This window comes from Nyctereutes procyonoides, unplaced genomic scaffold (assembly GCF_905146905.1).
Source record: "Nyctereutes procyonoides isolate TBG_1078 unplaced genomic scaffold, NYPRO_anot_genome, whole genome shotgun sequence".
NCBI classification, from domain to species: domain Eukaryota; kingdom Metazoa; phylum Chordata; class Mammalia; order Carnivora; family Canidae; genus Nyctereutes; species Nyctereutes procyonoides.
The window spans coordinates 35302618-35373363 of NW_026575136.1; the positions used below are offsets into that span (position 1 = coordinate 35302618).

Genomic DNA, 70746 nt, shown 5'->3' on the forward strand with positions numbered 1-70746 from the left:
TGAGAGCCCTCCGGGCTTGAGGGATTCCCCCCAGCCACCTCCAGCCCAGCTGGCCACACCCCTCACTGGCACTCAGAGGGCCCCCAGCAGGGGGTGGGGTGGCAGCACAGAGAGGGGGACCCCAGCACAGAAAGGGGAGCCTCAGAGAGGGTCCCCAGGACAGAGAGGGGCCCCCAGAATAGAGAGGGGGCCCCCAGGACAGGGGGGCCCGCAGAGAGGGGGTCCCCAGCATAGAGAGGGCCCCCAGCCCAGAGGGGGGCCCCAGAACAGAGGGGAGCCCCAGCAGAGAGGGGAGCCCCAGCAGAGGGGGGCCAGCAGAGAGGGGGTCCCCAGGAAAGGGGGGCCCCCAGCACAAAGAGCCCCCAGCCCAGAGAGGGGAGCCCCCAGCCCAGGGGGGGGCCAGCGCAGAGGGGGCCCCCAGCAGAGGGGAGCCCCCAGTGCAGAGAGGGGGCCCAGCACAGAGAGGGGAGCCCCCAGTGCAGAGGGGGTGCCCACAAGCTTGGTGCCCGGCCGGGAGGCTGCGGCCAGAGTGAGGCCCCACCCCCGCGGCTTGGAGATCGCAGGGCTCCCAGCGCTTCGACCCAGGATTTTCAGAGAAAACACCAACGTAAACGGGCGGGAGAAGAGGTGAGGCGGCCGCGGGGAGCAGGTGACCAGGGCCCCCAGGGACGCGGACCGGGCAGCTGGGGCACAAGGAGCCGTGACCTCGGGGGCGGACCTGCCGGGGCCCTGAGGCTGGGGTGGGGGTGAGCAGCCCGCCCTCCCCGAGGCTCCCTCATCGCCCCGGAAAACCAGCTCGGAGCACCCAGCGTCCGCGTCCTCAGAAATAGGGGTGGGGGGGGTGCGGGGCGGGGGGGCGAGGCCGGCAGGGGAAGCTGGGAGCTGGCGGGTCCTCCTGCGGGGCCCCCCCGCCCCCGTCCCAGGTTTGGGCCCGCCCCTGCCTCCGGCTTCTCTGGGGGTAGCTCGCTGTTCCCCAAACCGCACACCTAGCCTAGAAGTCGCAGAAACGCCAAGCGCCACCTCCACCTCTATCCGGCGAGCGACTGGGCAGCAAGCCATCACTTTATTTAAAGATGAGCTTTTATATAAAAACGAACCAAATGCCCTGCAGGTCCGGGGAGAGTGCTTGAGGACTGTCAGGGTCAACCCCAGCCAGCGGTGCCCTGGGCCACCCGATAACCGCCTCCACAGCTACGTCATAGAATGAAGGGTGTCGCCAGAGGTGGGGAGCGGCTATACCCAAACTTCTGGGGTGCACCAGAAACCTTGGGGACGGGGAGCAGCCTCTGCCCCTAGAAACCCTGATTGCAGACCTTGGAATGTGCATTTTGAAGAGGCTTCTGAAGCTGGTGGTGTGGACAGCGGACGGGAAACGCACTGTTGCTGGGTTTTTGGAATCCAACAATCTTGTTCACACAGAGCTACCGCGACGCCAAGGTTGCAACGTCACACCTGCCAGCTCCGCGTTTGCTGCCGAGACCCTGCTTTGCATGGACCACCAGCGTGTTCTTAGGATTGGGGCCAGGACAGACTCCCCATAGCAGTTACGGCCCATGCTGCTTGTGTAGACATTGCAATCATCATCCTAATCTTAAACAGCTAAACTTTCGGGGCGTTTCCTACGGGCCAGGCAACATTCTTGACACAAGAGGTTCCCTCAGGGGTAGACTGAAAACATGAGAGGACAGCTGACTTTGGGGAGTTACAAATAGGTCGAGGTGGCTTCCGCACCTGTCACGGGATGCCTCCCCTCTCCGCCCCATACAGGGCCTCGCCCGGCCGACCCCACCAGCCCCCTTCTGCTCTGGCCTTCGTCTTAGGGAGATCCCTTCGGCAGCATGAGCCACGACGACCACGGCACTGATTTAAATGGCTGATGTGGTTTAAAATCACGCATTTCAGGGGGAAACTCTTGATCTGTGCATCAACCCCTGGCGAGTTCCAGACCCGTTCAGCCGATTTAGCTCATTCAATCCCCTGGGGAACATTTATATTCCATTTTGCAAGAGAGAAGATGGAGGCAGACAGTAATTGCCTCCTGAAGTTATCAGCCAGCTAGCGTGAGAAGCCGAACCTTAACCCAAGGCTCCGGCTCCAGGCTCGGGACCTTCCACAAGCTCAGCTGACTTAGATTCCAAAGCCCGTTAATTTGCTTGTCCTGACACACAGCGATAAAAGGAAGCTGGGCTAGAAAGAGGAAATAATTTAAGGTGACCATGAGAAAAGTCACTCCTCTTGTGAAAACCTACCCAGATGACAAGCAGCTTTGGAACAACATGAAGGTGAAGACTGGGGTGTTTCTCCCAGTGCTTCTCTCTAGAAAGTTCTCTAAACGTGTTTTGTTTCACTGTTACCCAGAACTGTGCTGACCAAACACCTTGCACTTGCCAAGGCTGTTGTATTTTCCAGTAAGTGCATTTCTTTCCACAAAATGACTCTGTAAATGCTATCATTCTGTACTTTTCATATTAAATGAAAAATCTTTAGAAAAAAAGTTGATGATTTATTCATGACACAGGCAGAGGGAGAAGCAGGCTCCCCATGGGGACCCTGTTGTGGAACTCGATCTCAGGACCCCAGGATCATGCTCTGAGCCAAAGGCAGACGCTCAACCACTGAACCACCCAGGTGCCCTCGTTAATTGATTTAAAAAATCAGAACTGCCCATCTGTCCTGAGTCTTGCTTGATCCCAAGGCAGCAGTTTGCCCCTCTCCTGTTTCTGCTACAGGAAGACAGGATGGAGAGATGAGGGTGGGGACCCCGAGCCTCAGTACCCCACAGGTTTTTCCCCACCTGCAGCCCTGGCTTGGAAGGCCTTTTGGAAGCATCGAGAGTTCGGGCACTGAGGGCAGGCAGGCCCTGGGGAGACATGGACACATGGCGGCCTCTGCGGGCCTGGGCCTCCTGATGCCTGTGGCCAGGTGCTAGCTGCGGGTCACGGGCTGTCCCCCTCCCACCGTGCTGGATTTACTGGGAGCCACTGGCGCTCGGCTTCGTGGCCATGACGTTGACCGCAGGTGAGCCACCGCTGCCCTGGCTCGGGAGGCACCTGCATGCCCAGAGCTGAGTGGGAGGCAGCGACCCTGCGGCCAGAGGCCCTGTGGCAGGCACAGCCACACCGTGAGAAGCCCTCTGGGCAGGTGTAGAGCTGGGAAGGCCTCGGGGTCAGCTTGGGCTGCAACACAAGCACAGACTTCAGGGTCTCGTGGACAGCGCACATCCGCTCCTCATGCACGGATCTCGGGGCTAAATGTCCGAACTCAAGGGGCCAGCCACTTTGGTTTCTGGTGGGAGCTTTGTTGGTGGTTTGCTGCCTTCTCACCGTGTCCTCAGGGCAGAGCCAGGGAGACACAGGACAGGCAGGGAGGAGGCTGTGATGGGGAGGCGAGGGGAGGTGATGGGGGGAGGGGAGGCAGGGCCCAGTGTTGGCCCTCTGGTATTTCTTCTGATGAGCCCACTAATCCCATGACTCCAGTGCTGCCCTCGCGACCTAATCAACTCCCAAAGGCCTTGCCTCCTTGCACCAGCACCCAGGGCATTTGGTTTCAGGACAAGAATTCATCGGGGTGTGGGGAGGGGAGGCTGGGGGAGCCACAAACAGTCCCCGACAGAAGCTCTCTACCGGCCGCCAGACTGGTGACATGCATCACCCTCTGCTGTGGACATTGTCAAAGGACCTACACCTGGGCCCACATGAAGTTCTGCTAGACGTGAGGCAGGGCCCAGGCCCCCTCCACCCGGTAGCCCTGGGTTAGCATCAACCCTGTGTGACCAGGGCCTAGGGACTGTCCTCGTAGCTCACAGTGAGGTTATTAGACAAAGAGGGGCAGGAGCCTTTACAGAGAAAGGAGACCAGGAGACACTGAGCGAGAAGCAGGCCTCATATCCCTCCCCAAGCCAGCCTTGTGGCTTCAGATGGCTGAAAATGACCAGTCACAGGGCTCTCCAAGTATGCCACTCACCCACGTGTGCTCTCATTCCATCCTTGGCACCCCTGATATATGACACTACAAACTTCAATGTGTTCACAGATGGAGAAACTGAGGCAAGAAAGGTCTGCCAATGTCACAGCGCTGATAAATGGTGTTAACTCAGAGCTTTAGCTCGTCTGATCCCTGAGCTTGACCCCTAGACCGCGGGAGTACAGGGACACTGGCGGGTCCAGAGCTCATGGAGAAGCGGAGGGAGGGGCAGGCATGTTCTGATGTTCCGAAGTTCAGAGACCCCCTGGCACTCCTGATCAGCTGCCCCCTCAGGAAACTCAAATGGGGACCTCAGCAAATACGTGCACTCCCCGGTCCCCATCTTCCCGTGGGATCTCTTGGGAAGCTCAGCTCCAACGCCTCGTAGCAGGGTAAAGTACGCTCCACCCGGAAAATGCAAGGAGCAAGGCTAAGGCCAATGTCAGGCCTTGGGCCAATGTTGAAGACTTGTGCTCGGATACCAGAGCCTGAAAGCTGAGACAACTTACACGTGTTCCCATCCAGGGTGGCATGTGTTCACCCACAGCTGGGGGCCCAGGCAGGAAAAGTAACGGCTCCTGTATGTGGTCCTTGGATTCAGAAAATTCAAGCCAGGGGCACCTGGGGGGCTCCGCTGGTGAGGCGTCTGCTTCCGCTCAGATCATGATCCCAAGGTCCTGGCATCAAGTCCTGCATCATGCCCCTGCTCAGCAGGGAGCCTGCTTCTCCCTCTCCTTCCACCCCTCTCCCCTGCTTGTGCTCTCTTTCTCTCTCAAATTAATAAATAAATACTCTTAAAAAAGAAAAACTTCCAGCTAAACTCCCCCACCACCCCCAACTGCTCAAAGAACAGCTTCTGAATCAATTTTTTTTTTTAAAGAACAAAAGCTGTTTTTCCAATAATTTAACATCCCAGGCATTCATCCTGAGTGTTCCCGGGAGGCTGGACAGGCTGGTGTTGATCATGCTGCTGAGGCAGGCTTGGAGGACTTCTGGGAGGTGGCACCTCTGTGAACTGCTTGCTACTCCCTCCCTGTAACATCAGGCGGCCATCTGACCTCTTTCTGACTGGCTTTTATCACACAGTCCATAGCCACCCACAATTTCTGTGCAGTTACGGCATGCCCGCTGGAACTGTACAGGGCCTACAATCTGGAGTCGTTTCATCAAAAGATAATTTCAATTATAATGTTATCAAGATACACGGTGAAAACCAACTTCTGATGCACCAGCTGTACTGATTTGGGTAAAACCTAAAAAGGAAGAGCCTGCATCTGCTGAACCTCCTCCTCTTTGAGGACACAGCTTAGGAGAGTTCTTTTCTACTCTGCGTGTTATCAAAACAAAACACAGAAATCATTTATGGAGACCTTTTCCTGCAAGTAGGGCAGTTGCTCAACCAGATAAGCCTGAAACAATCTCACTTGTCACATTAAAAATGTTAAATACTGACACAACAGAATTTGTTCATTGTATTACATAAAAGCATTATTTTGCAAGGGCTTAAAATTAAAAACAAAACAAAACCCACATATAGTTTAGGAGTCACTGGCATTTCATGGAATTTGCCGGGTGGGATGGGAAGGGAGGGCTCGTGTCTGTGTGCGTGTGCGTGTGTGTGTGTGTGAGAGAGAGAAAGAGAGATAGATGGGGTGGCCAGACACAGGGCATAAGGCTCAAACTGCTGTTTTCAGCAATAAGAACACCATTGTGTCGGATAATTACACGTTGCATAGTCTCCATGATAAACAATAACATTTGCTTCCATTTTGGTCTAAATGAAAAGGAACATTTTCCCTTTCGCAAGCCAGCTTTGCTGCCCAGCCAGATGGCTCAGAGCCCACGCTAATGAGGGGCTGCCATCCCAGGGTCAACCCGCAGGAGACCTCTTTGCTGTCATGTTGCAAAAGCCAATTGTTTTAGGAACACAGACCACAAAACCCCTGCCCCTCCCTTGCTTGCTCACCCTTCATTTCATGCCTGACTTCATGGAAATCTTGCTGCAGAGAAGCTGATTAGTGGTTCGCAGGGTTCAAAGAGACCGTTTCCACTGCAGAAAACCGCTGTGCAGAGCACAGCCCTGGAGAAGCCAGAGTCTTTGCTCAGTAGACAAGAGCCGGTTCTCCTTTCCCGTAGAATCTACCAGTCCGAGGGCTGTGCATCAAACCTGTTTTAATGTAGTTCTGCCACAGAGGGGACTTTGTAGGTTTTCCCTCCTGCCAAAGACTACAAATGCAGGGTGAGGCATCCATATGCAGGATCGGAGGGCCCTTACGAACCCTGCCAGTGGTGACAGGTTGGGGGGGCACTGCAGGTGACAACAGGCATTCACACAACAGTGCTCAGGACCCACAGAATGCAGACCAACTGGCACCTGGAGAAATGCATCCAAATGAACACAAGTCTGCAGCCCCTTTTTGTCCGCACCCGGAAGGCGCGGGGCAAGGAAAAGAGAAATAGCTTGGAATTCGTCAATCTGCGATTGTTTTTAAACTTCAGATCACTTTGTCGTCTTCAATTTGTAAGCCATCAACCATTTCCTTTTCCTCTCCTAGCGTCTTTCTCAATTGACCAGCTGGTTATGTGTGGCACACCAGCTTCCTCCTGGGTGTGCCGTAGAAAGGAGTCCCTTCCCAGGGGACCCCTGGCTGGCTCCCGGCAGTTTCATCCACCTGTTCCAGGAGGGACCTCGTGTCTCAGCTCCTGCAGGAGAGCTTCACCAGGGCTCGAGGACACCTGCCAGCATGGCGTGTCGCCTAGGGCTCTGTATTCATTCATGGACAGGCCGGTCAGCCTCTGACCCTGCTCGAAGTCCATGCCTAACCTCGGCACTTGCACTATCTCCAATCCTCAGGGCAAGTCAACACAGTGCAAACAAGCCTGCAAGTCCCGCTCCAAAGGCAGATGCACTGGGGTGAGCAGTCAGGTGCTCCCTAAAACACTGTCCGAAAACTTCTTCAAATGCAAACTGCTATATGCTGTCTTACACATCCTCTCCTTACACATTATGTTTCCTAAAGATGCAACTTTTTTTTTATTGTATTTAATTCCAAATTCCAGCCAGGCAAGCTGTCCCCATGGGCAGGCTGGGGAAAGCACCTCTCTCTACCCCAGAGCCTCACACACTCACCTGCTCATGTTCATGCTCACGCTCACACACGCATGCAAGTGCACCTATGCAAACACCTGTACTTGCTTGTGTGCACTTTTTGAAATGCAGCCACGTTTGCAGGGAGGCCAGCTGGAATCCCTTGCTCCCAAGGATGAGCACCAGCAGCTCACACATCAGGAGAGCACAGAGACGGCTCGTGGAAGGGGTGGGGGGGGCATTTTCAGGGAGGACCATCTCCTCCTTATGACAATGTGGAGGGGGTCCACCCAAGGCCACGGCAGCAGCTACTCCTCTGCCTCCTGCAGTTCCCTCTGCGTGGCTCGGAGGAGACTCCGAAGCTTCCAGAACACGTCAGAGGCTGCTCTCGGGGGGCTGCGGGCCATGCTCCGAGGGTTGGCGCACTCCTGCACCGCGTCCCGCAACTGCCGCTGCAGTGGGAAGGGTATGGCCCAGCTCCCCAGACTCGAGGAGAACCAGTGGCGGAATATCTTGTCGCAGATGACCTGTGGGAGGGCAGACAGGGCAGTTAGAGTGGGCTGCACCCCGGCCCCACCCTCCCCTGCTGCAGGGAGGCCTCCTCCCACAGCGTGGGCCTGACCCCAAAGCGGCCTCCCCTCCAGACCCCGAACCACTCAGCACCGGGAGTCGAGGCCCCGTCCAGCCCCGGAGCAGAGGGAAGGGTCCGGGTGTCCGTAGAGACAGGGGAGCAGGGAGTCCCGGCAGTGACCCCTGGGCTGCGCCACTGCGTCTCTGAGATGGGCTCGCTCACCCCTAAGAGGGTCACCACACGCGATGACCACCTGACAGGGTTGGCCCGGGGTCTGGTGACGTGTGGGTGAGGAGCAGCCAGCACACGCGACCGCCCATTGAGACGCCCGTGGAGAAAAAGGCTGTGCTGGAAGGGACTTCGAAGCCCTCTGTGTCAGGAGCAGGAGTGAAGAACTAAGCCGCCACCTGGCAACCCGTGAGCAACAGGGTCTGGAGGCCCAATGCCACAGATCTCACACCCCACGGAAGCCACGGCCGCTCCCCCCACCTTTCCTGGGTCCCTCTCGCCGGGCCGCCGCACCCAGAGCTGCGGAGTTAGTGGGCTTTATGGTTCTGTGTCACCCTGGCCCGGACCCACTGAACAGAGGCCTCAGGGTGGTAAAGCTCCTTCTCACGGAAGACAGGTAACTAACTTCGTTTCCCAATCCCTGCAAGGGCAAGGATTCTTTTTAAAAAACAAATGATCTTAGTTGTGCAGTGATGATACATCCGCTAAAATGTTAAATGTTCCCAATGACACACCACACACAGTCCTGGGCCTCCATGTTGCTCCTGACCGTCAGACACTGCGCCGGCCTCTGGGAGGCGACCCCTTCCTTGACTTTCTAGAGAGAGTATGTGACACACAGGCCTGTACATGCTCCCCCTTCTCTCCCACTTTGCATCAAAGGCAGGATATTACACACCGTTCTACGGCTTCTTCCCATTTAACCAAATATCAGGGAGAGCGCCTTCTGCGTTGATTCTTGTACGGATTTCCCAATTGCTCAAATGGCTGCACCTCATGAGTGTGGATAGATCATAAATTATTTAACTAGCTCCCTATTGATGAAAATTGAGGTCGTTTACTAACTTTTGTTATTATGAGGAATGCTGCAATAAATATTTTGCATAAATGTCATTTTCACTTTGCACATGCAACTAAATTTCTAAAATGGAATTTCTGGGCCGAGGGGTATGTGTGCATTTTTTGTTTTGGTACATATTGCCAAATTGACCCCATGAAAGTTGTACTGAGATACATTCTCACAGTAAAGTATGTTGACAACACCGGTCTCCCCTACTGGCCACCAATATGTGCATTGTCTTTCATTTTTGCCAACCAATGGGTGAAAATGGTTTAATTTGCCTACTTCTTAGCAATCAGGGTGAAAGCATTTTGTGCTTCCTTTTCAGTGAATGGTCAAGTTAATGTCCTTCGCTCACATTCCCATCAGATTGTTGGCCTTTTTTAAAAGATTTTATTTATTTATTCATGAGAGACAGAGAGAGAGAGAGAGAGAGTCAAAGGGAGAAGCAGGCTCCATGCAGAGAGCCCAATGTGACACTCTATCCTGGATCTCCGGGATCACGCCCTGGGCTGAAGGCGGCACTAAACTGCTGAGCCACCTGGGCTGCCCTGTTGGCCTTTTTCATATTGCTTCATAGACACTCTTTGTTTTGTAAGGACATCATCCCCTTGCTTTGACTGACTTCCTGGAGAGTGGACTCTGAGATGGAGGTTTGCAAGCAGGGATTTATTGAGGTGTGTGCCTGGGAATTACACCTCCATGGGCCTGAGGGAGATGGAAATAATCCTGCCTTCCTTACAGAGGCCAGGGACTGGGTTTTGCGGATGCCCCTGCTCCCACTGACCGATCCACAGATGCTGTGCCTGGCACCTGGAGAAGCCATGGCAAAGGAGCTTCGGTGGGGAAGGACAATCCTGGGGGCACTGTCTGAGCCTTGACAGCAGCTGGAGCACAAGGCCCCCCTTGCCCTCTACTCTCCTGACCCGTATGAATAACTGCAAATATGTTGCTCATTTTCTCATTTAACTTTTTTTTTCTAAAGATTTTATTTATTTATTCATGAGAGTTTCTCATTTAACTTTTAAATATTGCTCATATTTTGGGGGGATTTTCTTTTGTTTTTTTCTATGTGGATTTCTTTCAAGATAGTTAAATCTGTCACTTGTTCTTCCTATGGCCTCTGAGCTTTGGTCCAAACTCAGAAAGGCCTTCCTTACTCTTGAATAATATCTAAAAATTCTCCCAGTTTTCTTCTGGTACATTTAGGATTGTATTTATGAGTAAAGACTTGAGCCCTCTAGAATTTAGTCAGCAGTGAAGCAGAAGCAAATGCAATCATTTGTTGTGCCTGGTTACCCGGTGACCAGCACTATTCTCCCACAGCCTGGCCACCTCCTGCATCCCGATAGCTACCTGTCTTTATGTCAATCTCTGAAATTTAAAAAATTCTTTTCCTTTGCTCTTCAATCGGGGCAGATATATATATATATATATATATATATATATATATATATATATATATATATAAAAATTTTAACTTAGAAAAGTAATACATTAGGAAGAGATGGGGGCCCCAACATTGGCTCAGCAGACCGCTTCATCCATTAGACCCCCATTGTTGGTCATTTGCCAACAACCCATAGGGGCAGGCAACAGGCACAAACGACCACCCCCCCACTGAGCACATCCAGCCTGAGTGGCATGGGAGGGGTGACTAGGCCACATGAACGGGGTGCCACAGCACAGAAGGCAGTGGCAGCTCCAGAAAACAGTGTCCCCCAGCCCACGTGGTGGCTGCTGCTTACCTGTAAGTTGCTGTTCACTCTTTCTGCTCCACACTTGTTGACTTGCAAATCACACTTTGAAAAACAGTCAAAGAAATTACAGTCTTCATCTCCTGTGCAATTCTGCTCGAGAATTTCCCTCATTTTAGGTTCAAAAAAGGCCATGTCCACATCGATGGCCACCACCTGTAACCAAAACAGCACATGGCCATCAAAAGGACTCCAAGGCTCAGGGCAGTGGGAGCTGGCGCATCTCTGTTCCCCACTTGCAGTGCAGGTGCCAGCAGGTTGCGGGATCACAGAACCCTACCTGCCGGAAAGAGGAGCCCAGGCCATGCTGCAGGGCTCTTGCTTTATTCACACAAGCACGTGGCATCGACCATATTGCAAGGCTTTTGTTGCAAAAAGGACTTTTGCTGGTGAAAGCCTAGATTTGGAACTATGGCTGGAAGTATCATTTTTCAACTTTAAATACTTTTTCAGCTTTAAAAGTAGAATCTCTGAGGGGCACCTGGGTGGCTCAGTCGGTTGAGTGTCCAACTCTTGGTCGGGTCATGATCTCAGGGTCCTGGGATCCAACCCCGGACCCAACCCACTCAGTGTGGAGTGTGCTTGAGGATTCTATCTCTCTTGCCCATCCCCTGGCTCTCTCTCTTTCTCTCTCTTTCACACACACACACACACACACACACACACACACATAAATGAATCTTTAAAAAAATATATAATCTCTGAAATGGCTTAAAAATAAATTCCCCCTCCATTGCTGTATCACTTGGGTCTCTGACCCTCAAGGATCAGCATTATAAAAGCTGTGAGACACAGATAATTTATCCCCATAAATATAAACAATGAAGGAACTGACGTCCCAGAGTCTGTAAGTGTGATGGTGAAAGTGGGTGGCGGGACCTATGCTGTCTACTTACAGCTTATCTGTGACCCGAGTCAGCTGGTTTCCTACTGACTCGTTGGATGGACACATGGCTGCAAAAGGCAGCATCAAATCTCTTGCATGAGGGTTGATGCCTGTGGACCCTGATCCAACAGCATCAAATACTAAATACCACTGTCAGTGTGAGCACGTGATTGACTCCCTGGAATTTCAGATTTATCTTCTTGGCTTCAAACCAACTAGGCTTCAAAACCAGTAATACCATCTACATTATGCAGATTTTCCTCCACCACCTGAATTTTTTAAAAATAATAATAATAAAAAGGATTATCTCAAACCTGATAAAACCTGGAGTCTGCCCAAATCAAGCAGTTCATAGCTTCAAGGTATTAAAAAAGCTTTCTGAAGACTTGATGAATTTTCTGGAGCCGGTGGCGTCTCACAAGCCTTCACAGGCCACCCTCCAAACGTGAGCCCTTCCTTCTGCCTTGGGTAGCATCTCAACGAGGGCTCCCTGGCTGGGGTCCATTTCCTCTGCAACTCGGCAGAGTTAGAAGCTACATTCCCCAGTTTGGGATTTTTGTTTTTCACTCAGGAGGGATGCCAGTCGGTAGTGAACTTCCTTGGGAATGATTCAGTAGAACAGAAGAGAGAAAATAATCTCTTTCAAAATATATGGAGAATAATGAAAATGAAGAACAGGGAAGTTTTCCCTACTTAATAGCTTTGCTTAGTTACTAATTCAGGCACAACAAACAGAAATTACTATTTTAATCCATTTCTCCTATTTAGCCAAAAGAAATAGCTACCTTAGCTAATACAGGAAAAATATACTAAGGCTGTGCTCATGAATCTATTGTCTTTTTTTAAAGATTTTATTTATTTATTCATGAGAAATACATAGAGACAGAGGCAGAGACACAGGCAGAGGGGAGAAGCAGGCTCCCTGGGGGGAGCCCAATGTGGGACTTGATCTCAGGACTCCAGGATCATGACCTGAGCCAAAGGCAGATGTTCAACTGCTGAGCCACCCAGGCGTCCCAGATCTATTGTCTATATAATTTATTGTCAGGGCTCCAAGGTTCCCTTCTTTCCATCCTTTCTGGCAACCTCCCATGGCCCCCACATGTCCTTTCAGCTCCTGCGACTTTTCTCTCCCATTTCTGATCTTTCCCTTCTCATCTCCCAGGGAGAGCCAGATTTATTTTTTAATTTTTAGCGTGCAGTGTAGAAGGGATTACAGCTATTGTAAGCATTAACTCTACGCATCTAAAATAAGAACAGGAACCAAGCCCACCAAAAAACCTGCACAGGGTTTCTTCAATCATGTTAGGAGAATCAGCACATTCTTCCTGCAGGAATCACCTAACTCACATCTTCATCAGACTTTATGCTGGCATCCGGCTAGAAGGGGCTGAAGAGAACTGTTTCCTCCTAAGTAGGAAACACGTCTGGCTAAAAGGAGCACCTGCTGGAGATGGTTTGGGGGCATGAAGCAAGGATGTTTCCCAGGTATTCCTTTACAACCACTGGGTAAATTCTCAGGACCTATAAGTGGGGACTTATAGAGAAAGTGAAGGACTGCAAGTCTCTGAGTCGCACCCCCAGAGTGTCGGACCCAGTAGGTCTTGAGGGCAGGGGAGGGCAGACAGAGGCAGATAATTTGCATTTCTAACAAGTCCTCTGGTGATGCTCATATTGCTGGGTTTCACTTAAAGTCGTGAAATCATAGGTAAAGTTAACTTCTTGAATGTCCATGTCTGTGAGGAGGTCAACAATGGTGGGGTTGGCCAAGGGGGATCTCTGTCCTTCCTCCCCCACAGCCACCCCCCCCAGAAGAGCTCAGGCAGAGGAAGGCCCTGTGTGCCCCAGCACGGTCCACAGGGTGCAGTCTGGGGCCAGGGCAAGAAGTGCAGCTATTATTTCACTGGACAAATATTTCGCATCCATTACGCACAAGACACTGGAAGGCATAACTCTAGGGCAGTGCACAAGCCAGCAACATGCCATGTTTCCCTTTCCCCAAGGAAGACCTGTCAGCCCCGCCGCCTTCCTACAGCCTTTCCCGGGAACTCAGCCCAGACAGCTTCACAATCCCCTCAACTGTTGCTGTGCCTGTTGAGTTCCACTCACTGACACTCCATGACACTTGTTGTCAGATGAGTCCTGGTCCTAGAACTGCCAGAGTGAACACACCACACTTCCTTTCCCAGGGCCCTGGGGTGCCCGGGTTCCCAGGACTTCTCTGAGAAAGAGAACGGTGGTCCTTCATGTCCATCACATAAACTTTCTGCTCATGAACTAGGGAAGCTTGGCTGGGACTTCACCTCAGAAAAATATGCTGGCGGGGTCCTGGGTGTCCCTCCCCTTCACAGCTTGGAGCATGGCTAGGGGTATTGTGGAGCTCAGGATGTTGCAGACGGAGCTGAACTCTTCCAGAGCTCACCACCCAGCGTGCAGACCCTCCAGGAACTTCCCAGAACCTTCTGGAACCTCTCAGCTCTTTCCCTTCCACACTTGGGGCCACCCCAGCTTATCAATCTCTCTGGAGCAGCCAGGGACAAGGCGTCAGGACCAAGCAGTTTGGGCAACTTGCTGCCCCACTCTTCATGGTGACAGAGGCTAGACTGGAGAGGGGTTTACACAGGGGGCAAATTTTGTTTCCTAGCTTTCAGGCTGTTGTAAGAAGGCATTCCTCTGCTTCCTGCTGCGGTAGGTAGTACCAGTAGGTAGTACCTGGCCGGCAGTAACAGAACCCTCCCCAACAGCCGCCTTCCCAGGCCTACCCCACACCCACAGCTACTTCTTAAGGGGTCCCGACACGCACCCCAGCACAGGGTAAGGACACCTGTGTTAGGGCACCCAGATCGCCAAGGCATTAACCTGACACTTAGGTTTAGCCTAGCTGGAGGGGATGGGGGGGAATGACGAGGGATATGGGAGGGGGTTAGCTCCTAATAAAACACTGGAGTTCCTCCTGCTGCTTCTCCACCACACTCAATTCCTTGTGCACCTGCATGGCCCAGAGGGGAGGCAGACTTCACCTACCCCACAGAGCAGCACAGAGGCAGACACCTCCCCCAGGCAGGTTTCTCCCCTGGGAGAAGGCTCCCGAACTCCAGCTGTCCCTCTAGAGGTCTTACCCACAGAAGGGAAACCATCTAGAACCTCTGCAGGAAGAAAGCACCAGAAAAAGCCTCACACCATCATAGAGCCTGGGCACTATGAAAACAGCATCCTCCAACCGGCTGCTGTACAAAAGCCCCCAAAGGCCACCTTTCTTTGTCATCCTCTGTGGCTCCTTGTCTCCTGAAGATTGTTTGCTCCACTCGGCAAGAGCTTGCTTCCAAGTTAGGTCTAAGAAGCTGCTACGCTGCTTTGGAGAAACCAGAACAGCCATTAGGGAGGACAAACCTGGCCCTGCAGGGTCCCCTGCCCCTGCCCCTGCCCCTGCCGTAGGCGCCTTCACTATCATTCCCCGCCCTGGGTGCTGCAAGGTACGCGGGTTCTTCAAATCCTCTCAACGCCCCCCAGGGAGGTGCTCTGGCAGGTCCGGGGTGTCCAGGCCGGGAGGTGGCACACGGTTGCAGCGGTCTCCCAGGATTGCAGACACCCCCTCCTAGATTCTCTGCCCACCCCCACCCTCCCGGGGCCACTCACCGTAAAGTCACTCCTGATGGCAAAGTTTTCGGGCTTGACATCGCACAGGTGCAGGCGGTGAGCAAAGTCATCCTCGAAGTGGCTCACCATGTCCAGGAAGCTGAGCGCCATGTCGCTGACGGCCCTGGCCTGGCCCCGGCCGCCCCGGGGGACCCCCGCGGCCCCCTCGAGCGGGAAGAGGGCCCGGTGGCGGGGGCTGCCCGCGGCCAGGTACTCCACGGCGTAGAAGTGGCCGCAGGAGCCCAGCACGGGCAGGGCGTGCCGGCTCAGGTCCTGCAGGAGGCTGAAGAGCACGAACTCCTCCTGCTGGAGCAGGGCCCACAGGCTGGCCAGCTGGCCCCGCCGCCCCCGGCCCCGCCGCCCCGGCCACAGCGGCCCCAGGCTGCCGCCCGACAGCTCCAGGCCCAGGGCGTTCCTGACCTCGCCGGCCACCAGCAGGTGCAGCTCTGCCTCCAGGGCGTCCGGGCCGCCCTCCTCGGCCGCGTCCTCGGGCAAGCTGAGCGGCTGGAAGCTGGAGAAAGCCTCCTCCTTGGACTTGAGGATGATGGGCCGGCCGCGCCAGGTGGCCTGCAGCACCTTCTTGCCCCGCTCGTAGTACAGACAGCGCTGGTACCGCAGCTGCCCCGCCACGCACAGGTCCTCGCAGAGGTCGCCCACCAGCACCCCGCCCTGGTACTCCTGGCACTGGAAGGAAGGGAACAGTGGGTCACAAGGCGGGAGGGGCCGAGTGGTCCACTGGGCAGGGAGAGGTGGGTCCCTGCACGCAGATGCTCCTTGGCAGCTGTTGAGACAAACCCCACGCATGTGAACGTCATGGGCTGAGTAATTAAGTGGAATCATTCAAAGAGTGTTTTATATTTATCACATCATTCAAGCAGGCCCAGGTCTTCGGGATCAGGAGGCCCGGTGAGACATGGGGCCCCGCCACCCCGTCCCCATTCTGGCCACGTGATGCCGGAAAGGCCTTTCACCAGCTGGTGTCACTTCCTTCAGCTGCAAAGGCAGGGCTGGCCAGGCCAGGTTCTCGACGCTGGCCCCACCACCCGCCCTCCCTGGGGAGACTTGAACGGCCAAGTCACACCTTGGAAGGTGGGTCCCCAGCGAGCCTCACCTGGTGCCAGGGCCAGCCACGGCAACGACCCTCTGGGCAGGCAGCCCCTCGGCCTGCTGTTTGTGACTCCAAGGGGTGTGGCCTATAAAGCCAGGGGATCTGGAAGGACTACAGGGGTTCCGAGGAGCATCCTCTACAGGACACAGGAGTTAGAAGAGGCCTCGTGGCTGGTTGTGTCACCAACAACAGCTTTCAGAACACAGGAGCCCTTCTGGAAGTGAAGGGCGTGTTGGGTGCCTGGCGGCGGAGAGGAGGGTCCGGGAGCCCTCAGATGGGCTTTCTCCTAAACTTCAGCAGCTCTCAGGATAGGTGCCACACGAGGGGACCCAGTGACTCCCCCACACACAACCACCACCTATAAACATCCCTGAGAAGACAGTCAAGCCAGGCCCTGGCTGCTGGTCCTGCCAGGACGAGGACAGGAGGGAGGGCAGAGCTAGAGCAGAATAAAGTGAAATGGAGCATTGTTGCTCTGTTCTTTTTTTAATTTTTCAGGAAACCTAAGGGCACCTGGGTGGCTCAGTGGTTGAGTATCTGCCTTTGGCTCAGGGCATGATCCCGGGGCCCTGGGATCGAGTCCCTCATCAGGCTCCCTGCAGGGAGCCTGCTTTTCCCTCTGCCTGTCTCCGCCTCTCTCTCTGCCTCTCTCATGAATAAATAAATAAAATCTTAAAAAAAATATATTTCAGGAAACCTAAACCCCTAACCCCATTGTTATAGGGAGCTTCCCTCCATCTGTTCCCCCACAGATGTGTCTTTTCTTCCTAGAAGTTCTGCAGCACAGGAGACAGGGGCTCCCCTTCATTCTCACCAGATGATAAGACAAAGGGAAGCCACCACACTGTTTCCTTCACTCTATCTTGTGCGCTATAAGTGCCTTGAGTGACCAGCTGCAGCTGAAGAGCAGTAGAGACCATGGGATGTGGCCAAGAGTCACAAAGCTCCAACCCTGGCCTGGCTCTGCTGTGACATCCTGAGCAAACTACCCCACCGCTCTGAACCTCTGACTCCCTCCCTGCATCACCTGTCTGCCTCCCTTGCTCGGTTTTTGGACAGGTGGACTGAGAAAAGTATGTGAAAACCATTCATTTATTCAAGCACAAGGCATCACAACATGGCCCTCCAACAATGGCCAGCTATATGATTGCACACTTTCCAGACACTCTGGTCCCTTCATGCTGGCCCCCTTTGTATCATAAGCAGCTCAAAGTCAGACGACATACTTCCAATGCCTGGGTATATGAACAATTCCAAAATCCTAAAAGCTCTGAAAACTACAACTTTTTCATGACTCATTGAGACTCATGTGGTACTAAAGCCCAACTGAAAAGTTGCAAGTCTGTAGTCTGAATGTATTCGACTCGGTGTGAATTTCCATACCTTACACTGCAGAATGATTTTGTATAAATACCAACTGTATTCTGTATAAATGCAGAATGCATTTGATTACTGGTTCTGCTTCGTATGCAACATATAAAGTAAATGATTCATATTATTTTTCTAATGCCCAAAAAAGCCTGACTTCAAAAAACATGCCTGGTCCCCAAGTGTTAAAGGACTGTGGACCTTTATAAACACTCTAGTTTAATTGTTCCAAGCATGCATTACCAAAATGCTTATTTTTATATTTATTTATTCGTGAGAGACAGAGACAGAGAGAGAGAGAGAGAGAGGCAGAGACACAGGCAGAGGGAGAAGCAGGCTCCATGCCGGGAGCGCGACGTGGGACTCCATCCGAGGTCTCCAGGATGACGCCCTGGTCTGAAGGCGGCACTAAACCGCTGAGCCACCCAGGCTGCCCCCAAAATGCTTATTAAAAAGAAATACTCCTAGTTCTTAAAACAAGTATCTGGAATTTCGGGACCATTTCAGGCCTTAGCTGGACAAGAGCCGGAGAGACCCAGGCCACGCCATCTCACCTGATCCTGAGGCTTTCGGCTGAAGGAGGCTCCCAGGATCCATCTCTCCTCTGGGGGTTTTCAATCTTAGTATTATCACCTTGGGTGGTGGGGGTGTCACACTGACCAAACACAAGGATGTGCGTGGTCATGAATCTGACCTGGAGCTTGGGAATGCCACCTTGTTGCTGGGCTGCCTTGTTGTCTTTGGCAAACAGACACCCGTGATTAAACTGTGTTAATGAACACCCACAAAACTGCGTTAAACACACGTGATGCTGTGTCCATCTTGCAATTTAACGTAACACAATGCTGGTAAAATGCCATCCTTTTAATTCCAAGCTTTGGGGTCAAGAAATGAGTGTTGAAAAGATCAGGACCCTTTGAGTCACTCACTCTCTGCTCAGAATTGCTTCCATTTTGCCCCTTGTAAGAAATAGCAGCTGACTCAGGCTCCCGGAGACCTCTCAGAATATTCTCAGAGGGAAGGTGGGGATGAAAAGGTGAAGTGTTCTAGATAAGCAGGAGCAAAAAAGATATGAATGATGGAAATAATGTGGGGGGCATTCATTTCCCTTGTTGGTGGTTTTTTTCCTACTCTATCTTGTATTCGCAGAATCTCACATTTCTTTAGTAAAACGGATCAAAAAACATTTTTAAAAAAATTTCGGGGATCCCTGAGTGGCTCAGCGGTTTAATGCCTGCCTTCAGCCCAGGGCGTGATCCTGGAGACCTGGGATCGGGTCCTACTTCGGGCCCCCTGCATGGAGACTGCTTCTCCCTCTGCCTGTGTCTCTGTGCCAATCTCTCTCTCTCTCTCTCTCTCTCTCTCTCTCTCTCTGGGTCTCTCATGAATAAATGGATAAAATCTTTAAAAAAAAAGTCCTTTTAAAGCACCCAAATTCCTTTTTGCATGATTCCAAATCATTTGATTCAATTCCATAGACATTTTTGGAGTGTTGTCACATTTAAAGTCTAATAAAAAGTGCTTTTGTATGAAGTACAGAACAGGAAAAGAAAAGCAGGTGACAGAACCGGTCTGGTGGGAGGAGGTGAGTCCTGAGCCGAGAGCTTCAGAATCCTGGGAGAAGCCAGGGTAAGAAGGGAAGAGGCAGACGGGGTCCACCGCATTGTAAGCGGGGACTATGGAGGCATCGATCACGACAGCCCAGGGCCTTTACTTTCATCCCTAACTGTGGCTGAAGTTGCCACAGGAGAGACAACTGTGGGCTCATAAGACAGCTCCACTCCTCTGGGACCGGGAATGGACAAGGCCTCGCTGCTTGGGCCACACCTGGCCACCTTCAAATCAACAAAGTATCTCTCCCAATGTAACCTGGCCTATGTGAGCTGAGCTACTTTCCAACTACAGGTACCAAGCTCAGGAGCTCACAGAACAGAGGCGGTTGCCTTCCAAACTCATGAATGACAGCTGAGTATGACCTGTACAGGGGTAGGTTCACAGCCACACTTGGCTCTGGGCACACTGGGTTTGCCTCCCATCTCTGCAGACCTAGGAGCTGGTGGCTTCTGTCCAGGTCTGTAGCATGCTGATACAGGGTCACAGGAGACCTGTGAAGGTCAACCAAGGTCACAGATACAGAGGACCGGGTTGTCTCAGTGGATGCTACTTCTCTCCTACCCTCTGCAGCCCTGGCCATTAAAAGGCAGAGGGGGTGGGGGAGGCGGGAGGGCAGAAGGGGGTGCGGTGGGCAGGGAATCCTGTTCCTGGACAGATGCACCTGAGCCCAATTTAGAAAGCCTAATTGCAGTGTGCCTAGCAGATGGGGGGTGGGGGTGGGGGCAGTTCCACTGCAGGAAACAAGCTGTGCAAAGAGCCAGAGTTGCAAAGTAGCCTGGTGTGTTCAGGGGCTTGGAAAGCAAAGTTAGTACCAGTAACTGTGTGTGACAGACTGAGCTGTCCTATGAAAAACTGCCATGTCACTGCCAGATAAAAATGCTTCTACCCTGCAAGAGCCAGATCAACCTTCCCCAGGGGACAACCCGCCTTCCCCAGGGGATCCTTGTCTCTGTCTTCCACCCCCAGCTCCCAGCCCGACAGACTCACTTGCACTGTCCTCTCTCCCACCAGCTCCCCACAGCACAGTGTTTTCTACAAAACTATCCTGCATTGATGATATTGAGTTTAAATCAAATTAAAATCTATACGGTTTTGCCCCTGCAAATTTGGATGGCAATTCCCAACAGGAGTTACAAGATATTTTGAACAATGGTATCATCATCGAATTGATCACAGAGCCTATCACTTTTGGAGGGGAACGTTATTTGGGGTGTCTTTCTGAAGCTTAACACATTAAGATATAAGTGCGCCTCCTGCATGGCTTATGGGGTGCAATGTCGTGCATCAGAAAGGCCCCAAGTGGAGGAAGGTGCCCAGAACCCCAGAGGGCCTGCCAGCTACCATAGGGGAGGTCTCAGGTTTATGACCAAACTTCTGGTACCCCGTCACCTCGTTCGTCATAGGGGGTAATTTACACTAGAGCAGGGTATACACAGTGTGGTGATTACAGAGCTGCTCTCGTCACCATCCTTTTGGATGATGTGCTTTTGGCATTTCAGTTCCTACTCTCTTACAGAACGTAAGATTCACCCACTGAGGGGGGGGGCGGGGCAAGATGGCGGAAGAGCAGGGTCCTCACATCACCTGTCCCCACCAAATTACCTAGATAACCTTCAAACCATCCTGAAAATTTACGAATTCGGCCTGAGATTTAAAGAGAGACCAGCTGGAACGCTACAGTGAGAAGAGTCCGCGCTTCTATCAAGGTAGGAAGACGGGGAAAAAGAAATAAAGGAACAAAAGGCCTCCGAGGGGGAGGGGCCCCGCGAGGAGCCGGGCTGAGGCCGGGGCGAGTGTCCCCAGGACAGGAGAGCCCCGTCCCGGAGGAGCAGGAGCTGCACCAACCTTCCCGGGCGGGCGGAAAGGGGCTCGCAGGGAGTTGGAGCAGGACCCAGGAGGGCGGGGATGCCCTCGGGCTCCCGGGGACACTAACAGACACCTGCGCCCCGGGAGAGTGCTCCGAGCTCCCTAAGGGCTGCAGCGCGCACGGCGGGACCGCCGGAGCAGCTCGGAGGGGCTCGGGCGGCGGCTCCGCGGAGGGGGCTGCGGGGCGGGAGCGCGAATCCACCAGCGCAGGCCCCGGAGCACAGGGCGCCGGGACACAGCCCAGGATCCGGCCTCCCCGGGACAGGCAGAGGCCGGGAGGGCCCGAGACAGCGAGGACGCTCCTGCCCCGAGCTGAGCAGATCAGCGGCCCCGCCCCGGAGCCTCCAGGCCCTGCAGACGGAGAACCGAGAGCCCCGAGCCCCGTAGTTCCTGTGGAGGCTGAATCCAGGCTTCCAGAGTTGCCTTAACAACTGCAACTGTTCCTCCTGAGACCTCACGGGGTAAACAACCCCCGCTGAGCCCTGCAGCAGGCAGGGGCAGAGCAGCTCCCCCAAGTGCTAACACCTGAGAATCAGCACAGCAGGCCCCTCCCCCAGAAGACCAGCTGGACGGACCAGTGATACTCCCCCGTGTTCCAATACAACTTGTTTTTGGCCACTCTGCACTGAGCAAAATGACTAGAAGGAAAACCTCACCTCAAAAGAAAGAATCAGAAACAGCCCTCTCTCCCACAGAGTTACAAAATCTGGATTACACTTCAATGTCAGAAAGCCAATTCAGAAGCACTATTCTACAGCTACTGGTGGCTCTAGAAAAAAGCATTAAGGACTCACGAGACTTCATGACTGCAGAATTTAGATCCAATCAGGCAGAAATTAAAAATCAATTGAATGAGATGCAATCCAAACTAGAAGTCCTAACGACGAGGGTTAACGAGGTGGAAGAACGAGTGAGTGACATAGAAGACAAGTTAATGGCAAAGAGGGAAACTGAGGAAAAAAGAGACAATCAATTAAGGGACCATGAAGACAGATTAAGGCAAATAAATGACAATTTGAGGAAGAAAAACCTACGTTTAATTGGGGTTCCCGAGGGCGCCGAAAGGGACAGAGGGCCAGAATATGTATTTGAACAAATCCTAGCTGAAAACTTTCCCAATCTGGGAAGGGAAACAGGCATTCAGATCCAGGAAATAGAGAGATCGCCCCCTAAAATCAATAAAAACCGTTCAACACCTCGACATCTAATAGTGAAGCTTGCAAATTCCAAAGATAAAGAGAAGATCCTTAAAGCAGCAAGAGACAAGAAGTCCCTGACTTTCATGGGGAGGAATATTAGGGTAACAGCAGACCTCTCCACAGAGACGTGGCAGGCCAGAAAGGGCTGGCAGGATATATTCAGGGTCCTAAATGAGAAGAACATGCAACCAAGAATACTCTATCCAGCAAGGCTCTCATTCAAAATGGAAGGAGAGATAAAGAGCTTCCAAGACAGGCAGGAACTGAAAGAATATGTGACCTCCAAACCAGCTCTGCAAGAAATTTTAAGGGGGACTCTTAAAACTCCCCTTTAAGAAGAAGTTCAGTGGAACAATCCACAAAAACAAGGACTAAATAGATATCATGATGACACTAAACTCATATCTGTCAATAGTAACTCTGAACGTGAATGGGCTTAATGACCCCATCAAAAGGCGCAGAGTTTCAGACTGGATAAAAAAACAGGACCCATCTATTTGCTGTCTACAAGAGACTCATTTTAGACAGAAGGACACCTACAACCTGAAAATAAAAGGTTGGAGAACCATTTACCATTCAAATGGTTCTCAAAATATACCCTAAAAACTACAGAACACTTCTGAAAGAAATTGAGGAAGACACAAAGAGATGGAAAAATATTCCATGCTCATGGATTGGCAGAATTAATATTGTGAAAATGTCAATGTTACCCAGGGCAATTTACACGTATAATGCAATCCCTATCAAAATACCATGGACTTTCTTCAGAGACTTAGAACAAATTATTTTAAGATTTGTGTGGAATCAGAAAAGACCCCAAACAGCCAGGGGAATTTTAAAAAAAAGAAAACCATATCTGGGGGCATCACAATGCCAGATTTCAGGTTATACCTCAAAGCTGTGTTCATCAAGACAGTGTGGTACTGGCACAAAAACAGACATATAGATCAATGGAACAGAACAGAGAACCCAGAAGTGGACCCTGAACTTTAAGCTCAACTAATATACGATAAAGGAGGAAAGACGATCCACTGGAAGAAAGACACTCTCTTCAATAAATGGTGCTGGGAAAATTGGACATCCACATGCAGAAGAATGAAACTGGACCACTCTCTTGCACCATACACAAAGATAAACTCAAAATAGATGAAAGATCTAAATGTGAGACAAGATTCCATCAAAATCCCAGAGGAGAACTCAGGCAACACCCTTTTTGAATTTAGCCACAGTAACCGGAGAAGGACAAACAGTGTATGTTCTCATTCATTTGGGGAATATGAATAATAGTGAAAGGGAATATAAGGGAAGGGAGAAGAAATGTGTGAGAAATATCAGAAAGGGAGACAGAACATAAAGACTTCTAACTCTGGGAAATGAACTAGGGGTGGTGGAGGGGGAGGAGGGTGGGGGGTGGGGGTGAATGGGTGACGGGCACTGAGGGGTACACTTGACGGGATGAGCACTGGGTGTTATTCTGTATGTTGGTAAATTGAACACCAATAAAAATTAATTTATAAAAAAAAAAAAAAAAAAAAAAAAAAAAAAGATTCACCCACTGAAGCTATGCTGGTTACCAGTGTTGGAGTGAGTCTGCAGGATTTTTTTTGCATGTGTGTGCCTCCTAAACAGGGAGAAGAATTCACCTAGCATTTTTTAACAAAACAGTGAATTTAAAATACAAATTACAAGTTTATGAGCTAATTAAAAATTGCCATCTTGGTAGAGACAATAGTGAACTTATTTTATGAGCAGCACATCCTCCTGAAGTAGCTATGTTTTAACTCAATAAAAGTGGTTTATGCACTTTAACTCCGTGTTTAAAATCACTTTTCTCTGAATACAAGGAGGAGCTGCCAGCATGAAGACGTGTGCACTTCTGTGCCCGAATGTGTAGGCATACAAAATCCACAGGTATCATGTTTTAAAATAAACTGAAAAAGAAGTTAATAAAGTCTCCTTGAAGTTGACTGGCATTTTTTTAATTACTTAAACTCAGGGTGGATTTGTGTTTCCAGACTGTCTGCATGCACACAAACGCACACTCCTAGAATTCTCAATTCTGGTAGGAATGTCTTAGCGGCTGTTCCTAGAATCTTTCCAGCTTGTATCATGGTTCTCAGGCAAAAACAAAACCTGTCCACTGAGTCTGGGAAACTGTTGACAGGGTCTCAAAGGTCATGCCTAAGGGCTGGGTTTCCTTTTGTGTATTTGTTTTTGTTTTTAAGGAGCATGAAGTCTCTACGTGGTGAGCAACATAGCACAGGATAGAACTCCTTTCCTGAGCAGTTAGCTGTGCGCTGCAGAATCTCCGAGCATTTAGCCAGTCTACTGTGCAACCCCTCTTGGCCCCTGGATGGCTTAGAAGATACGCATTACAAACATGGCCAGAGCACTCAGGAAAGTAGAGTCATTCCCTGCTACAAAATCTTTCTGGATGCTGTAGTCCCCCTGGGGCCATGGGTTTCTACCACAGCAAAGAAAGATAAGCCTGCCCTATGAAAAAGCAATCTCCACTGGAGGCAACTAAATTAAATCACATCAAGACCTAAAGAGCCAAAAGGGAGTTAAGCCTTCTGACTAACAGAGCCTATGAGAATATTTTTGAGATGCCTTGAAAATGATGTGTGGTGGAAGGATTAAAAAAAAAAAACCTCATTGTTACTCAGGGTTTTCATCATTGGGGAAGCCACCTATTGTCACAGAGTCCCTACTGTCACACTGGACAGGAGTCTCATACTGGCTGCACGACATACCAACTGTGTGAATCAGGATAAATGACACTACCTCTCTGAGGCTCAGTTTTGCCATCTGTGGCATGAGGATCATGTAAGCGCATCCCTTGCAGAGGTTACTGAGGGGATGAAGTGAACCAACACAGGGAAAGTTACATAGCCCAGGGCCTGCCCAGAGTCAGCACAGCACAGCAGCAGCATCTATCTCTCTGCCTCTGTGTGACAAGCTCTGCCTGCAGAACCGGGAGCCAGGCTTGGTGAGTGTAACCCTCACCAGCCTGGGATGGGCCCTGACACAGCTCACTAGAAAAGAAGGGCTCGAGAAACCATACAGAGAAGTCAAAGATGGCTTACAGATGTCTTGATTATGAGATGTGCTGAGAAGCCACAGCACAAAGGAACACAGCAGTCTGACTCAAAAAATCCAAAGCTAGAAGGTCCAGGCCTCAACTCCTTGGAAAAAGTCCTGTTGGCCCTTCCAACTCTCTCCTCTTCCAGGGCTACGAAGTGTGCTGAGCTCCTTGGGCAGCCGGGGTGCCGCATGAGGTGGTGCCAGCAGGCCCGGCTCCCAGCTCCTGAAGCTCTGCACCTGTGTCTACAGGCTTCCCCTGGGCCACCGGTGGTACCTGTCACCTCGAGGCCCAAGACACCAGCAGGAGTTCAGGGCTCCCCTGGCTCTGCCGGGGAGGGAGAGGGCTCTCTCTGGCTCGGCTGCAGTGACGCCCTCTGTGCTTGGTATTCAGAGGGAAAGCTAATGAGGGTCTGGAGAGCAGTCAGGAAAATCACGGCCAGTTTTCTTATTAAGGACAAAAGCCAGGCAGAATGAATTGAAAGTGCTTGGGAGCCTAGAGACAGAGGGTCGATTCAGCTTGAGTCCTGGGCGGCTACAATGCCAGCCTCTGCGTGGCAGCCAGGGCCCAGCAGCGTCTGGGTTGTGCAGACCGAGGTGCTGTTCAAACCCGCACTAGTTCACAGAGTGCTGGAACACAGTGAGCCAGGGTGCTGGGCAGAGCGAACACCCACAAATCCAGAATGGGGAAGGTGAAAGGGGACGAGGCAGGAAGAGAGGGAGAGAAAGCCAAGCCCTGAGCACTTGTGAGGAATAACGGCCTTGAACAGGGTGTCCAGATGATGCTCCTCAAAAAATCTGTTCACAGAGACAACACCAGATGATCTCCAGGAAGATAGACAGAGGCAGTATTTCAAATTGTTCTTTTGGCAATAGGCAAGATTGGGAGCCTTCGGAAGCAGAGCCCATATCTTCAGCTTCACGTCAGACTCAAAACAACCCCAGCTGGCTGCCATTAGAGATATATTGGTAGAGCCTCTAACCACTCTAACCAGAATCGGGTTTAATTTATGAGCTAGAATGCTGGGAAAGTTATGATTAGCAATTACCTAAATTATATGAGGCCATATAATTTCCATTAGTCCTTTTCCCACTTCACCAAAGATAAATAAATGAAAATAGCATTTTTCTTTTAATGCAAAAGATTATATTATTTTTGTAAACAGGTATTCCATCCTGGAAAAAAAAAAGCTATTTTTCCTCATTAAAATTAGTCAATCAGTCCCCCAAAAACAGAGGTGGGGAAAGCCTCATAAAGAGAATTTTTGTATGGGCAGCTGAGAAAGTTGATGAATTGTTGCAAGGTAAAGAAAACTTGATAGCACTTCAGCGTCACAGTCCATAGATGATTGATAATAGATGACTGAGAGATAGGATGGAGGGGATCATTGATGAGGGTCCCACTGGCATTATGATCAGTTCATAATGATACATGTCAGACTCAATTAGGGAATATCATTTCTTTTAGTTTGTATGTTTCACTCACTTCTTTAATTTTTCCAATCTCACTTAATTTTTTTTTGATTTTTAGGCTATGAAATTTTGAAAACCTAGAATCTCAAAAACCCCACTCATACGTAAGCAATTGGCCTGTGAACGTCCCATCGTTTTTTGAGGATTTCTTAGAAAATAGGTAACTTTTCACAGCAAATGCTTGGGTAGATGGCCACTGTTTTAGGAAGCGAATACTCGAGTGAGAAACCAACCGGACAGTAGCTGCCCCCGTCTTCACCTCTTCGGCTTTCCTTTCAGGGATTCCTACCTTCATCCCAGCCTCCTAATGCGCATAATCTTCCGGACCAAACGGAGAGACCGAGCAGCGGCCACCGTTGGGAAGGAGCGGAGGAGCCTCCGGGCCCAGCTGGGGCAGCGGCCGCGGCCGCGGAGGCTGCGTCTCTACGTGCCGGCCCCGCCGGGACCGCTCCGGCCCCCGCCCGCCAGGGGGTCGCCGCTGACCGCGGGACGGGGGTGCGCGGCCCCGCTGCCCCGAGCGCGCTCTGCCTGGGGCCCCAGCGGCCGCGCGGGCGGCAGGGGCGCCTCCACCCGTCCGCGCGGGGCGGGCGAGACGCGCCCCGGCTGGAATCGCAGAACCGCCGCTGAGCGAGGGCACGGCCGGAGAGGCCGAGGCGCGCTCCCCGCCCCGAGCCCCGCCGCAGCGGCCGGGACGCCCGGAGCAGACCTGCGAACTTTCGGGGCGCGGCGCGGGGCGGCGCGGGGCGGCGGGAGAGGCGGGAGAGGCGGGGGAGCAGTCGGGCAGGAACATCCTGGGACAAAGGACCAATTTTGGCGACAGGGGAGAGACCCCTCCGCGCGCCCACGGACTCGCGGGCAAGAGACCGGGTCGCACGCACCGGGCATCGCACGCACCGTGTCGGGACCCCCCCCCCCGCCGCCGCCGCCGCCGCCGCCGCCGGTGCCACGACCGCGCCCGACTGCCCCGCTCCCGGGGCCCGCGGAGGGCGTCCCGGCCCCAGGCCCCCGGAGCGCGGCGCCGGGCAGTGCGGCGGGACCTACCAGCGCGGCCAGGATGCGCCGGCTCTTCTCGTCCGTGCAGCGCTCGGAGAGGACGCCCGGGTGCGCGCGGAGCAGCAGCGCGGCCGCCAGCACCCAGCCCGCCGTCCACGCCGCGCAGGCCAGCAGCGCGCCCCGCCCGCACCGCCCGCGCCGCCCGCAGCGCCCCGGCCGCCTCCGCGCCATGACCCGCCGCCCGCGCCCCGCGCTCTCGGGGCGGCTCCGCGGCCCGGCCGGCCCGGCGGGGGAGGGGGCGCGGGGGAGAGGCCACGCCAGGCGAGGGGGAGCCCGGCGGCCCGGCGGCCCGGGGGTGGGGCAGGGTGCAGGGGCCGCCCGCCGCTCCGGGGTCCGCGCGCCCACCGGGCAACGGGGTGTCCGCCGGCCGCCCCGGTCCGCGCGCCGCGCGCCCTGCTCCACCCGCCGCACCCACCACCTTTCCCACTTTTTTTTTTTTGCACCTTTTTTCCCCCAAGAAGACCAGTCCCCTCTTAAACAGAATCCGCAGAACCCGCGTGGATTTAAAAGCCCCCCGCCCCCGCCCCCGCCCCCGCCCCCGCCCGGCCCCGGCCGTTCAGAGTCCCGGTTCCCTTATTAACACATCTTTAATTCAGACGAGCCCTCCGCGCCCCTTCTTCTCGGGGCGGCCGGAGCCCGAGCTCTCTGCAGACCCCCGCACCCCTGGGTGCTCTCGGCTGCAGTCTGCCCCCCCCCCATTGACCCCTCTCTGAGATTCCTCTCTCCTCTGAAACCAACTTGGGTCTCCTCCGGGCCCTCCCGGGGGTGAGACCCACCCCCGCCCGCAGCGTGCCTAGAGCCAGGGTTTGGGACCATGCGGACGTCTTGGCGACACCCCCTCACACACATACATTTCCCGCGCAGCCTTCTAACCCACCGCGGGGCCCAGGATGCCAAACGACGCCAGGGACGGCCAGCGCCACACTCTTTTTTTTTTTTTAAGATTTTTTTAAATTTATTTATTCATAGAGATGCAGAGAGAGAGAGAGAGAGAGCAGAGACAAAGGCAGAGAGAGAAGCAGGCTCCACGCAGAGAGCCTGGCATGGGACTCGATCCAGGGTCTCCAGGATCAGGCCCCGGGCTGCAGGCGGCGCTAAACCGCTGCGCCACCGAGGCTGCCCCAGTGCCACACTCTTGAAACGTTTCCGCTTACCCCGGCTGGGGGTGGGGGTGGCGGGGAGCATGCGTTCACTAAATGCCGCTAAATCTCTATTTATGTATATTTGTAACATCATCTGGGGGAGCAGCTTCCATGTTCAAATCCCAGTCGTTATATAAAATAGGCGGGCGCCTCAGCCAACAGAGCTGTCTCTGGTTCTTGCCAGCCCTCTCCACGCCACCCTGGGCTGCTCCTCTGTTCCCTGGAAGGCTTTCTCCTCTAAGGAGGGTCCGAGGTGGGTGGTGTCCTAGGAGGTGAACTGTCACAGCTGAAGGCCTCTGGAAGCTGCCCCCCCTGGGTGGCTCATGCATTCGCTGTGAAAGCTTATTCTTCGCTGGTTCCCTTCCAGCCCAGAGCAGATCACCCTCCTGCCTGGTCTGTAGCCGAATTTCCATTTCTGGGTGTAGGAATAACAGGAACTACTCCAGCCTGATAAAGCACTCAGTGATCGTCCCTGGGGAACTGGTTTCTTAACCTTGCACATTCTGCAACTTACCGTTTAACCTTCATGGCTTGCTGGTAGAAGTCTCTAGAAATTGTGAAACATCGAAATAACAGAGGCCACCAAGTGAGCACTTTAGGTATAGGGCCAGTGTTCCCTGATGCAACAGACACTCAGATCTGGGGGTCACTCAGATAGCAGTGATGTGAGCCAGAGTCCCTCCTGCCACTGCCACCCTGCTTCCCAGGGTACACCCCAACAGAAGCCCTGCTGGGAGGATTTTGGTAAGCTGGCCATATCATTTCAAAATAATTGTGGAGCCCGGAAGACATCAGAGGCTATTGCTCTAAAATCTTGACCTGATGGTGCAAAGTCGATTCCTTTTCCCAAGAATCTGGAGTTCTGGGGCAGGAAAAGAAGGAAAAATGAGGTAAAGACGTGTGATCACTTATCCTTTACAACCTTGGGATCAAAATCACAGGAGGAAAACAGAACTTGAAATCAGAGTTAACAACGTTGTGATTTGCAAAGGTAGCTTTTACTTTTGTTAAGGTTTTAAGCATGTCAATCACACTTCTTTGGCGTTTTATAAAGAAGAAACAGAAGAACAAAATTATAACCCCACAATAAAGAGATCCTTTAAATATTCAGCATTGTTTTACACACAGAAGTTACAGTACTTGTAACTTGCTAGACCAAAATAAAATCCTCAGAACGCAGGACGATGCAGGCTGCCATCCTGCTGTACAGTTTGCACACTGCACAAAGCCACGGAGAGGTGGATGGCGCTGAAGTCCACCAGAGCTCAGTCCCCCAAACCTTTTGTCCCCCTGGGGGCCTCATGCAGGGGCATGAGGCTTTTGAATTACCTGTCCAAAGGGGGCTTTTTGGGGTATTCACATATAGGTGACTCATAGGCCAGCTGTACCCTTGATGCTAAAGATATTCCCCTAGAGCTGCAAAAAACAAATGCATCCATAATTGCTTTAACAACAGAATGTGAAGCTTTGGCTTCATGAACCAAGAAAAACAAGTTAGGTCTCATCTCCCAGAAGCCCTGCCTGCTGCACGTTGGTGCCATCAGCACGTCTCTGCAATTGTGCTGCATGATTCAGAATGACTGGCAGCCTTCGTGGGGTTGGCAGGGGGACCGCAGGTCCGGAATAGGGGTATGGGCAGAGCTGGGGAGTGGCTTGGCCCGGCACCTGCTTCACATCAGATTGATCTGAATAGGCTCTGACTCCTTAAAAAAATTTTGTGAAATCCAAGAACTGCTTCCACCCTTACCTGAACTATGAAAATGAGCCATAATATTAGAAATGGCTGGGCACAGCGATCCCTCTGGCCATGCTGCATTCACACGGAGTGGTTTTCCTCTGACTTGAAGGAGATGGAAATTTTGCTCCACATGCCACCTGAGAGAAAGGTCTGCAAGCAGATGACAGGCCACCCTGTCCTAGAGTCCCGGACCCATGCCCTGTGCCCAGGCCTCAGGCACCCATGGAGAGGAGGAAATGCAGCATGTGATCAGGGTTTGCTCATTTTAAATAAGAAGTTAGACTAGACTGTATTAGTTCATTTATTTCTTCCACTAGATTGGAGGCTACTTGAGGCTAAGCACTGTCTCATTTTATGTTGTAATCCCAGCACCTCATCTGGTACCCGATACAAAGGAATATCTATCTGCTGAAGAAAGGAGTGAAAGGTCAGAAAACTTTGAGAATCTCCATGGAATTCTTCTTGAAAAAGTTCTTTGAACACATAGTTATTTCTTTCTGATTTCCTGAGGCTAAATTGAGCAATCCAGCACATCACAGGGTTAGGAATATGTTTGAACATATCCTTTGGGTTCTGAACCCATCTATTGACAGTTGAACTTGTCACCAAGAAAAAATATGAGCATTTCCAATTATAGGCCATTACTAGGGGGAAAAAAGATAAAATTCTATAGTTTTCCAACTTTGATTATACTAGACAGACAGGTTTCTTAGTGCATGATTCTGCTACATTTCCATATACATTGGGCTTGTAAAAATATTTTTCTTCCTAAAAGGACTTGGATAACGACAAATATGCCTGTTTTTAATATAGTAATCGATATATTCACATACGTTAGCTTATAGGATTCTCCGAGCAACCTGGCAGGTGGATCGTGTGAATGCCACTATGGAGTATTTCACAGAAAAGGGCATGACCTCTTTTATAGGACCTGTTAGTGGCAGCGACAGTGTTAGAGGCCACTCACCTGCTTCTAGGCTTGAGATCAACTCCTGTTTTGATGTTGGAACAGTCCTCTCTAGAAGTGAGAATGTAAAATGTTCTATATGTATCACAATTGTTTGTTGACATATCCTGCCACAGGCCAAGAAAGTTTCACACATTTTGTTGTCTTACCAGTCATTTGCAAAAGTTATCATTGGAACAAGATTTTAACTCATGCCTGCCTACTATCTGTCTCTGTTTCCCATCCCAACAGTGGCTGCCATGTTTGCCCGATGGTGAACCACAGAAAAGGGGAGGCCACCCTTCAGAAGACGGCGTGTTTCTGTTCACTTGTTATCAGGTTGTGGGGTGAGGGAGGGTAAGTGTGAAGAAAAGAATAGATAGTCAGACTTCCGACTCCAATAAAAAAAAAATCTCTCCTCAAATACGTTCCACACTTCAAAAAGGCAAACGGCACCATCATTTGGATTTTCCTGAATCCATGTACTTACTTTGCTCTTATCTGAAGTGAGATCAGCCCTAGTTTTAAAATGCAAGTTGTGTTTGGAGAGGAAGGAGAGGCGATCCAGTATCTGAGCCAGCCTGGGTGGGGGATCAGGGTTTAGGTATCTCTAGGAATCCTTTACAACCAGAGGCCAGGGTTCCAGAGTGTGAAGGGATAGAAGTTAGGATGGTTTAAAAAAAAAATTATGATCTTGCCTAGAGTCCTCAGATCATATGGTTTATAAAGCTCAATAACCATTTTACCACAACTTAGAATACAGCATTCTTGAATGCACTGGGCAAGGCTGATGCATCAGGATTTCCCTTACAATACACTTTATAACAATAACAAGTGGGAAGAAACCCCAATGTGGATAGTAGGGATCGGTTAGATAAACTTCCTTCACCCCTAAGTGGAAAACATATGCCATCACCAGAACCTGAGACGTGAAGTCTATGTTGACAGGGGAGGGATCAGAGAAGAACTTCCCACTTTCCCTTCCCTTGTCAGCACACACTCCACATTTCTTCAGGGAATCAGCCCTCTCCCTCTCAGTCCCCAGGGTTGATGTCTACAGACAGTGGCAGGTAAGCCTGCTGAGGACAGCAGGCACCTTCCCCAACCAGAGGGGTGGAGCCCCAAAGGGCCACCAAGAGCCAAGGGGACTCTGTTCTTGTTGGAACTGGTGGGAAAGAGAGAGCTTCTCCCCCCACCCCCAGGTGGTCAGGTTCTGTGGATGCAGGCACCAGGGACCACCCAGGAAGAACCTGCAAGAGAATGATCAGCCTCCAGAAAGGATTCCTGAGGACTTGATTTGAGCACCTGACTTTTCAGTTGCCCCTTTGTGGCTTAGCAAGCATGCGCTGGCTTTCTGTCATTTATGATGGAAAGAGTCTTGACCCGTACAGACGCTTATAAGATGTCACTGAATGAAGAAGCAGGTTTAAAAACATTATGTCCCATCTGGGGCACCTTTTAAAAATCCAAACCATATATTTTTGCATGTACACAAAAACTGATGGAAAGAGACACCAAACTGTTTACAGTATTATATCCAGATGGAGGAAGGACAGGTGCTTTTATTTTTTTATGTCAAATTCCTAATTTGATTTAAGACAACCGCCCATTACAAAGAGAGATAGTAAAAAAAAAAAAAGGCATTGTTATTTAAGATGAATCACTGCAAGAGAAGCCAATCTCAGAATTCTGGTATCCGAAGCTTCTGGTCTCATCAGCTGCTGTGATGCTAGACATCCGAGAACTACAGACCTGGGCTACCCTGAACCACTTTAGAAGTACAAGTTCTTCATCTTCTGTGATCTCACAGTCTTGCTCATTGTTCTGTAATAATGCTTAACATGGTAGGAGTTCATGCATTCATTTATTCACTCATTCATTCATTCTATAAGTGCCACTACTTTGGTGTCAAAGATGTAGAGGTGAAAGAACAGGGTCTCAGCCCTCCTTTGGTGAAAACAGTTACTCCCAGAGACGTGGGATTCTCTGCAGGAGGATATGCTGCTTCTCTGCCCTTCCCCATGCCTGCTGGCCACCCAGGACCCCCAAGGGTCCCTGCCAAAAGATGGTCTGCAGCTGTTGTTACCAAACCCCTGCTGATCCCAGGACTACCTGCTAGGTGTTGCACTACAAGCATGCACAGTGACCCTGAAAAGGATGGGCTGTGAGCCATGGTGATGGAGGGGTTGCGGGCCAAGCCACAGAATTATATCGTTTTTTTCTGTTTCATGTTTGTCATCTTCCAGGGGCCAGAGGAAATCTCTTGTCATCCCCCCAGAAACTGGGGACAATGGCTCTTGCCCATATAAAGAGGGCAAACAGTTCCCTCTGTTCTAAGGGCAGGCAGCCTGCTAGACCAGACATCCTCCAGCCCATGTGGTCTCAGATTACTGGGTTCCAGTCAGCATCATTAGTCTTTAACAGATTTATTGAAGCATAATTTACATGCATAAACTCTCCTCAGTTTTAGGCATATAATTCAATGACTTCTGGTAAATTTACAATTGTGCAACCATCACCACATCCAGTTTGGAACATGTCTATCACCCCAGAAAGATCTCTCTTGCCTGTCTACCTTCACTGCCTGTTCCCAGCCCCAGCCCCAGGCGACCATGAGTCTGCTTCCACACATTTGTTTTTTCCTAAACATTTCATATAAATAGAATCGTTCAATAGGTGTCTTTCCCCCTAGTTCTTTGCACTTAATTCAGTTTTTCTGAGGTTCATCTATGTTATGAAGGTATCAGTACCTCATTCCTTTGTATTCATGGACAGTATTCCATTCCACAGAGATTCACCATTTGATGGACATCAGAGTTGTTTCCACTTTTTGGCTATTGTGAATAATGCTGTTTTGAACATGTATGTCTGTGTCCTCACATGGAACATATGTTTTCATTTTCCTTAAATGCCTAAGCATGGCATTCGTGGGTCTTATGGCAAATTTATGTGTAGCTTAAGAAACTGCCAAGCTGTTGTTTAAAGTGGTTGCATCACTTTACATTTCCATCAGCGATACACAAGGGTTCCAGTTTCTCCCCATCCTGGCCAACAGCCGTGACATTGGTTATGGCCATCGTAGTACATGTAAAGAGGGCTTTTCTTGTGATTTAAAAATGCTTTCCCCTAATCAAGACTCTTCATTTTTATTTTCAAGGACCAGAAGTGGCCTACGATGTATGCAATGGTGCCTTCATTGTCCTGCAAGTAGGTCCTGTGATAATAGAATCACATTCTGGAACCTGGAGTCCAGGTCCTCTCTACTTCACAGCACTGCCTGGTTTGAGGTGGTGGAAAGAGCCTGCATGAGAGGGAAACTATGGCTTGTCATGGATTTGTCAGTGGACCTAAAGCCCAAGAACATGGAGCACCGTGTCCTTTGTAGGTGCTGCAGAAATTCAGCTCTGGCGAACACACACGAGCTGTGTTGTTCTTTGGTCTTAGGACACCGGCGATATTGGTTAGTGAACTGAAAACGGACAGATGCTCAGCTTTATTTCATTATTTCCTATACTGTTTTTAACGTCATACATCCGGAACCACTTGCTGCAGTCTTTGTGGGGCTGTTTTGTTGAGGTCTTTGTTGTTCATTAAGGTTGGCCAGAAACCTTTGCACAAAATGAATCACGGTGTTCCTCACAGGGCTCACCTTGGTTTATAAGCCTCTGGGGTTCCCTAACCACCTACAGTTGCGCCACATTGTTTGGGACAAACTTTAGGAAATGTCTAACCTTTTTTGGCATCTCTTCTCATATTTTCATTTCAACTCAAGACACAGCTGCTTGGTGGGATTTCCCTCCAGTGCAAGAGGGACGGGAGTAACCGTGCAGATGCTGGTCCTTCTCCCTCCTGCCCCGCACCCTTTGTCCAGCTGGCACTTGACACACAGACTGTCTTCATGTGAGCACATGTGAAAGATCCCTATTGAGCCCATTCTATTCACATGGAAACACGTCGCAGAGAAAAAATGTATCATGCTACTTGGCAGTGAGACTCTCACACAGGGGTCCTTAGCAAAGGGGGACATTCCAGAATTTGTTATTTCCCTTTTGGCAAATGACATGCAACTCTTTGCAGAGAGCAGTGTGCTTCTGTAAAGCAAACCCGAAATAGTCTGCAGCTCTAACTGCTCACCTAATTAAGTAGGTCTTTTTCACTGCAGATGAAAGGAGAAGGCTCTCAGCTCCCTGATGAGTCTGAGTTGTTAAAATCAGAGAAGTCGAAATGTCTTGGCTGCGGCTGTTTTGCCAAATAACCATCCTGAAAATACTGGTCATCCTGGAATTAGATTTTATTACCAAGGGTCACTAAGTGTCAGCAGGGAGCAGCCCGGGTGTCAGATCACCCCAACTTCCCCTCACCCCCATTAGTCCCGGCTCTCCAAGTTCTGCTGAAAGATAGTAGTGGCTTTTGCACTATTACGTAGAAGAGGTTGTGCCCTCTGAGCCCCGCTCCCCAGAAAGCATCTCACGGCCTTTGATCGGCTCAGATAACTTCCACCTTCTCTGGTCAGGGCACTCCTCTGGGAGCTTAAATCCACCAATGATGTCACAGTCCACCCAGTTACCTCTTAGTCCAGAAACCCAGGGTGATCCTTGGTCCTACCCTTCTCTCACACCTAACACTGGATTTTTTTTTTTAACTAGACTATTTTTTAGAACAGATTTAGGTTCACAGAAAAAAATGACAGGTTTAGAGGTTTCTCTTGGATGCACAATCTCACACATTATCAAGAACCTGCCCTCACCCCAAGTGGTGGTACTTTTGTAACAATGGATGGACCTCCATGGACACATCAAAATCACCCACAAACCAGGGTTTACATTAGGGCTCACACTTTGTGTTGTACATTCTATGAGTTTGGACAAATGGACAAACAATGATCTGTATCTACAATTATGATACGGAACAGGGTATTTGCATTTGCATTTGCACTGCCCCAAAAATCCTCTGTGCTGCATCTATTCATCCCTCCCTCTCCCCAATTTCTGGCAGCCACTGATCTTTTTACTGTCCTCATTGTTTTGCTTTTTCCAGAATGCCCAAGTTGGAATCCTACTGTACATAGCCTTTTCTTATTGACTCCTTTCATGTACTGCTGTGGATTTAAAGTTCCATCATGTCTATTCATGGCGTGATAGCTCAGAGATTTTTTTTTTTAACGCTGATTACCCTTCCATTGTGTGGATGGACCACAGTTTATTTATCCATTCAACCTACTGATCCTCCTCTCCTGTCCACACCCTGCCACTGTCTAAACACCTTTCTGAGATACCTATCTGGTTGTGTGCCTATTCTACAAATCTGGTTCTTCCACTCCCCCAGGGACTTCTTGAGGGAAAAGCAGTGCTGTGTGTCTTGAATTCCTCAGCTTCCAGCCCATGGCTCTGAGCAGGTCCTCAGATGTCAGTGGGGAAAGGGTCCCACCAGCTCCTCTCCTTGACCCCATCTCGAGACTGGGAATCAGCAGAAGGTCCTTCGGAAGAATACTTTATAGACAGTGAACTTGTGGGAGACAGCACCCCAAAAGACGCTTAAGGGAAATGAAGCAGTTTCAGAAGTTGGGTAAAGAATTACAGCATTATTTCTGTACTGTCCCCGCAGATACATTTGCACAAACAAGACACAGAAACAAGAAACTTTCTCATTGTTTAAGGTTTCTTCTTCATATCCCACCACTAGCTACAATTTTTTTACAGAACTAAACAGAACCTTAAAAAAGGCAGAAAAGGGAGCCACGAGATGATTCGCTAAACAGCAGGCACCTTAATAAGTCTTTAAGCGAATTCTGGCACTGAATAAATAAGCAACAGAGAAAAATAGTTAAGGATAAACTATGAAAATGGTTCATAAATAGATTGATGGTATTATGTATTTTTCTTTGGTGATACTAATTTTTAACAATAAAACAAGTGCCTGAAAGATATTTGTTTTCCCATTAGAAAACATGATTTTTAAAAAAATTTATAACATAAATTTTATGTAAATATATAACATAAAATTTGTCATTTTAACCATTTTCAAGCATGCAGTTCAGCGGCATTAAGTGCATCCACACTGCTGTGTGGCCATCCCCACCATCCATCTCCAGAACTTTCTGTCTTCCCAAACTGAAACTGTGTCCCTGTTAAACACTAACTTTCCCCTCCCCCAGCCCCTGGCAATCTCTATCCGACATTCTGTCTCTAGAAGCTTGACTAATTGAGGTACCCCATAAATAGAATCATACAATTTTTGCCCTTTCGTGTCTGTCTTATTTCACTTACATCCTTAAGATTCATCCATCTTGTAGCAAATGTCAGAATTCCCTTCCTTGTTAAGGCTGAAGAACATTCTGTTGTATGGATAGACCACACTTTGCTTATCCATTCATCTATCGACACTCGGGTGGGATTTCATCTTTCGGTTCTTATGAATGATGCCGCTGTGAACGTGGGTGTACAGAGATCTGCTTGGGTCTCTGCTAGAACACAGGATTGTTTAGTAAAGAAAAATATAAGCAATAATGAAAGAGAGCCTTCTGGTAATGCCTGGTTGCCTCTGTGAAGTCAGAAAATGGACTCTCTAAAGCATAGGGTATGGCTGTTCTGATTGCTATTAACATAGACCAGTGGTGCTTTCTTAAAAAGCTATAAAAACTGTATTTTACACGCCTGCCAATGCACAGGATTACTCAGGATGAAAATCGCGTATGACAAATGCCAGTCAATGCAAGTAATCAAGTAATTCCAGCCAGAATAAAAGTTGCCTTTCATCCCTGCAGGCCAATTAGCTCAACACGGTCTTCACCCAACTCCCTGGCGGCCAGCCTTCCTCCCACGCTCCCCAGGCTCCCTTTCCAAGCTCCCTGCCAGGCTCTCCTCATTCCATCATCTAAGTTTTTCCCTTATTCACTCACTCCTCCTGCCAAATGCACTTAATCCTTCTTCCTTCGCAGACTGCAGTTGTAACGGGAAACGGTTGCGGAGTTGTCTATGCCCTTTCACAAATGCTGTGGTTGTGGATCGTAAATTCCGAGGGGGCAGGGAGGGCGCTGGTTTGATCTGCTCTGAGCTGGGGAGTTGCCCGTGGGTCCTGCTCCTCTACAAGCAGGGAATGGACAGGGACATCCCAGAGCAGGTCCCGGCCCCCCACCCTTTGCTGCACCTGTCCCATCAGAGGTCAGCATCTCATCAGCATAAAGAGCCCCAAAGGTCCTCTCACCAGGGGGTCACATCACAGATTTCCAGGTGTTGTCTTTTTGCTTTTTTCAGAGCAATACCCCTGGCTCCAGACATTCTTGGCTATTCTCACAGCTTCATCACTTTCAGTGCCAAACAATAGCCTCCTTTCTAGGTGGTCAAGAGTCCTGTTTAACATTAGAGCCCCAGAGTTCATTCACTAAGTCTCTCCTTTCCTGGCTCAGGGCGGCCTCAGGCCAGAACATCTGCACGGAGGAGGGGCCTGTGATCTCTCCTCTTCCTATTTCTTAGTCCCCCTCCTCCCCAACTTGCAAATCAGGGTGCTTTGGTTTCCTTGCAATCCTTATGCACCACCCCCCAAAACTCCTTTCAGGCTTTTCCAGAAGTGGTAGTAGTAGGCATCCATGTCTTGTTCCCATATTATTTTATTTCCTGTGACTTCGTCAAATGTTTTCTTTGTGTAACTGAAGAAATCGTACAAATGTTACTGGGAGCTGTAAGAAATTCTGCTCACATGAGGGACTTGCAGGGACTTAGGGTTTAAACAGCACAGGGAATGCAGTCAATAATATTGCAACAACTTCGGATGGTGACAGATGGTAACCAGACTTATTGCAGTGACCATTTTGCAATGTATATAAATACCAAGTCACTAGGTGACACACCTGAAGCTAATACTATATTTATGTCAATTATTCTTCAATTAAAAAAATAAATTAAGAAAGTGCATGATAAGAATCATCCATACACGTCCTAACTGATAATTAGCTTCTATTGTGTTATTTTTAAAGGAGCAGACAAGCCAGTAGAATCAACTCGTGTGAGTGTGTGTTCCATGCTATGAATTTAAGTACATGTATAGATTCACGCAGCCTTATGCACAGAATAATCCCATCATCCATGCCCCACCAACTGCCCTTCTACATTAGTCTCTACCTCCACCCCACCCCCTGGTAATCACAAAGTTTTGTCCTTTTGAGAATCACTGAATCTCACAATATAGATTCATCGTGAGAGATCGGACTTTTTGAGAAGGTTGTAGAAATGGAACCATATATTTTTGAAACTGGCCTCCTTCACTCCAACATAATGTTTTGAGATTCATGTAAGTCTTTGCATGTATTAATAATGTATTCCTTTTTATTATTATGGAGTTGTATTCCACTGTATAAACGTACCACTGTTTGTTGAAGAATGTGTTGTTTCCAGTTTGGGGTGATTACGAACTGAGCTGCTGTGAATATTCGTGTCCTGGTTTCTGTGTAAACACACATTTTTATTTCTTTAGGAATTTCATACCCAGCAATGGGATCACTTAACTATCTTAGAAGCTGCCAAAATGCCTACCAAAGTGGCTGTACCATTTTACAATCCGACAAGCAATGCTGAGAGTTCTAGTTGCTCCGTATCCTCACGAGGCATTGATGTTGTAAGTATTCTTTAATTCTAGCCATCCTGGCAGGTTAAATTCCCTGCCCTCTTGGAATTTGCTATCTAAGACAACACTGGTATGAAGGGGCACATGAGACTTATAGACAGCAACTGTGGTTTTAACTTGCATTTTCCTAATATCTAATGATATTGAACATCTTTTTATGTGCTTATTTGTCATCACATATTCTCTTTTGTAAAATGTTCAAGTCTTTGCCTGTGTTTTATTTGACTTTCTTACTGTTGAAGTGGAGAATTCTTTACAGATTCTGGATGAAAGTTCTTTACTGGAAATGTGGCATGTAAATATTATCTCTCAATAAAGAGCTTGTTTTTACCAGACAGCTGGTCTCACTTTTTAAGTTAATTTTTGAATAAAGCCTGAGGAGGAAGATCCCTTTGCTGCATATGGACATCCAATTGTTCTAATTCCATTTGTTGAAAAGGCTTCTTGATTTGAAATTTCCATTGAACTGCTTTTCTACCATTGTCAAAATTTTGCTTGGCCATATTTATGTGGATCCATTTCTAAACTCTATTCCCTTCCATTGATCTGTGCATTTATTCCTTTGCCAATATATATTGTCATGATTACTATTGTTCTACAATAAGTCATAAAATTTTAAATTTGTCTTCACTATTTTAATCCTTTTGTCTTTCCATATAAATTTTAAAATTAGATCGTCTATATCTGCAAAGTAATCCTGCTTGGATCTTATTTGGAATTGGATTAAATCTGGAAATCATTTTGGGAAGAATTAACATATTTACTATTTTGAATCTTCAAATGTTGTTTTTCACAGATATCATTTATCAAGTTAAGATGCTTTTTTAAAGTCATCAATGGGGATCCCTTGGTGGCGCAGCGGTTTGGTGCCTGCCTTTGGCCCAGGGCGCGATCCTGGAGACCCGGGATCGAATCCCACATTGGGCTCCCAGTGCATGGAGCCTGCTTCTCCCTCTGCCTGTGTCTCTGCCTCTCTCTCTCTCTCTCTCTCTCTCTCTCTGTGTGTGTGTGTGACTATCATAAATAAATAAATAAAAAATAAATAAATAAAATAAAATCATCAATGGATGCTGATTTTATCAAAGGCTTTTCTCTACATGTATTGATATGGTCATATGGTTTATCTCATTTGATCTCTTAATGCAGTAAATCAAAAGTATAAATATGCAAATATCAAAAAATCTTTGAATTCCTCTGAATCCAATTTGATCATAGCTTATTATCTTTTTTATGCACAGTCAAATTTAGTTTGTTAATATTTTATTAGAACTTTTCATCTGTAATCATGGGTAAAATAAGTCTCTCATTTTCCTTTAATAAACTGCTTTTTTTCTGGTGTGGGCATCAAAATTATAGTGGCCGCATAGAATGATTTGAAGAGCACTTCCTATGGAGGAGTTTGTATAGGATTGGAATGATCTGTTTCTTGAAAATTTAGAAGACTTGTGTAAAATCTTCTGGACCTGATGTTCTCTTGTGTGAAGATTTTTAATTATACCTAACTTTCTGTAGTAGTTACAGGACTGTTTGGGTTTTCTATTTCTTATAGACTTCTATTTCTTCTTGAGTCACATGTAGTAAGAGTTTCTAATAGCTCCTCTATCTACTTCATGTCCTCTTTTTCATTTGTAATATTATCTATTTTTAACTGCTCCTCTTTTCTTTAAGTAATATCCCAGAAGTTTAAAAGACCAACTTTTAGCTTGATCAGTCTTCTTATTGCTTTGTTTTCAATTTGGTAATAATAGTCTTTTTTTCATTATCTCCTTTTTTAGACTTTATGAAGCTCTTTTGTTCTTTTTCTAACTTCTTAAATTGGAACCTTAGTTCACTAATGTGATACTGATATGTCTTCTTTTTAAAAGATACAAGACTATTTAAGGCTATAAATATATAAATATTTATACAAATATATGATATAAATATAAAGTCTCTGAAAGGATCTTGTTCACACTACCTGCAACCTTACTGGGATAAATCCCACTCAGTTATGCTATATAATTGTTTTTATATATTGCTAGTTTCCACTGGCTGTTCTTTTGAGGATTTTTGTGTTAATATACTATCAGGCATATTGGTCTATACTTTTCTTGTGCTCCCTGTCTAGTTTTGGTATCAGAATAATACTGGTTTCATAGAATGATATTGGAAGTATCTCCTGCTCTTCTATTTTTTGGAAGAGCCATGAAGGATTGGTATTAACTCTTCTTTTAATGTACAGTTGAGTTCACCAGTCAAGGTAACTGAGCCTAGGCTTTTCTTTGTGGAAAGTTTTTAAATTACTAATTCAGGGAGGATCCCTGGGTGGCTGAGCAGTGTAGCACCTGCCTTTGGCCCAGGGCACGATCCTGGAGTCCCGGGATTGAGTCCCGCATCGGGCTCCCGGCATGGAGCCTGCGTCTCCCTCTGCCTGTGTCTCTGCCTCTCTCTGCTTTTCTGTCTATCATGACTAAATAAATAAAATCTTTAGAAAAAATAAATTACTAATTCAATCTCTCTTTACTTGTTATTGGTAGAGTCAGATCATTCTCACTGGTCTCTGTCTACCTAGGAATTTATCCATTCAATCCAGTTTATCTAATTTGTTGGCATACAATTATTTATAGGATTTCCTTATCATCATCATAAAAGAGTGGTGTCCCCTCTTTTATTCTTGATTTGAATAATTTTTATCATCTCTCTTTATATCTTGGTCAGTCCAGCCAAAGATTTATTTTACTGATCTTCCCACAGAAGCAGCTTCTGGCTTTGTTATTTTTCTCTATGGTTATTTAATTATTCTTTTTAATGTTTTACTCTCTATTATTTCCATTCTCCTGCTTGCTTCAGATTTTTCTTTTCTTTTTCTTATCTCTGAAGGTGGAAGATCAGGTTATGGATTGAGATCCTTCTTCCTTTTTAATATGGGCATTTATCACTATTAATTTCTCTCCAGTCACTACTTTAATTGCATCTCATAAATTTTGGCATATTGTGTTTTGTTTAATTCATCTCAATGTATTTTCTAACTTTGGCCAATTGGCCAATGTATTTCTTCTTTGGCCAATTGATTACTAAAGAGTTTGTTGATTTTATTTATTTTTTAAAAGATTTTATTTATTTATTTGACAGACAGAGAGAGAGCAAGAGAGCACAAGCAGGGGGAGTGGCAGAAGGAGAAGGAGAAGGAGATTCCCTGCTAGGCAGGGAGTCTGATGCAGGGCTCCATCACAGGACCCCAGGATCATGACCTGAGCCCAAGCCAGACCCTTAACGGAGTGAACCACCAAGTGCCCCTAAGGAGTTTGTTGTTTAATTTCCACATATTTGTGAGTTTCCCAAATTATTTTTACTTCTTGATTTTTTTACTTCATTCCACTATGATCAGATAACATACTTCATATGATTTCAGTCCTTTTAAATGTACTGTGGCTTGTTTTGTGTCTAAGATGTTATATCTTGGAGAGGGTTCCACATGTAATTGAGAAGAATATGTTTTCTTTGTTGTTAGAGACAGTGTTCTTCTACATGTCTGCTCAGTGTAGTTGGTTTTTGGTGATGTTCAAGTCTTTCTTTATTGATCATGTAGCTGTTCATCCATTATTGAAAGTGGAGGATATAAGTCTCCAGCTATTACTATTGAATTGTCTGTTTCTCCCTTCAATTTTGTCAGTTTTTACTTCATGTATTTTGGGGTTCAGTTGTTAGGTACACATGCATTTACAGTGGTAACATCTTCATGATCATTTACCTTCTTATCACAGCCCTGGCCTGTGACATGAACTCCTGACCTATTTATCTGTGTCCAGAAAGATAACTAATAGGCATCGCAAACCTAACCTGTCAAAAACTGAGCTCCTAATATTCCCTAACTATTCCTTCTGCACGCTTCTCAAGCTCAGTTAATAGCAACTTCATTCTTTGCATTGCTTAGGCTAAATTTCTTGGTGTCATCCTTGAATTATGTCTCTTACCCCCAAATTTAATCCATCATCAAATCCTGTTGGCTGTACCTCCACATATATCCAAGATTCAGTTGCTTACCATTGCCCTACTGTCACCCCAAGCTCCATCCATACCTCTACCTGTAGCAACCTAACTCTTCACCCAGCCTCCATCTTGCCAGTTCATTCTCAAGAACAGATAAATATTTCTCTGCTCAAGACCTCAATGGATTTCCATCTTGCTTACATTAAAAACTAAAGCCTTACCTTATTCTACATGATGTGCTCTTAATCACTTCTCGATCCCATTTCTTAATTCTCCTTCCCTTATTCTCTTTATGGTGGCTCCTCTGGCCTCTTGCTGTTCTTTGGATATACCAGACACATCTCCATCTAAGGATCTTTGCACTTGCTGCTCCCACTCACGAGTACATGGTTTGTTTGTTTTTTTTTTTCCATTTTGTCATTGCCATATCCAGTGTCTAGATTGGTGCTTAGAACATGGAAGACACCTGATAAATATTTGTGGAGTAAATGAGTAGATGCATGGACTCCTCACTCAGCCTGGATTTGGTCCTGCCCTGATTTTACTCCTATGGACATCTAGATCATCAGTCTTAGACAATGATGATCCAAAGGCAATGACTGGGGCAAGAGCAGGGAGCTTACATGGGTTTTCCTTTCACCTATTCTCCCCTGGCCAACACCAGCCACCCTCTGTGCTATAACCACACTCAACCTATTCCACTCCCACACCAGCCATGGGTCTCCCAGGGAATTTGCATTTGCTTATTTGTTGTTGTTTTGATTCCATGTTTCTATCTATAATCCAAGGTTCATTAAAGGAAAGAGTACCCAAAGTCCATGCTCAGCCTCCACATTAGCAGGAACTGGAAACTCCTCCTCCACTTGTTAGCTGGTGTTTCAGGACCTTACAGTTGTGGAACAGGAGATGGAAAAGAAGTGAGAAACAGTGCTACAGACTGTGCATTGCAAAACTCCGTAGGGTGACTTTCACATGCATATGGCAGCCTCTTGAGGATGCTTATGATTTGACACTGAAGTTCTCTATGTATGGCATATTTCAAATGCTGATTTTGTTTATTAAGAGAAGCGTTTATGAGCTCTTCAGAGATAACGTTCCCAGGGCTCTTACCTACAACTTACTTGATTATCTGATGCTTCCTCTGACTGTCTGCACTTTGTGCTCTGCCCTTGCTCTGGGATCCCCTTCCCCAGATGCTTCTCTTGGGTAGATTCTGACTCAAGATGATCCAGTCTGGTTCCCTCCTGCAGGATCCACATCTGGCCCACAGGAAACTCTGGAAGCAGATCATTTCCATTCCAGCCACTTCCTCTAGTCTGCTTAGGGCAGCCAGTGCTGTAGGAATTGAGCCATAAGCTTTTCCAGCATGAATCAGACACTTACATCAGTAGACTCATGACAAGCTTTCCAAGTGGCTCCAGGTCTGTCAGGCACCACCTCTTCTCCTCAGTGGGGAAGGGAGAACAGATATGCAGCACTCAAACAACTTACTCTAAAGAACTTCTCATCAACTCTCTCTTCAATCTCTCTGAACATCTTTGGCTTTGCCTGTGGAGGTGAGAAAGGAGGAGGTTAATCTCGGTAGGAACTACTTTGGACACCTCCTGTGCAAGTCCTTGGCTGCAGTGGCCCCCACACCAGGGTGTTAGAATATCTGGACCTATTGCATTGTTCTCATCTTACAGGTTTACATCACAACTGCAAAGACTATAGAAGAGTCACATTTGACATCTGATTACACACATAAAATAAGATGGTTATCAACAAAAGGAAGGTGGGAAAGAAAGGCTGAGCATTTCTACTGATGTAAGCAACCTGAAAAGGAAGCCTGTGACTAAGTCAAAACTCACCATGCAGAAACACAGACCCCAAAGTGTTCATCTGGGGCACTGCAGAGTTGGACTTTCCAGACGGGTGTTTGATTGGGGTTCGTTCATTTCCCAAGAGACTCCTCCACTAGTAGTACCTGACACGTGGGGGAAGCTGAATAATGACAGCCCCCAACAAAAAAGGCATCAACATCCTAATCTCTGAAACCTATGATATGTCGCCTTATATAGTAAAAGAGACTTTGCAGGTGTGATTAAGGGAAGAAACTTGGAGAAGGGAGAAGGGACTATGAGCCAAGAGAGCACAAGGTGCCTCCAAAAGCTGGAAAAGGCAAAGATGTGGATTCTCCCCAGAAGCTCTCAGAAGAAACCATCCTGCTGACACCTTCATTGTAGACTTCTGACCTGAAACCTGTAGGAGAATGAATTGCTCCTGTTTTAAGTCACTAAGTTTTTGTTAGCTAGTTACAGTAGCCACAGGAAGCTAATACACACGATTTTTACTGACCTGAAGGTAGGAATATTCTCAAGGCATCCCAGGCAGTTAGAGAATGGGCCATACCGATAAGACACCCCTTGCATGTGGATGCAAGTGGGTGTTCAGCTGTGTCCTACAGATTTCCAGCATACTCAGAAACCTGAGCATTGAGCCCTGAGCACAGCAGGCTCACTTAAGGATGAGTTCCTCATGTTCATAAAACCAGGCTCCAATTCCTTTTGTTTCTTTTTAGAACACAATGAAAAATGACACTTGAATTGTGAGCGACAACAACTGTTTACAGTTTGAAAACCTGCAAAATAACCCATGAACAGATTGTGTCTCTGAACTCAATGCTTCATTTATCTTGCCTGCATTCACCCAACGGGAAACAAATGTTTTAAAGCGGAATAAAACTTTGTTCAGTGTTCCTGGTAGCATGTAACAACTGAACCCCATCTGTTCAATAAAAGCTTTAATTGGAAACTCGTTGTCTTTACTTGTATTGAGGGAGTTCTTGAATCCACCAGATGGAAATGTCGCCCTATGCCTTGGGTCTTAGCACACTAGGATTACAAAACACGGACACAGCTCCTCTTTGTATTTAGTATTGTGGCACAATCCCCCACTCTGCTCAGTGCTATAAATCTCCCTACCCTATGGTGCCCCCAGTTGCTTTTCAGCATCTCTGATGGAGTGACCTAGGGCCCCCACTGCCCACTGGCTGCAGGCAGCACCCCAGACCCCTCAGCTCCAGCACCTGTTGCCCATAGAATCCCTCAGCAAACCCTTGCCCATCACGAAGACACCGAGGTCTCCTCCAGGAGCTGACGTTGGGGGCTCAGGTGCTGGGGTGCCACTGGCCTTGGGGAGCAGGCAAGAGAGAGGCTTCCACCCTGATCTGCAGCAGCATCTACAGAAAAGCAGTCCCCCCCAGTCTAGCCCTTGTTCCACTCCACACAGGCGCTCACACCCCATCTCACTGCATCCCTCTACAGACATCTCATGCTCAGGGTCCGAAGGAAGTGCAGCAGGGATGAGATCCTCCTGCTGCCCATCTTCCCAGAGGTGCCCCTGGCTCCTTCACAGCCCATTACCCTCTGGAAAGTGCACAGAAGTCCCCTCACATCTTCCCTGGACAGCCCCTCCCAAGCACATAAGCACACTGGGTAGGCAAACTTGGATCACATCAGTGGCCCTTGACCCAGGAGCCTTGGGAGGTTCAGGAATCTTGACGCTCAGGCTGCATCCCAGACCTGTCACACCAGAACCACTAGAAACCCTCAGGGACATGATCTGGTTTTTAAAGCTGCCCAGGGCCCAGGGGATTCTTCCAAGAGGGGAGGTAGTTCTCGAAGATAACCAAGAGTCCGAGCTACAAGTAATCCTGCGATAGCGGATACCGATGGTTTCTCCAATTTTATTTTCTGTAAAATTAAGTACAGTGAAAAGCTAAGTGGGCTTTCAAAATGAGGCAGCACACTACACATCACAAGGAGACAGCAGACGCCCCTGAAATGAAGCCCACATGTCTTCTGGAATGACCTGAGGCAGCAGCTGGGACGCAGAGCTGGATGGGCCTTGGACGTTTTGCCTGGTGGTTCTGGGCAGCTCTACCATCCGTCATGAGCCCAGGCTAGACCCCAGTTTAGGGGGCCTGAAGTATTTGGAATTTACAAGTTCCCTGTAAGAAGACAGATACAAAATCAAGAATAAAAACTCCCTGGGTTCTAGGAAGCTTCCCCTGCACTCACAGCTCTTCCCAGGAGTGCCTGGCCTGCTGCCCGCACAGTAGGGGATGGGAACCGTGGGCTATGTGCCCCACTGCACAAGCCCCACATGATTCCACCCGAGTGAGGTCCCTGGAAAGCCCCATCCTGGCACTATTCCACCTATACTTTTGTGCCTCAGAGATCACCCCAGAGACAGCCTGTGGGCTGGCAAGTTGTGCCATTTCTCACTCTCGGGCCAGCAGCTGCTTTGGCGCCATGAGGCAGCCTGACAGCCAGGGGTTTGCTTTGTCCTCTCCCTCCTCAGTGTCTCGTCTCCGTTAGTATTCCTCTCCCACCACTTTTTCCTTCTATCTGTCCTCCTATTTCCTCTTTCTCTTTCTCTTCTTCCTTCTGGAAGCACTAGTAGATGCCAGGAACTGCTCTGGACGCTGATCATCGGGGAGTCTGTTTGGCTGACTCTGTGGATTGACCTGCCAGAGGGATGGGAGCCATCGGGCACAGGGGGAGACCTGGGGAATGGTCTGTACTGTGCACACGAAGGTGACTGCGAGGGGCACCCGGGTGGCTCAGCGGTTGAGCCTCTGCCTTCAGCTTGGCGTGATCCCGGGGTCCTGGGATCCCACGGGGAGCCTGTGTCTCCGTCTGCCTATGTCTCTGCCTCTCTCTCTGTCTCTCATGAATAAATGAAATCTTTTTAAAAAACAAAGAAAAAAAAGAATAAGAAAAAAATAAAAACAAAGAAGAAGAAGAAGAAGAAAATGACTGCAAAACGCACATTCACCAGGTTGCGTTAGTGTCCCCCAAATTCATGTCCACTTGGAATCGCAGGGTGTGGACTTCATTGGAAACAGGATCTTTGCAGACTGGGAGGAGTTCTGACTGAAGGGGTGGGGGCGTCCTTACGAGAGAGGAGAGGACACACAGGTGGACACGGAGACAGAGGCACCCGTCGCAGTGGTGCCACGGCTACAGCCAGGGAAGGCCAGGAACACGCAGAGCCAGCAGATGCTGCAGGAGGCAGGGAGCCTCCTGCCCTGGAGCCTTCAGAGGGCTCACATCCCTGCCAAGGCCTGCACCTCAGACGTTTAGGCTCCAGACCCATCAGGAGGTGGTTCACTCCTGCTACGCGGTGTTCAGCAGCCCCAGGAAACTCACGAGCAGGTAATTAAATGATTTGAAAACAACAGTCCCAAGATAAGACCCAAAGGCAAAGGGCAAGGGAGCAGTAATGCGGTAACACACTGCTTTACCCTAGACCGGCTCAAAAGGATACTCCGAGCCCCGCGTGGAAACCTCACCTGGCCCCAGAGGTGACAGATATCTGACAGCAAACAGCAAATGCCATTCTCTGGGGTTTGGATATTTTCCTACATCCAAAGAAAAGACAGGTTCGCCAGCGCCTTTGCAACTTTTGTGCGGTAAATACACAACGCACAGGATTGTGCATTTTCCTCCCTCCCAGCTCTTCGCCTCCAGCCCGTGGACAGATTGCTATCACCTAAAACACACAGAACTCTTGATATGTGCTGGAATGTTCAGCAGTTTCAACTTTCTTTTGCTTCGCCAAGGGTTTTAATGCTGTTTATATTCCGAAACAGGATAGGGTTTTTTTTTTTTTTTCCTCTCCCCCTCCCTCTTACATAAAAAACAGGCCGGGAAAATAGCTTCAAACTGCCAGTGAAATGCCAACAAATGATGAATTTTTAAAGTCTCCCCAATACTTACTTCCTTCTCAAGTAAGACAAGGAAAGGTAACAGACGAGTCAGTTGATCACAAAATGGAAAACTGAACTCTTTATCTCCTCACCGTCTTTACATCATAAGAATAAACTGTACTGGCTTAAAAACAGGCAGAAATTTAAAGATCACAGACCACTAAATACAACTCGTGAGAGCTGTTTTGGCAGAAACGTACTGTGAGTTATCAGTAAGTGGGTAAAATTTTTGTTGAGCACACATGTTTCTGTTATGTTTTATACCCTTTATTTTAAATCTAAAGTCAGCTGCAGTAAGTGTTGCATGCTTTTAATTAAATTCAGCATTTGGATCCTTTCTAAATAATCAGTGCAAGATGAGGAGTCGGGGGACATGCTGAAACATTGAAAAGTTCTTTCTTGATTAATCAGTAAATATAATCCTTATATATTTGGGTATTCTTAAGTATCAATGAGAAGTAGATAGTGGTATTCTTGCAGCTGAGAGAGGATTATAAACCCAGGAGGCTCATCACCAGCTCAGAGGTGAGTCCAGACAATGGGCCACCTTACAAAGGATGAGAAATCCCAATTAGCATTATTAGTTGCAAAGCTCCAAAATCAGTTTGAAATTCTTACAGCATTTAGAGATTCATACAGGTGAGTAGAGTGGAATCAATGCAAAAGACTAAAATGAAAAATAGTTTTTATCCACATCAGTGTCATAATAAAGGTATACGTGTAAGCAGAATCCCGGCAAGTGAGCTTGATCACCTGTCTTCCTCATCCCTTATTCCAGACCTCTCAACTGTGGCAAAATGTGACAGAGCCACATGTTCTACCTCACCCCTGTGCCTGCGTGGGGGGTGAGTCTTGCAGGTCTCCAAACACTCTTCAGTTTTCCCTTCATCTGATGGGTCATCGTGTAACCTCGACTCTCTCTCTACTTTTTCAGGCACACTCACAAATGCAATGCCACAGTTTTCGTTTCTCGGACAAGGTAACACTTTTCTCCCAAGTACAGAGAGAGAAGGACTTTGTGAAGTCTGCAGTTAAAAATGCCTGAGGTAATTAAAATACATTTTGGACTGTTTCCACATCTCTGCTGTTGTAAAGAATGCTCCATTGAACAGGGGAGCACAGATTTCTTTTCAAGATCCTGATTTCAATTCTTTTGGGTAAATACCCAGAACTGGGATGACTGGATCCTATGGTAGCTCTAGTTTCAGTTTTTTGAAACAACCTAAATATCCACTGATGGATGAATAAATAAAGGAATGTGATACATACGTGCAGTGAGATATTACTCAGCATTAAAAAAGGGGGAATCTGGGGGCACCTGGGTGGCTCAGTGGGTTAAGTCTCCAACTTGATTTTGGCTCAGGTCATGATCTTGGGGTTGTGAGATCGAGTCCCACATCAGGCTCCAGGCTCAGCATGGAGTCTGCTGGGGATTCTCTCCCTCCTCCTTTGCTCCTCCTGCTCATGCGCTCACTAGCTCTCCCTCTCTCTCTCAAATAAATAAATAAATAAATAAATAAATAAATAAATAAATCTTAAAAAAAAAAGAGAGAAAGAAATCCTGCTGTTCGTGGCAACATGGATGAACCAGGAGGACATTGTACTGAGGGAAATAAGCCAGACACAGAAGCACAAGTACAGCCCAGTCCCTCTTACGTGAGGGACTGAGAGTAGTCAGACTCACCGAAATAGGAAGGTAGGTTGGCAGATACCAGGGCCTGCGGGAAGGGACTGGAAATCACTGCCCAGCAGTTAAAAGTGCCAGTGATGCCAGGTGAATAAGCCTTAGAGCTCCGTGGCCCATAGTTAGCTAAGTTGTAGAGCACACTTAAGAACTGGTTCAGAGAGTAAATCTTCTCTTAAGTGTTCTTACCACAATAAAAAAGAAACTGGGAATTCTGTCAAAGTGAACTTTTTTGTATAAGACGTAGCTGTTTTCTAAAGGCAAAAATTCATGGATTCCATTGTTTTTTAGAGTTTTTTGCTAAGAAACAGGGTGATGCCATCACAACTGCAGACGGAAGGCATTGGCCTTCTTTGCCACCCCCACTCCACCCTCATCGCATATGATACATCACATTGAGAAAAAGGAATAGAAGGGTGGCGGGACACACAGGGAGAAAATACTGTCTCACGGTGTGCTCTGAGGATCAGATGACCTAAGGAATGGAAATGTGCTCTGTGAACTATTAAATATGGCAAGTTTTGAAACAGTGCTTTCTAGTAGGGTTTCTGCATTTTCCCTATATTCAATTAATGCAAGAAACCCAAAGGGAAGTTACGACAATTTAGTTTCAGACTAAGTCTAAAGATCTAATTCAGCGATACCTGGAAACAGAAAACCATTTGGAAGCTATGTAAATACTGTCACACACCCAGCTGATAACTGCATCTCAAAACCTGTTAAGGAGAGGACTCCTGGGTGGCTCAGTGGTTGAGCATCTGCCTTTGGCTCAGGGTGTGATCCTGGGGTCCTGGGATTGAGTCCCACATAGGGCTCCCTGCATGGAGCCTGCTTCTCCCTCTGCCTGTGTCTCTGCCTCTCTCTCTCTCTCATGAATAAATAAATGAAATCCTAAAAAAAAAAAAAAAAAAAAAAAAAAAACACCTCAACTCAACCTTGTTAAGGAATTGAGAAGGGGCCTTTTCCTCCTTCTGTCCAAGGACCATGTATATGCCAAAATTTTGGTTAGCGTTGAAATCTTGAGGGGGGTGGAGGTTGGGAGGACCTTGGACTTCCTTTTTGCCTTGTCTGGAATTGCCATAGCGTTAGATTGCCTACAGATATTTAAAACTTGCAAACGTAGGATTTTATGCATTTATTCCTAGGTCCAGCCTCCGATGATGAGTAAGCAACTGTGAGCTTGCGTCTCAAGCCTTTCCAGTAAACATATAATTTTGCTTAACAATGCAGGACAGCGAGGGGCAAGGGGGAGCATTCTAACTTTTCTTCCAAATCAGTGCAGCTATAAAGTACAACTGTTGGAGAGCAATCCAAGGCAGGCGCGAGGAAAGAATAGTTTTATCCCTCCATTTGTCCAATCACTCTTCAAGTCCCTAATAAGCACCTACTGTGTGCCAGGTACTGGACTTGTCAGTACTTGAGACTGAAGTGCAATGTGTTTAGTTACAGCTTCCTGTTGGCATGCCACGACCGTGGCTTCCAGAACATTCTTTCTAAAAGTGTTCCGTTGCGAAGATCTGAGTGTCGCTCGAACGCATCAACAAAAATTTACCTCTGAAACACCAAATGTTAAAAAAGAATATCTAGCATTAAACTGACAATAAGGCTCCTGTTCAGACACACAGCTGCCTAAACCCATCTTTATTAAAACAAACAAACAAACAAACAAACACAAGGCTAAGAATGCCTGCAGTAAAACAGAGAACATACTTCCATACTGCCTGAATATGACACTAAAAGACAACAAGGCAGGATCTAACTATAACCATAGGCAGGGGTTACTTAGAGCCCCATTGCTGGGATCAGAGACACGGACTGAAACAGAAGACAAAATCTGAGAGACCCAAAACTTTCCCCTGGACCTTTGAGCCTCCAGGGCTCCCCAGTTGCTGTCACAAACAATGGGGTGTGGGGCCTGACAGACATGCTAATCCTGAACATCCTGCAGGTCAGAGGAAATGCAAACATTTCAGGCTGAAGAAAGGGCTTGGCTGATGCCCTGGGAATGAAAGCAGGGCAAGAGAGGAGGCCAGTTCTGGGGGCACCAGGCTTTACCAGCTGCTTCAGGCTAAGGAAATGTAGAGCCCTGCAGAGCATTTGTTGCTGCTCTATCCTGGTCCTAGCCTTCTGGTATTTTGGCTTCTCCTCTCTGCTGTCCTACTTGGCAGGTATTTTCTTAACATAGTCCCCTCGTGTGTCTCTGCAGCTACGGTGCTGGAGGGTAGTTACATACTCCAAAGTAGCCTCTGTGCCCAGGAAAATTTTCAGTGTTCCAGAGGGATGGGTGCTCCCGTGGCTGTGTGTTTAGGTAAGCTTAGCTCCACACAAGTGACTGATATTCTGGATAATCAAGCTCTGACTCATGCTGGGAACTGGAAACGGTGGTAATTGGAAGTTGGATCTAATGCTCTTATGAGTGGGTCTGGAATGAAGAGTAAGTCATAATGCTTAGAGTCCCAAAATTCTCAGAATAAGTCACATCATTTCTCTTTCTGAAGCACCCAACCCCTGGTCAACTGTCCACATACCTCTTTCCTCGTTTTCTTTCATGAAACCGTTTCCAGAAAGCCCAGCAGAGAAGAGAGAACAACTTACTTAGCAAAGGAAGCTCAGATCAGATTCCTTGCTACAAAGCCATCCGCAAAGCATCCTTTGGATTGCAGGGCCACCTGCTGGGAATTCTGAGCTGTGCACACTTAGGTTCAAATATCGGCTCCTTTACTGAATAGCGGTGTAAGGCAGTGGTCTGCAGTCTGAGATACCTGGGGTCACAGGAGAACTTTTAAAGGAGGCCTCAGAGTTTTAAGGGCACCAGTTTCCAGCTGCTCAAAGTCCACATGTCCTCCCTCACAGGGCAGGTAGGACTGGTACTTGCTATATTTTTCACGGAACCCTGCCTCATTCCAGCAATAATCTCACTTATAGACATCTGAACTAATTTCTTAAAAAGCCCAATAGATATGATTAGAGGATACATTTCCAATAAGTTACTTTCAGTATCTAAAAATTCTTTGCCAAATGTATATAGTTGACCCTTGAACATGGGTTTGATATATATATATATATATATCTCCACTCATTTGTGGATTTTTTTGGATACGGTACAGTTCTGTAAATATATTTTCTCTTATATTTTTAACATTTTCTTTTCTCTTACCTTATAGAATATAATACATATAACATACAAAATATTTTTTAATCAACTATTTACGATATCTGTAAGGATTCCAGTCAACAGTGGGCTATTAGTAATTAAGGATCTGGGGAGTTAAAACTTACAAATGGGTTTTCGACTGCAAGGGCAATTGGTACCCCTAATGCCTGTGTTGTTCAGGGGTCAACAGTAATACCTTTAGGTGGGTTTTTTTTTTAAGATTTTATTTATTTATTCATGAGAGACAGAGAGACAGAGAGAGAGAGAGAGAGAGAGAGGTGCAGAGACACAGGCAGAGGGAGAAGCAGGCTCCATGCAGGGAGCCCTATGTGGGACTTGATCCGGGAACTCCAGGATCACGCCCTGGGCATGACAGGTGCTCAACCACTGAGCCACCCAAGGATCCCACCTTTAGGTGGTTTTCATCAACCACGTATGATGATTATGATTGGAACTTAATCCAGAAAAAAAACTTTAACACTTAGAAGGTTTAGCTATAGAAAAGTACATATTAATTTAAACTTCCATACATATCCTCTTGCAAAGAGGTATGATAGGATCATCAATAACAGACTATGAAGTATTAAAATGTTTGATGGTTAATATATAAAGCCCAAGAAATAACACACATTGGTGAGAATGTGCAGAGCAAGGAACCTATGTGTGCTATTAGTGGGCATGTAAATTGGTGCTATATCGGCAAAAAAAAAAAAAATGGTGACATTGGTAAATTGGTGCAAAATGGAAAACAGTATGGAGGTCCCTCAAAAAATGAAAAACAGAAGCATCATACTATCCAGTAATTGCACCTCTGGGTATTTACCCAAAGAAAACAAAAGCACTAATCTGAAGCCATACACGTACCCCTTTATTTACTGCAGCATGATACGGGAGGAGCCAAGCGTCCATCCACAGATGGATAAAGAAGCCGGGAGATATGTATACAATGGGATGTTATCCAGCTATATAAAAAAAAGAAAAGAAATCTTGCCATTCACAATAAACTGGATGGATCTTCTTGGTAAGACAAAAACTTTGTAATTTCGTCTTTACGTGGAATCTAAAACACAAAGGAGAAACAGTCTTAAATGTCGACAATGAAGTGGCGGTGGACAGAAAGGGAGGTTGTTGGGGCTTGCACAAATTAGCTGAAGGGGGTTAAAAGGTACAAACTTCCAAAAAATAAGTAAGTCACAGGGATGTAAACGGCAGCTTAGGAAATAGTGAATAATACTGTAACAGGGACGCCTGGGTGGCTCAGCGGCTGGTCGGCCTTTGGCTCAGGGAGTGATCCTGGGGTCCTGGCATTGAGTCTCATGTTGGGCTTCCCGCAGGGAGCCTGCTTCTCCCTCTGCCTGGGTCTCTGCCTCTTTCTGTGTGTCTCATGAATAAATAAAATCTTTAAAAAATAATAGTTCTGTCGTGACTGTACGACAGACTGTAACACACTCAGGCTGGCGAGGGCTTGCTTCCTTATGGTGCTACCTGTTGAATCAGGTTGTACCCCTGAAACCAATACATTCAAGGGCACGTCTACTTCAATCAAAACCCTTTTTTTAAAAAACCCAAAGACAAGAAAAAAAGGAAATGGTTAAAAACGAATAACAGACTGCTGAAAATAGACATCTGCCCCCAAGATAAAAGCTCTTGGTACAGCTGGACTTGACGGAGAGGGAGAATCGGAGACTGTCCAGTATCCCCTCACTTTTCCAACCTGATCAGCAAAAAGCCTTACAATGTGACATTTAAGGGGAGGTCATTCTATTTTAAAGTATTTACTGCATGTGGGAAATTAAATCCTTTGAAGCCGTTAAACTTGCTATTTAAAAAAAAAAAAAAAAAAAAGGAAAGAAGGCGGGAGGGTTACAGGTTTTGCCCAATTCCCGCGGAGAGGACCACCTGCCCTGGGCCCTGCGGTCACACAGGTGAAAGCTTAGAGCAGTTGAGTCAACACGGGCCTTTCCGCCACCATGTCCCGCGATCTCGGGGCCGGCGACCCCAGAGCCAAGCTGCGGCAGGTGGCACCGCCGGACCCTCCCGAGCGGCCCGGGAGCGGGGGGCGGGCCCTCCTGAGACCCGGGGACCTCGGGGCTGCGGACCCCACCCCGCCGGCCGAGACTCGGCAGGCAGCCGGAAGCGGGGGGCGGGAGAAAGGTCCCAGCCCGGAAGTCCCGCCGTCCGCACGACCCCTGAGCTGCGGGCGGGGCGGGGCGGCGGCGGCTCTACCCACACGCCCGGCGGTTGCTAGGCGGGGCGGGGCGAGACGCGGCGACGCCACCAGCCCTCCGAGCGAGGCGGGGGATTGGGGAGCGGGGGAGCGGGGCGGGCGGGGCGGGGCGACGCCGGCTCTCCAGGTGAGGCCGGGGATTGGTGGGCAGCGGGGGACGCCACGCCTGCCCTCCGAGCGAGGCCGGGGATTGGTGAGCGCGGCGGCGGGAGGCGGGCCCGCGCCGGGGGCGTGGCCGGGCACGTGCTGCGGAACCGGCGCGGCGGCGGCGGCGGCGGCGGCGGCGGCGGCGGCGGCGGCGGCTGAGGGGTGAGGGCCGTTCGCGGGCCGAGGCGGCGGGACCTGGTGGGCCTCGCGGAGGCCGGAGTCGCGCCTCGGCTAGTGGGAGCGGGGCGGCGGCCTGGCCCCGCGTCCGGACCGCTCCGAGCGCGGCCGGCGGGGACAGGAAGGGAGGATGTCCCGGTTAGGAGAAGGCCCCCGCGAGGGTCCCGGGCGCGGCGGGGAGGACGCGGGAAACGGAAGCCTCTCGAGACTCGTGCGGCGAGCCCGAGCCCTGGCGGGGTCCCGCCGGCACGGAGGCCGGGAGATGGCAGCGTGCGTCCTGGCCCCGGGCGGGGTCCGGTCGGTCCTGCTCGGGGCCCCGGGGTCCCGAGGTGTCCGGCCCTGAAGTGGGCGCCGGGCAGGTTCCCGGTCACAGGCGGGTCTCCTGGGTCGGGTCCTGCGGTCCGTCACTCCGCGGGAAGTCGCAGCGCGGTGTCAGCCGTGGCCCGCCCTCGCGCGCGCTGCCTTCTTCGGGGCACCGGAGCGGCCCTGGGTGGAGGAGGGGGGGCAGGCGGGGACCAACAGCCCAGAACTGGGTGGGAGGGCGCGCTCGGCCGGCCCTGGCAGCACCGGCTTCCCTAGCTTACTAACTCAGAGAAAGAAAGAGCCGCCCTGCCGGCGTGGGCTGGAGGGCCGAGCCGGCCGGCCGCTGCGTAGTCTTGGGTGAAGTGCCGCCCAGGTAGCTCGTTCTTGGAATGACCCAGGGCGAGCCTGCCCGGCCGACGAACGACCGGCGGTGCCCAGAGCAGTGTATGGTCATAGACGGCTTCTCAGTTTTCCTGGGCGGGGATGGATGAACGTTTGACCTACTGGCGCTCGTGAAATGCCTCCCCAGCATTCGTGGACGGTCTCGCCTTTCAGATAAAAGCCTCAGCTGAAGCAGGCCGAGCCTCCCTGCTGGGACGTTTGTAAACATTTTATGCCCCGTCATGGGTGTTTGAAGAGGAGGAAGGAGGCCCTGGGAACGAGTAGCTTGATCTGTCCAGACTGAAATCACACTCCAGGGCTGAGGTGACTTCCTCAGGCTGCTCAACAGCTGCCACGCCTGGTGTCAGTGTAGATAGAGCCACTCCTCTGTTTAGCAGTCACTTTGGAATCCCATAGGAGGAAAAAAATACTCTGACCACAGCGTGTGGGTGCACAGGCTTTTAGAACTAGGTGGCTGTCACAGGATCCTGTGGCTATAGCTGCGTTTCTGAAACCCTCGGTGTCACTGTGGTGCAGCCGAGCTCTGCCCACTGCTGCCCTGGGCCGTCTTGCCACTTGATGGAAACTGAGATGTCAGTGCGAGAAAGGAGACAGAACCAATTTTAAAGTCCCCAAACCAGAATCATTTTTGTTTGCTCTTCATTCCCACTTTAAAGATGGCTGGTCAGATGATTTCGTTTCCCCAGTATTTGTCATGTGGAGCAGAGTGTATTAGGTCTCACACGTGGGAAACCATGTTCCCAGTGCACCCTGGAGAGAGGCTGTGGGCTCCACGAAGGTTCCTTTATCTTAATGAGGCCTCTGACCATCTCTGGGCTCAGATTATCGACTTTTAAACACAATTTATCTTGCCTCCCTTCTGTTTCGATTGCTGTGTTAATGGGTTTGTGACCGTAACAAACAGGATGTGACATTTTTGCTGAGATCCCTGGAATGATTATTTCCTCTGTGGTAATAGTAAATGGGAAGGTCTCTATGTGCTTTAAAAAAAAAAAAAAAGAAAATGTTACGTGCTGGTAAATGAGTGTTACCAGGAACTACTTACTTCTGATTTTCATCAGATTGTCTTCAACTCAGGCCCTTCCTGCAGTTACTTGCCATTTTTACACACAATTTTGTGTGCATTTTCCTTGTGAAAAAAGAACAGATCACCCTGAGCCTCTAACTGCTTCCCCAAGCTTGTGTGTGCATAGTGATCTCTGCTCACTTCCTGGAGGCCTCATGACCGCTGGAGGGTGGAGCAGCGCTTCATCCACCTCCACAAATGCCTTCCTGACCACGCTCAGTCGAGCCCATTCACAGGCAGGACTGACAGGCTGTTTTTCCTTCCAAGAACCTTCAAGGTGGTCTGGTTGAAAGATGTCGGCCCTCGCTACCCTGTTTAAGTATGTCGATGAAAATCAGGACCGCTACATTAAGGTAAGGGAATGTTTATTGTAGTAAACATTAAAATCCGGTTTAATGCAGTGGGGCTCAGAGAAACTTTCAAGAAACTAATAGGAGCTGTGCCATTTAAATATGAAGACTCTCGTCTAGACAGAGTGAGACAGATACAGCGTGATCTCACATATATGTGGAATCTTAAAAAGTTAATGATACAGAAACAGAAAGTAAAATTCTGGGGGCTGGGAAATGGGAAGATGTCAGTCCAAGGGTACAAACGTTCGGTAATACTGTGTTGTATGCTTAAAATTTGCTAAAACAGTAGATCTTACTGATCTCTCACCATACAGAAGAAATGGTAACCAAAAAGTGTGTGTGTATCATCTGGAGGTCTCCTCTGTTGCCTCATTCCAGTATGCTTGACAGAAAAATCCCAACATATATTTGTTTCTAGAAATAGCAAAGCTAATCAGAGATTTTAGTTTAATCTCCATCTGCAATTTCTTGTGGCAGATACAGACTAAAGAACTCTTAACCTTTTTTGGCATTTCATCTGTTTTGAATGATTTTGGTAATGTAAATAAAATCTTTTTCTTGACATTAAAGAATTGTGCTTTGCAGTTATTTTTGGAAGACACATTTCAGATGAAATCTTTAGTTCTCATTCTAAAAATTATATTTTAAAGAACTTGGCCATTGTGAACGTGAATAATAAACTAACTCGGACTTTGAAAATGTTGGGTACTTTGTTTCAGTTGTGATTTTGTTAGATTCAGTTGTAGATTTGTTTATGGAACTTTGTACATTTCACATTCATCTTGTACTTAATGGTTAAAAATACACATTCTGGCATTTTTCTGTTATGCTGTAGTTCTGCATACAGGGTCAATAAAGATAGTTTTTTAAGATCTTAAAAAGCAAATGCGATAGCTCTTCTCTTTGCTATCTAGCCATCATATTAAAAATGGACTGGTTGCAGGTAGCAAGTCAACTTTGGGTGCCTAAAACCTGGCAAATTTATGAATATCTTTCTTCCTTAAGGAGCACCTTTTTAGAATCCATTTTTACTTCCTATCTACAAACAGAAACTCGCAGAATGGGTTGCCATCCAGAGTGTATCTGCATGGCCTGAGAAGAGAGGTGAAATCAGAAGGATGCTGGAAGTTGCCGCTGCAGACATCAAGCAGTTGGGTGGCTCTGTGGAATTGGTAGATATTGGAAAACAGAAGGTATGGCGCTGGCATTCTTGGAATTACAGAACCACAACGAGCAGACCTACCTGAGGGCCCAGCACGTTCTTTTTTTTTTTTTTTTTTTTTGGACTTGCTTATTTGAGAGAGAGAGAGTGAGCTGGGGGAGGGGCAGAGGGAGAGTAAGTCTCAAGCAGACTCCCAACTGAACACAGAGCCCAATGTGGGGCTCAGTCTCATGACCTTGAGATCATGACCTGAGCTGAAATCAAGGATCAGACAGACACTCAACTGCCACCCAGGTGCCTTGGACCCAGCATGTTCTTAAACTTCATCGTTTGCTTCAGATAATCTTCCTGTCTTTAAAGTAAACAGAAAAGGCCTGATTTTCATACTAAACTATATGATTTCCTTAGTTGGATGGGGGCAAAATTTTTGTAACACTCAGCAATTTTCTCCAGGTGGGAGAGCTCTTGAGGTTACTCAGAAGTAAGTTAATTTGGGGTGCCTGGGTGGTTCAGTGGGTTAAGGATCTGACTCTTGATCTTGGCTCAGGTCTTGATCTCCAGGTCACGAGTTCAAGCTCTGAGTTGGGCTCCACACTGGGTGTGGAGCCTACTTAAAAAAAAAAAAAAAAACAGCAAAAGAAGTATGTTAATGTCATGGCCACTCTTAGAAAATCTCTGGGATTCCCCCCTAGAAAGCAGTGTGCATTCAAACTAGGAGCATGCACACTGAACGTGTAGATGTGAAAGTGATGAAGACCCCCATTCACCACGCTGTGTTGTCCCCTGCATCCCAGGGAGAAACAGCACTTTTTTATGACTTGGTTCCTGAAAAAGAGCTGTTTTTGTATTATACTGGCCCAGCACAGGTTTCTGACAAGTGACGGTTCATTTTCTTCCTGACATGAATGAACCATCTCACTAATAATACATTATTCTACTTTTTAAGTTTCAGATGATTTCAAGTCCCATGCTAATGACATGTTTCATGTCCTATATTTTCTAAGTTTGTAGTATTTTTTTTATTGCAAAGTGTGACAGAGTTCTCTTGCCTGGTGATTTAAGTGTCCGTTGGTATCATAGTCTTGGGGTTTTTTTGTTTTTGTTTTTTTTTTTTTTAAAGATTTATTTATTCATTCAGAGAGAGCGAGAGAGAGGCAGAGACACAGGCAGAGGGAGAAGCAGGCTTCATGCAGGAAGCCCGATGTGGGATTCGATCCCGGGTCTCCAGGATCACACCCCAGGCTGCAGGCGGCGCTAAACCGCGGCGCCACCAGGGCTGCCTCTAGTCTTGGGGTTTTATGTGTGGATATTTAGCCACATTTGGTGTTTTCAAAACTAGAAGAACCCAGAGGCCCAGATGGGCTGTGTCTCCACTGAGCACCCACAATCAGTTGATGATGAAGGGGATTCAAACATGGACCACCTGATTGCCGGTCCATTATTGTACGTATGAGATTTCCTTTGGCCACAAGTGTAATAATTGACTTAAGATGTACTATAGCTTCCCAGCACTTTTCCCCACCTGTGAGAGAATAAATCAAGGTTCTTTGTATTGTTTTATTGGAGAAGCATAATTGATTTGCTTCTCCTCCATTTTTTCCTAGTATATGAAAAAAAAAATCTAGGTGACAAATAATAAGACTTGTTTCATTACAATAGATTTATTCTATTTAACAATGACGTTGGAGTGCATTTCTTCAGGAAGGACAAAAGACAGACCAGTGACTGCTATACTCTTGAATTACATAAGACCTATTTTTAAAAAAATATTTATTTATTCATGACAGACAGAGAGGCAGAGACAGAGGGAGAGGGAGAGCAGCAGACTCCATGCAGGGAGCCTGATGTGGGACTCAATCCCGGGTCTCAGATGACCCTGGTCCAAAGGTGGCGCCAAACCGCTGGGCCACCGGGGCTGCCCCATAAAACCAATTTTTATCAAGGAATTGACAGATTTAATCACTGTTAGAAAAGTTCTACAAAGATCCTTGTACCATGGGGTAATAGCACGTTGGAGCTTCTCTTCCTGTGGTAGCAGTGTCCCATGTTTTAGGAAGCCATGATGACTTGGGGCAGTTGTGGAGGTGGAATTGGATGTCATCATGTGTACACGCAGAAGCTGGAGCATCCTCAGGCTTATGGGGGAAAGATGACATTTGGAGTTCCAGGTCCTGGTGACGGATCTCAGAGCATGAGTCGCTGGTGGGCCAGGCTGGAAGGCAGGCATGGGCTGTGGGAGAAGCTGACATGGGGCTCTTTGGTATCAGGCCCACTGCCAGGGCTGGTGTAGTAACGTCAGGTCCAGCCCCTCCGCTGCCCAGCCACTGCCCAGGCAGTAGGACAGAAAGGCTGCAGGGCCAGGAGATGGGGGGGGGGGGGACCCGGTCACCAGGGGCCTGGCCTCCAGACAAGTGCTCAGAAAGTGGGAGAGTCATGTGTCCTCCCTCACAAAGTGGTGAGGGACAGGAAGTGAACAAAGCACTTGGGACGGAATAGGGCCCATTGGGTGCCGGTACAGTGAGTGTAGGGCTGGGAACTGGACTAGCATGGCGTCCGTGGGGATGGAACAGAAGCAGGGAGACATGTGGAGCCCTTGCCAATGACTTGTGCCCACACAGGTACTCTGGTAGAGGAAGGCATGGTGCCCCTCAAACACCTGATGGTGTTGCTCAGCCAGACATCATTCTTTCATGTCCTGTGAAGTTAGGGGTACCCAGGCAGAGATTTGCAACATGAATTTCAGTACAAATTTACTTGGGGGCCCAAACGGCATCTTAGATAAAAAAGGTGAAGTATTGGAGTATTTCAATTATATAGAGTAGAAATTTACTTAGAGAAAACCTGTCATTTAAAAATCATTATTTTCCTGAGGCCAGTGCAGGGCCAGCTGCAACTATAGTGCCACGTGTTGTCATGTGTGACCAAGACAGTGAGTCGAAGGAATGATTATTTGCCCCCTGTGGCTGGGGCTGTCCTTCTGGAACCTGCAGGAGAACCCAGCCCTGCGGGCGGTTCACGTGGACAGGTGACCTTGGATCCCAGGGCTGAGCATGGGTCCCCTGGGGTCCCCAAGACTTAATGCAGTGAGCATTTCTGAGTGCAGTTCATGGCAGGACAGATCCTGCTAGAGTCCCGGCAGCCTGGCCTGTCAGCTAGAGTATGATCTGCTCATTGCTGGCTCATAGCCGGCCCCCCCCATTCTTGGGGTCCCCCATTCTTGGGGGTGTGGGAGACGGGTCAGGCGTGGGAAGGGAGCCTAGCAGGAGCACCGGCTCTCACTGTTCCCTTCTGTCTTGGTCTGCGTCCTTTTCTGTGCACACTTGTGACCCACAAGCAGAATTTTAAACGTGTATCTCCTGTTTTAAGACAGTGGTAGTTTTCATCCATTATTTTAGAAGATAATGAAAGTTGTATTTAGCATCTCGTACAAACTTAGCCTTCGTAACATTTTGTTAACGTAAAATTTAAAAAAAGAAAATCAGCCTTTAAAAATTCACCAGACATCCCGCTGGCGCGAGCATGAGGCCCACCCAGGGCGGCTGACTCTGCCAATAAAGTGGGCCTGCACTGGTGCCTGTCAAAAAATAAAAAAATAAAAAAATAAAAATTCACCAGACTGCCTGCAGTTGGTGAACATGACACGGTCTCAGTGCTCAGGATTTTGGGAAATGAATTTCCTGTTCATCACTGACCCGGTAGAACACTGTGTTCTTGACCTCTACAGTACCAGCTGCTTGATGAGAACAATAGAACAGTGAACACAAAATAGAAATTCTCCAGGTACTTTAATAACATCTACTAGAAGCACCAAATTTTTTAAACAAAGGCTGTCTTCAATTGGCTCCTTCTTGATTCTTAGCTCCCCGATGGTTCTGAGATCCCACTTCCTCCCATTTTACTTGGCAAGCTGGGCTCTGACCCGCAGAAGAAAACTGTGTGTATTTACGGACACCTAGACGTGCAACCAGCGGCCCTGGATGATGGCTGGGACAGTGAGCCCTTCACCTTGGTGGAGCGTGACGGTAAGGGATGCTCTTCTCTGGGACAGGAAACATCTGGAGGAGCCTTCCTGCTCTCTTACCTGGGGGCTACACTGTGTCTCTCAGAGGTTATCCTTCCAGAACAAGTTATTTTTATATCACGTGGCAGTTGGGTTCTGGAAGTTGTGCACATGCGCACCAGTCACTGAAATATCACTATGTCAGAATTGGGGTTGAGTGAGATTTGTAGTTCTCTCTTGATGATGGTGCATGGTGGGCCCTATGTATGACCAGGTTGTCTGCCCCTGTGACCCACTGGTTGCGGAAGTAGATTTGAAGTAACTAGCCAGCTAGCAGTGCCCTCCTGGAGCTGGCTCTGCCGTCCATGCCCGAGTCAGCAGGAACGTGTCTGCTAGAAGGGGAGGGGAACTTGGGAGCATCCACGTGGCTTGCTCTTAGGTTATGGTGAATTTTCTGGTAGATCCTAACAATAGTGTAGGAGGGAGACTCGGGGCTCCTGACAGAATTAAATTGGGGCTTCTGATTTGAAGAGGGGGTCTTGGGATGCTGCATGTGGTTGTGCTACGCTACCAGGTGTGCTCCAGAAATACACTTTCTTTTCTATTTCATTGTGAGTGTAACTGGAATTTGCTGACTGCTATTCTAGGCAAACTGTATGGGAGAGGTGCGACCGATGATAAGGGTCCAGTGGCCGGCTGGCTGAATGCCCTGGAAGCCTTCCAGAAGACAAATCAGGTACTTCAACCCCGTCTAACTACCTGGCTCCATCAGAACGATACAAAGCAGGGCTGTTTTCTCCTGGAATGGCCTGTAGAGATTACAGATCACTGGGATATGAGAAAGCAAGGTCTCCCAAAACCTGTGTATCAGCACAGTGCGATCAGATATAAGGTTATAGGTTTGTTTTCCAGCTTTAGGAATTATAATTGTTTTTACAGTTGCTCAGAGGTCATAGTACTGATGACTCAGCAGAAATCCAGCCAGTGCCTGAAATTCGAGTTTTCAGCCACCGATTCTACCTCTGGGACAGCAGACCTTGAGGCCACGTCCTGGGCTCTGTGGTAGTGGGCGACTCCTAGCTTTCTCAGGGAGTGGTTTTATCCTTCTAAAAAGTCCTTATTTTTTAGAATATATTTCCTTAATTGTGAAATACTGCTCATGTCTAGAGTTTGTAAAATAGAAAAGTAGAGAGGAAAAAGATGCCTAGAATTCCAGCAGTTAGAGACTTTGTATTTTGTTACTTCATGATCTCTTCAACTGTTTTTAACCTAATCCTGATCATTGTGTACAGATTTTGCATCGTGCTTTATGTCGTACGTGATAAAAATATCAAGACAAGCATTTTTGTCAGAGGGTAGAGTGGTAGATTTGAAAAGGGACTGGGACTCACTGGTCCAAGTGTCATTTTGCACAAGAGGGAGCTGAGGCCCAGACCCTCCGACAGACTGGACTTGGGGACTGGGAAGATTCCCTCTTCTCCAGGGCCCCTCGGGATCTGGAGGTGACCGAGGGGGAATGGCTGTGTGCAGGGCAGAGCTGCCAGGGTCCCAGGAAAGGTTTCATCTGAGAGACAGAAGGGGAAAGGCAGTGGGGAAGTGCGGGGAGCTGTCCAGGGGCAGTTCTGAGCTAGGCCTCCCCGGATTTGCGTCCCTGTGGGGCCTCTGCTGCTCTGTGGCCTGTACGACCTTTGGCGAGTCACCTCGCTTGGGTACGGCTTCATTGTCTCACGTGTGTAAGGCCACCTTCCTCCCTGCACGGCGCTGGGGAGAGGGGGCCTACAAAACAGTGGGCAGCATCTCGCGGTTACTGTCCGCTCCTCAGAAGGCCCTCCACGCGTGGAGAGGCCGTGGTGCAGAGTGCCTGAAATAGGAGCGGGCCCCTACTTGCTCTTGGCGTGCGGGGTGGTGACTGCTCCCTGACGCAGGCAGAGGCTGGTTTGGTCTGTGTCGTGGCACATGCCATAGAGAGAGCAGCTCAGACTTCCTTGGAGACCCCTGGTTGGCGTGTGGATAGGACGTGTGGTCCCACTGTGGACTCCTCCTGGGCAGGAGTCCTCGGTGAGGTTGTAGCTGCAGCCGGATCCGGGCTCGGCCCCTGATGGCCCGGCACCCGAGGACCGAGGATCCCTGCCAGGCACACAGCCCATCCGAGTGGTGGGTCGGGAGGAAGTTGAGGCTTTGACATTTGTGATTGCAGAGCACTTGGTGACTTCATGTCCCTAGTGTTCAAGAAATAAAAGAACCTGAGAACTGAATGCCTCATTTCCCTTCCATAGGAAATTCCAGTCAATGTCCGGTTCTGCCTGGAAGGCATGGAGGAGTCGGGCTCCGAAGGCTTGGACGAACTGATTTTTTCCCGTAAAGACACATTCTTTAAAGATGTGGACTACATCTGCATTTCTGACAATTACTGGCTGGGGAAGAAGAAGCCCTGTATCACATATGGTCTCAGGGGCATTTGCTACTTCTTCATTGAGGTATCCTGCATTTTCCATGTTTCTTCCTGTTTCTCTGAGCCTGTAATCTCCTTTGTCCTTTGTAGCGTGCAGCTGGTCAGTCCTGGAAGGCAGCTGTGCAGGGAGAGGCCCAGAGCCTTCTCTATGTGCCAGGTCTTCTGTGACACCACTTCGGGGTCCTCCAGCCACACTTAGTTTCTCACCACCTCAAGGCACAGGGGGTATTTGGAGAATTGGCTGGGAGCAGTTAAGGAAGGATGAACTGCCACTCGCCCATTTCAGAAGGTTGACTTCTGCAAAACACTATAGAAAGACTTACTTTGATAAAGTAAGATGTTCACATTTCAGCCCTCAGGCTCTGCCTGGACCAGAGATCATGAGGGACCTGGGTGGTTGTGGTCCACACGGAAGCCTGGCACAGACAGGCATGGAGTGGGAGGGCCATGGACAGCTGAGCCTGGGTTTCCTGCACAGACAAGGGGGGTCCTAACACACAGGGTGACTGACGCCTGTGAGGGAGTGTTGTGCAGGCTGAAAGTGCCAGAATCCTAACTGCTGCCCTGAGCGCTTAGTCTCTCAGGATGACTTTTCTCAGGTCCGACCCGAGAACCCAGTGGCTGTGAGTCAGATGCTTCCAATTTGCCATTTTACAGGTGTGGAGAGTCAGGCCTGGCGAGGTTCCAAACCTGACCCTCGTCACAGGCTGTGGGGTGTTGGGGGGCCTGGCCCCAGGTCCTCAGGCTAAAGGTCCTTGCAGGCTACTTTTCATGGTGGGTGTTCCCTCTCAGCAGAAAAGCGCAGGGTCTCCACGAGGCCTCCAGAAACGGCTGAGTGTTCTCACCCATAGTCAGCGTTTCCAAGAGTATATTTGTCATTGCTACCAAAGTTTTATAATTTAGGAACTGCCTTGCTTTCCTCCTTGAGGGAACAAATCTTGATTTTGAAAATTGTTACGTTTCCTGAATGTTCTTGGTTCAATTTACTGTCACACGATCAGGCTAAGTTCCCACTGGATAGCAGCTAGAGTGGTCTCTTTCCATCCAGGTGGAGTGCAGTGACAAGGACCTCCATTCTGGCGTGTACGGGGGCTCAGTGCATGAGGCCATGACGGATCTCATCATGCTAATGGGTAAGCACGGTTTCAGTCACTGTTCAGTGACTTGGGAGAGAAGTTAGAGTGACCTTGTTTCAGGCTATCATCAGCATTTGGCCCTTGTCACCGTTCTTTGTGGAGCACCTGAGTCTCCTTCACTTTCTAACTACTTTCTTCTGCTCTCTGTTCCCATTGAAAGATGGACATGCTTCATTTCTGCCTGTCTCCCTGGATTCCTCCATGTGTCATCAAACCCTGCCTTGCCTCCAGGACCCACCTGGGGTAGCCCCTAGTGCCATCAGGCCCCATCTGAGCCGGCCACTAGGATCACGTGACCACCCTCCCCTGAACACAGTTGTATTTTCCATCCCTTGGAGGGCACCGGCTCTATTTTCCACCACAGCACCCCAGCAAGGGCTCCTTCAGGCTCAGCTCTGTGGCAGTGAGGCCCAGCCCAGTCCTTCTGGCATCCTGCTTGTTTAAGCCTGGACATAGCTTTGCCTCATCCACATTTACCTAAGTTCTGTTCCCTTCCCTTTCGGATAACAGGCTTCCATATGTGCAGCCTGTCATCTCTGGGCCCGGAGTCTACTTTGTTCTACTCGTCCTTGCCTCCTTAGCTAGGGAGCAGCTGGTTTCTTGTGGAACGTGTATTAAAAAATACTGATCAGTGTAGCAGCTTTTATAGGAAGCCTGCTGGAGGCAGTCTGCGCAGTCTGCCTTCTGGTCTGTGACTGTGGACAGTTCACTTACCCTTCCAGATCAGGATCTTGTGTGTTAAAGTGGGAAGATGATACTGCTCACCTCACTGAGTTGTTTACATATGTAACTGATTGTTGGCAGGCCATGCTCAAGGGCTCATGTGTACCCAGGGAACATCACTGCAAAGCGCTCAGTCCTCCTGCGCCCTGGGCCCCAGGGGCTGAGGGGGTGGGGGGCCATGGTCTCTGGCTGTGAGCACAGCTCTGTTTGTGCCACCCGCTGCTGAGCACTCCTCTTCTGTGCCCTCCCAGGCTCTCTGGTGGACAAGAAAGGAAAGATCCTCATTCCCGGCATCAGCGAGGCAGTGGCCCCCGTGACAGAGGAGGAGCTGGAACTCTACGACAAGATTGACTTTGACATGGAGGAGTACACCAGGGACGTGGGGGCAGAGACTCTGCTGCACGGCTGCAAGGTGCCTTGTTTGTGTCCACGTGTCCCCTATGTGCCCACCGTGCCCTGTGCGGGGGACCCCCCCCCCTCCTGTGGGAAGGAGCCAGAGGTGCTGGAAGAGACCCAGGCATATCTGTGTGTCGGGAGCCCTCAGATGGTACAGACATAGAGAAGCAGCACCTTACTGGGCTTGAAATTAGAATTAGGAGCTTTTTAAAAATGTCATATGTTGACTTTTGACAGCCTGGGAACTGGAGAATGTGTGCAGAGAACACATAGTAGCAGGTAGCTTTTGCCTTATTTACGTTTCTGGAATCATTGTGTACCACTGGGATCAGAGGTGATTAAGGCTAACCCCACAGCCAGGCCCAAAGGTGGGAACCATTCGCATAAAATGCATTAGTCTAGATCCTGGCTCCTGAGTCCGATAGGCAATGGTAGTCAAATTGTAGCAACAGGCCCTAGGGTGCAGGAGGAATATGGCCAGGCCCAGCCCAGGAGCTCTGTTTCTCCAGGAGAGGAACGCACAGAGAAGTGTAAAAGAGTGTGGAGGCCAGGTGCCTGGGAGGGGTGCGGCCTGAGGGGATGGAAGGGGTGTGGCCTAAGGGGGACAGGACACGGGCACAGGTGAGTCCAGCTGCTCGTGGGGAGGGCCAGCTGGAGGGGGTCAGGGATTCAGACTACAAAAGCCTAGCTGCAGGCCTGTGACACCCCAAGGAACCCATGTGCTCCCCTGGAAGATGGTGGATGTGATGGGTTCGAGCAGAGGGATGAGCTGATCAGACCCGCCTTGCGGGCAGACTGTTGGAGGGGTGCTGAGGGCTTGGGGCTGGGGGACTGGTTGTGCTGCAGCAGGGGGCACCCAGAGCTGGCAGGGACGCACGGGGGAGAATTGGTGGGCCTGAGCAGAGCAGGAATCCCGCAGGTGGAGGCACGGGTGGGAGCCTTCACAGGGGGGCGGCTGACAGTGGGAAGTGGGATCAGAGAGTAGAGTGTTGGGGGGCGGGGGCCTGAGTCTGGGAGAGCTGGTTTCTGAACAGACTTCAGTTTGCTCCTACTGTGGCCTTCGAGTTAGTGTCTGTATGTGGGAGGTGTCTGCATTAGGGCCATGTCTTCCTTCCAGGTGTCCCTGAGCCTGTTTCACAAGTAGGAAGTCCACACGTTAGGTGGCCAAATCACAGGAGCCCCGGGGCCCTGTCAGGTTTCTCTTGCCAGCCTGTCATTTAGGGGCCTCGTGTCCTCTTGACTCTTCTGGCGCTGCTGCTGGGATGCGTGAGGTGTGGGAGGTGGTGGTCTCAGTCCTACACTGGGGAGATGAGGGCCTGCCTTGTGCCAGCCCACTTGGCAGAGGGTGACGATGCTCAGTCTCTCGTCACCTGGCCCGGGACAGGGTGGGCAGTCCTGGCTTTCCTCCCAGTAGTAGGAAATGCCCTGGGGGAGCCAGGGGCTCACAAATGGCCTGCCTTCTC

General features: G+C 48.9%; 2 protein-coding genes across 3 annotated transcripts in view; one reads left to right on the forward strand and one right to left on the reverse strand.

Annotated features, from left to right (window-relative positions):
- Positions 1-5477: 5477 nt before the first annotated feature.
- On the reverse strand, positions 5478-48080 carry LOC129495472 (divergent protein kinase domain 1C-like). Its single transcript, XM_055302999.1, has 11 exons — positions 47999-48080; positions 47633-47880; positions 45638-45694; positions 38457-38640; positions 36986-37091; positions 30204-30290; positions 29389-29421; positions 27721-28204; positions 14971-15654; positions 10440-10604; positions 5478-7578 (listed from the first exon to the last, which is right to left on the reverse strand). The coding sequence occupies exons 1-11, from the start codon at positions 48078-48080 to the stop codon at positions 7360-7362; spliced, it is 2349 nt and encodes a 782-aa protein (XP_055158974.1). The 3' UTR covers positions 5478-7359.
- A 9135-nt stretch (positions 48081-57215) lies between these two features.
- The window catches only part of LOC129495536 (cytosolic non-specific dipeptidase), a 16804-nt gene continuing 3273 nt past the window's right edge, over positions 57216-70746 (forward strand). Inside the window, exons 1-8 of one of the 2 annotated variants that reach the window (XM_055303122.1) lie at positions 57216-57275; positions 59329-59414; positions 60464-60607; positions 64436-64598; positions 65224-65312; positions 66853-67053; positions 68077-68161; positions 69139-69299. In XM_055303122.1, the coding sequence (XP_055159097.1) occupies positions 59355-59414; positions 60464-60607; positions 64436-64598; positions 65224-65312; positions 66853-67053; positions 68077-68161; positions 69139-69299 (903 nt within the window). In that variant the 5' untranslated portion in view covers positions 57216-57275; positions 59329-59354. Of the gene's footprint in view, positions 57276-59254; positions 59415-60463; positions 60608-64435; positions 64599-65223; positions 65313-66852; positions 67054-68076; positions 68162-69138; positions 69300-70746 lie in introns of those variants that run through there. The other variant, XM_055303121.1, reaches the window with a different exon arrangement.

Bases quoted from the DNA above. Each gene is read 5' to 3' on its own strand.
- LOC129495472 (XM_055302999.1), bottom strand. From the start codon at position 48,080: ATGACGGATGGTAGAGCTGCCCAGAACCACCAGGCAAAACGTCCAAGG. The intron at 47,881-47,998 runs GTCATTCCAGAA...TTAATTTTACAG, and splicing joins CGTCCCAGCTGCTGCCTCAG to AAAATAAAATTGGAGAAACC. The intron at 15,655-27,720 runs GTAGGTCCCGCC...CCTTCCTTCCAG, and splicing joins GGCGCATCCTGGCCGCGCTG to TGCCAGGAGTACCAGGGCGG.